At 51.0% G+C, this 70,883-nt stretch overlaps 1 protein-coding gene across 3 annotated transcripts; it reads left to right on the top strand.

Annotated features, from left to right (window-relative positions):
• Nucleotides 1-23,416: 23,416 nt before the first annotated feature.
• On the top strand, nucleotides 23,417-59,228 carry P2RY2 (purinergic receptor P2Y2). Of its 3 annotated transcripts, none has more exons than XM_082845112.1 (3): nucleotides 23,417-23,471; nucleotides 51,319-51,580; nucleotides 56,753-59,228. In XM_082845112.1, exon 3 carries the CDS (start codon nucleotides 56,757-56,759, stop codon nucleotides 57,885-57,887), a length of 1,131 nt encoding a protein of 376 aa, XP_082701238.1. In that variant the 5' UTR covers nucleotides 23,417-23,471; nucleotides 51,319-51,580; nucleotides 56,753-56,756; the 3' UTR covers nucleotides 57,888-59,228. The 3 variants fall into 3 exon arrangements, with proteins under 3 accessions (XP_082701238.1, XP_082701237.1, XP_082701239.1); XM_082845111.1 differs by lacking the exon at nucleotides 23,417-23,471 and adding an exon at nucleotides 41,607-41,653; XM_082845113.1 differs by lacking the exon at nucleotides 23,417-23,471 and adding an exon at nucleotides 41,607-41,653 and having other exon boundaries at nucleotides 51,319-51,601.
• The last annotated feature ends 11,655 nt before the right edge of the window (nucleotides 59,229-70,883 follow it).

The raw sequence follows: 70,883 nt of genomic DNA, 5'->3' as shown, positions 1-70,883 counted from the left end.
ATGACTCAATCCCCTTTCCCCAGAGCACTTGAGCTGGGGAGTATGCTGACTGCCATGCACAGTGCGGTCAGCTAGTCCATGAGAAACAGGGCTCAGGACTGTGGATGCCCAGAGGAGGCCCCCAGCCTCGGGGTGGGGGGGCAGGTGTGTGTGGAATTCCTGGCCAGACCTCACCAACCTGGTAGCAGTAGCCAACACGGCCAGCAGGCTCAGTGGGAAGGAGAACCCCAAGTTCTACCTCTGGCTGCCTCTCCAGGAGGAAATCAGATGCAGGGTGAACCAGGCCTCCGCACCTGGGCAGCCGTCTTCCTGCAGGGGGGCAGTATCTGGGCACAGCCCCATGGCGATGCTGAGCAGGAGCTTGGCTCCCAGCAGAGTGATGGCCTCTCACTGTTCCAGATGCCCTCTAGAGTCATTGGTTGTGAGGCTGTGAACTTGCCATTTGCCAGCTGTCTGGAACGAGACCAACATAGTCACTGCCTCTCACCTCACGTGCTACGGCTCGTGAAGCCAAAGTGCAGGGCTCTCTCAAGTGCTCTGTCTACTTCTCCAAGGAGGTGCAAAGTGTAAAGTCCTCTGGACCTGTAACCCAACCTGAAACATGTGTTTCTGCAGAGCTGCAGGAAAAGGGATGCCTCTGTGACGACGGGAATTCAAGCGGTGTGCTTGCGTGCTCCAAAGTGCAGCCATCATTGCTTGGGGGCTTTTCTGCAAGCAAGCATTCCTTCTATTCTTGTGAGATGAGTAGGAAGACATCAAGAGGATTCCCTATTGGAGGAAATCTCATGATTTCAGGGAAGAAGGGCCCAGAGAGGCCCGGTGGCTCATGGGACACTGAACACTGAGAAGGAAGCAGTGGGGCAGGAGTCCCGGTAGCTCTCAGGGTCTTAGAGGAGATGTAGAAGGAAAGACCATGAGGTTGGATACAGGGTGGATTCTGCCACGGAGAATGCGGGACTTGAGATTTTTGCTATAGGTGGGGAGGCGGGTGGCAGTGCTCATGGACAGGGGACCTGCCTGACCCACGGGGATCACTGGATCCTGGATCAACAGAGCCAAAGGGGCTACAGAGCCCATGGCATCCAATCCATTACACTACAGGGAAGACCAAGGTGCAGAGGAGAAAAGGGCATGTCCTAGATTACCTGGTATGCCAGGGCAGGGTCCAGCCTCAAACCAGAGTCCTGCCTCCCAGCCAGAGCATTTCCTATCCATGCTCAGGAAAGTCAGTGCTCTCTCTGGGTCTGGGGAAAAAGAAGGGCCCCTAGAGAGATGGTCTGGTGCCCCTGCCTTATTCCTCAGGTAATGAACCAGTGTCAGAGAGGGCCAGGGTCTTGTCTGAGGTCAGGCAGCCAGTGAACAACAAAACCCACTCACCAGACCCGGAATGTCCTGACCCCCATTCCAGGGTCTCTCACTGCACCAATGTCTCCCAAGGAGAAGAAAGGGTGAAGAGAAAGGAGCCCACATTTGCTGAGCATTTTTTATGTACCAGGTCCTTAGCACATATTCTTTCTAATCCCCACAACCTTGGAAGCAGACATTCTTGACCATGTTTAACAAATCACGGAACAGAGGTTCAGAGAGGCAAAGCTACTTGCCTAAGGCCACACAGCTGGTAGATGGTAGTGCAGAAACTCAAGCCCAGGTTTGTTTACTTCCAAAGCCTGTGCTCTTGACCTTACCCAGGCTAGGTTGTGTTTGATACCCAGGGCTGACAATACAAGGAAGTAGCGGGAGGGGGAAAGCCAGGGGCCAACTGCAGGCACTGTCCCGGCTCCCAGCTGCCCGGTTGTACCAGTGACAAAATCAACAGAAATGACCTTGGGACAGCAGGAACTTGCCTCCTGCTGACAGGTTTTTGTTTTTTGTGTTTTTTTTTTATAGGTATATTGATCCACACCCTGCAAAACAAACAGAGGTGATGGCATGGTTTCTTGTGTTGCTGAGATATTCACTACCAAGTGGCTTTAGGCCAAGGAACCACTGACCTCAGAAACTCAGATTCTTAGAGTGATTCAGGAACTTAGACCCTCTCAAAGCCCTCCTATGGAGGGACCACTTACGTTTTCAGTCCACCCCAACAAGAGAGGAATCCTCTCCACAGACTTCCCGTATGGGCTCATCCAAGCCTGGTCTCACACCCTCACTGCCTATCTCTAGAAGCAGCTCCTTCTGCTGTGGGGCTGCCCTTCTCATTCTGAGCTGAGACCAGCCTCCCAGGACCACCCCAGATCTTCTTTGGGGCCCAAAGTCAGTGCCCTATGGCCCCGAATGGCCCTATTAAACTGGGAGGACAGTGAGTCTGCATCTTCTCTGCTCTGGGTGTAAAACTACCTGGGCAGGGGCATCAGTGCCGAAGCCTTTCCTGAGAAATGGGCACAAGGCTACATAGAAGAGCTGGTTGGTCACCTCCCACGTTCTAGGCTTTATGCCTCTGCTAATGCAGCCAGACATCAAATCCACCTTTGTGCTACTCACGTTCCACTGTGTTCCTCTCATCTCAGACCTCAAGCCTTGATAAATTTGATCCAGGTACTAGGTCTTTCTAAATTTTCCATCTTATAAATATTAGCAACTCATGGTGGTATATACAGTTTATGTACAGCCTCTTCTCCTGCATCATCTCCTTTCATGCTTAGGGCAGTTTACTGGACCTCACAAAGATGGCTGATGTGAAGTGTCCCGTGGGGAACCTGGTCATGGCAGGGGTCCCAGCAGCAGCTGCTGAGATGACCATGAGCATTAAGTGGGCAGGATCCTGTGCTCCAAGCAGTGATGGATATAAGACCATGGGAGCCCAGAGAAGGGGAGGCTGTGTGCAGCCCACAGAGCGTCCAGAAGGGCTTCCTGAGGGCTGTCTCGGAAGCAGCTCAGAGCCTCAGGCAGGGCTCCAGGGACAAGTGTGATTGGGAGCCTGCAGGAGGGGAGAATGAGTGGAGACTGCCCGGTTTAGGTGGAGTCCTTCCTAAGGCAGACGGGGAGCCAGATGCATTGAAGGTCCTCCCCACCAGCATTTGGGTCCCCTCAAATGAGTATTACCACCCCTCCTTCCCTGTCACTGGCAGAGGAGGAAATGCTCAGCCAGGACTAGAGCCAAGGTCTTCCAGATGGGCTCCCTAGCCAGCAATCTTTGTCAGACCTGAAGCAGGCTGGCCCAACAGTCTGTCCTGAGCTCCCTTAGTTGGCTTGAGGAGGAGAAGACTTGCCCCTGCCCTCTTGGGGCTCCCATCTGGTTGGGGAGATGGGCTTTCTCATTTTGTGTGAGGTCATTTAGACAAGCAGATTCCAGGAAGGCTGATGGCAGAAATTCAGGCACAGGCAACAAGCCTGTGGGCATCACTCTGGAGCTGGACTGGGATCCCAGTCTCTGGGCCTAGGATGAGTTGTCTGGGAGCTGGCTCTAGCTGCAGATCAGAAAGCAGGGCCCACCCCAGCCCAGGGGCCAGGCATGCAGGTGGGTCCAAGCTAAACCTCCACACAAGGGTCCATTGTGGTTGCTCAGCCTGGCCCTGGGCTCTGCCAGCCCTTCCGGCTCGTGGAAAATGCTTCCCGTCTGGCAGCTCCTGGAGCCGTCAGTCCTTGGCCAAGGCACTGGCCCCACACCCAGGCTTCTCTCACCCAGTGAGATCCTGGACTCCAGCAGCTCAGAGCTCTTGGGTGCAGCCCACATTTCACAGCCAGTGTCCCTGAGGCTCAGGGGTTGGGTACTGGCCAGTCAGCACTCCAGGACCAGAACCCAGCACTCTGGCCATTTTTTTAGCTCTCATTGGCCCACAGGAGGCAGTAGGACTTGGACTCAGAGAGGGGAAGGGGCTTTCCCATCGTATAGTTGATTGTGGTAGAGTCTGGGTGAAATGACTGTCCCTAGGCAGCTGCTTGCCTACCCTAGACCACTCAGGAGATCTGGGCATTCTTGGTTCAGCTGTGTGGCCTTGCAAAGACTGATGTTCCTCTGTATCTGGGCGCTAGAAGGATCACCACTGTCAATCTAGGCCTGACAGCCTGAGCTTTTTTTTTTTTTTTTTTTTTTTTTTTTTTGCGGTACGCGGGCCTCTCACTGTTGTGGCCTCTCCTGTTGCGGAGCACAGGCTCTGGACGCGCACTCTCAGCGGCCATGGCTCACGGGCCCAGCCGCTCCGCGGCATGTGGGATCTTCCCGGACCGGGGCACGAACCTGTGTCCCCTGCATCGGCAGGCGGACCCTCAACCACTGCGCCACCAGGGAAGCCCCATCCTAAGCTTTTAAATCAGATATGGATGCACTGGATAGGTTGAGGAGAAGCAGCTCTGGAATTTGAGGGTTTGACAACCCTGCACCATCTCCGTGTGCCAGGTTGCACCAGGGCCAGAGGCTCCGGGGCTTGAGGGTTCTCAGCTCTTGCCTGGGCTGACAGCGCCACCTGGGGCCCAATCGGTGGGACCTGAGTCCAACTGGGGATGCCACCTCCAGCCTTCACTCACTGAAGGACCTCTGTGCTGCTCTGTGGTAGGTGCTGAAGGAATTCTGGCCCCAGCCATGGGAGGAGGAGGCCTGCTGAGAACCGCCACTGGGGATAAGGGGCTGCAACAGCAGAAAGTCCAGGGCTGGAGAAGAGGAATTACTGTCATCCCAACTCCCATTGACTCTCCTCTGGGCCAGGTCCTGGGGACCTTCTCAAGGAGTCAATTATGATCTCACAGAGAAGGATGAGAAAGAGGTAGGAGCCCAGGGCTAGACACTTGGAGCTGGGGCTTAGAGAATGATAGTAATTTGCCTTGTGAACAAAGGGCATTCTGGGCTCAGGGAACAGCCTGTGCAAAGGCACAGAGGAGAGAGTTTATGTGTGTAAGCTTGAGGGTGACAGGACTGAGGGGGAAGAGGAAGTGTCAGGATATGAGGTCAGAAAGGTCACAGCCCTTGGTACCTGTAGTCATCAGAGCTTCCCCACAATTCCCTGACCCCCATGATCACCTCCTGCTTTGACCCCTGATGCTGGCAGGTACACAGTCCCTACCTTGAACTGCAACCCTATCCCCTCTGGTTCAGGTTACCCAGCATCAAAGGCCCTGATTCCTGGAGCCTCCCCTCTTCCCCAAGGCCAGGGGCTAGTTCAAGTTTCTCACAGGCTGATCCTAGGGGTACAATCATGTGACTTCTCTGGCCTCCAGGGAACCCGGGCACAACCCTTGGATCAGGAGAAGAATCTCCAAGCAGTTACTGAACTCTGGCCTCGGGTTCCTCAACTGTAAAATGGGCATAATCATAGTGCCTATTTCATGGCGATGTGGTGAGGCTTAAATAAGAAAATGCATATAAAGTCACTCATTAGTACCTTGCTGGCATGAGTTGATGCCAGAAAAAGAGGTTTTTCCCCATTGCCCATCCCTCTGGGCACATCCTTTCCAGAAGGGGAAGCTAGAGGGCTTCAGATCCTGGCCCTCCAGGCTGCCTGCCCCCAGCCTTAGCTCTGGTAAGCTTTTTTACATAGTAATTGCACCATTTCACATTCCAACCAGCAATCTATGAGGATTCTGATTTCTACACATCCTCACCAACTTTTGTTATTCTATGATTTTTTAAATTATGGCCATCCTTGTGGGTATGATGGGATATCCCATTGTGGGTTATTTTTTTATTTTTTTTTTTTTTGCTGTACGCGTGCCTCTCACTGCTGTGGCCTCTCCCGTTGCGGAGCACAGGCTCCGGACGCGCAGGCTCAGCGGCCATGGCTCACGGGCCCAGCCGCTCCGCGGCATGTGGGATCTTCCCGGACCGGGGCACAAACCCGTGTCGCCTGCATCGGCAGGCGGACTCTCAACCACTGCGCCACCAGGGAAGCCCTCCATTGTGGTTTTGATTTGCATTTCCTTGATCACTGATGATGTCAAGAATCTTTTCTTGTGTTTATGGTCTATTTTTCTATTTGTTTAATTGTCCACCTTATTTGGAAAAATGCCTAGTTAGATCTTTGCCCATTTTAAAATTGAGTTATTTGTTTTTTTACTATTAAATTGTAATAGTTTTATATAGTCTAGATTCAAGTCCTTTATCTGATACATGATTTACAAATATTTCTCGCCATTCTGTGGATTGTCTTTTCACTTTCTTGATGGTATCCTTTGAAGCAAAAGTATTTTTAATTTTGACAGAGTTCAATTTGTAAAGTATTTTTTTTCTTTTGTCGATTGTGCTTTTGTTGTCATATCTAAGATTCCACTGCCAAACCCAAGGTGCTGAATATTTACTCTTATGTTTTCTTCTAAGCGTTTTATGCTTTTAGCTCTTAAGTTTCTGTATTTGATCCATTTTAAATTAATTTTTGTATATGGTGTGAAGGAAGCAACTGACTGAATCCTTTTTCTTGTGGCACCAATTGTCCCAGCAACACAGAGCTGAGACAATGAGAAATGCTGGCAGCCTGATCCTCTTAGGAAGATACCATAGCCCTCAACTGAAAGCTGGAGAAGAAGGAGCCCTGTGTTCTTAGCTTCATCTGTCTACAGTGGGGTTTCCATCACACTGAGCTAGCTGGTGGGGGCAGAGAAATGGTCATGGCTCAGATGCTCCAGACTCTTACTGTCTTTACCAAGATTTAATAGATTTTCTTGAGTAAACATTCTGTCCTTTGCTGTGTACTGTTATGGTAATTTCCAGAGAATGGTGTATATACACATATATATATATAAAATTACATATATATATATATATATATATATATATATATATATATGTAATTTTTCACAGTTACGGTTTTTCCACTGGGGAGAGGGTCTGCAGGGATCCTCATACCACCATTCCAGATGGTGTCCATCAGCTCATTCTTTTTTATTGCTGAGTTGGATTCCATTGTATGTATGTACCACAATTAGTTTATCCACTTATTCATTGATGAACATTTGGGTTGTTTCCAGTTTGGGGCTATTACAAATAAAGATGCTTTGATTATTTGGGTACAGGACTTGGTTTTGACATATGGTTTCATTTCTCTTGAGTAAATACCTAGAAATGGAATGGCTGGGTTATATAGGAGGCTTATGTTAAAATTTTTAAGAAATGACTAAACTTTTTCCCAAACTGGTTGTACCATGTTACATTCCCACCAACAGTGTATGAGAGTTCTAGTTGCTCCATATCCTCATCAGCAGTTGATATGGTCAGTCTTTTTAATTTTAGCCATTCTAATAGGTGTGTAGTGGTATCTCGTGGTTTTAATTTGCATTTCCCTAATGACTAATAACGCGTTTGAGCATCTTGCATCTATGTTATTGAAAGATATTGGTCTGTAGTTTTCTTTTCTGGTAATGTCTTTGTCTGGATTTGGTATTAGGGTAATGCTGGCCTCATAGAATGAGATAGGAAGTATTCCCTCTGCTTCTAGCCTCTGAAAGACATTATGGAGAATTGGTATAATTTCTCCTTAAATATTTGGTAGAATTCACAAGTGAACCCATCTGGGCCTGGTGCTTTCTGTTTTGAAAGGTTATTAATTATTGATTCAATTTCTTTACTAGATATAGGCCTATTCAGATTGTCTATTTCTTCTTGTATGAGTATTTGCAGACTGTGTCTTTCAAGGAATTGGTCCATTTCATCTAGGTTATCAAATTTGTGGGCATAGTTCCTCATGATATTCATTTATTATTCTTTTAGTGTCTATAGGATTTGTAGTGATGTCCCCCCTTTCATTTCTGATATCAGTAATTTATATCCTCTCTTTTTTTATCAGTTAGCCTGGCTAGAGGTATATCAATTTTATCAGTCTTTTCAAAGAATCAGCTTTGGTTTCATTGATTTTTTCACTGTTGATTTTCTGTTTTCAATTTCATCTCTAAATCTTACTATTTCTTTTATTCTTCTTCCTTTGGATTTAATTTGCTCTTCTTACTCTAGTTTCCTAAAGTGAAACAGATTATTGATTTCAGATCTTTCTTCTTTTCTATTATATGCATTCAATGCTATAAATTTCCCTCTAAGCAATTCTTTCACTGCATTCCACAAATTTTGATGTTGTATTTTAATTTTTTCTTTTTTAATACATTTATTTATTTATTTTTGGTTGCACTGGGTCTTCATTGCTGCACGCAGGCTTTCTCTAGTTGAAGCAAGCAGGAGCTACTCTTCGTTGTGGTGCGGGGACTTCTCATTGCGGTGGCTTCTCTTGTTGTGGAGCATGGGCTCTAGGTGCGCAGGCTTCAGTAGTTGTGGCACATGGGCTCAGTAGTTATGGCTCACAGGCTCTAGAGCGCAGGCTCAGTAGTTGTGGTGCACAGGCTTAGTTGCTCTGCGGCATGTGGGATCTTCCTTGACTAGGACTCGATCCCGTGTCCCCCACATTGGCAGGTGAATTCTTAACCACTGTGCCACCAAGGAAGTTCCTAATTTTTATTTAGTTCAAAATATTAAAAAAATTTCTCTTGAGAGTTCTCCTTTGACCCACGTGTTATTTGGAAGTGCCTTATTTAATCTCCATGTATCTGGGGATTTTCCAATTATCTTTCTGTTACTGATGTCTAATTTATTTTAGTTTTGGTCTGAGAGCAGAAGTTGTATGATTTCTATTCTTTTAAATTTGGTTAGGTGTTTTATGGCCCACAATGTGGTCTATCTTGCTGAATGTTCCATGTGAGCTTGAAAATAATGTATATTCTGCTGTTGTTGGATGAAGTAGTCTATAGATATCAATTATACACAGTTGATTGATGGTGTTGTTAAGTTCAGCTATGTCTTTACTGATTTTATGCCTGCTAGATCCATCTTTTTTGGCTGCGCTGGCTCTTTGTTGTGGCTCACGGGCTTCTCTAGTTGTGGCATGCAGGCTTAGTTGCCCAGCGATATGTGGGATCTTAGTTCCCCGACCAGGGATCAAACCTGTGTCTTCTGCATTGGAAGGCGGATTCTTAACCACTGGACCACCAGGGAAGTCTGCTAGACCCGTTTCTAATAGGGGTGCTGAAGTCTCCAACTATGATAGCAGATTCTTCTATTCCTCTGTGTACTTCTACTAATTTTTGCCTTTTGAGCATCTTTCCATGTGCTTATTTGCCATCCATACACCTTCTTGGTGAAGTAACTGTTCATATCTTTTGCCCATTTTTATTGGGTGGTTTGTTTTCTTATTACTGAGTTTTCAGAGTTCTTTATATTTTTTATAGTTTTTTGTTTGTTTGTTTTTGTCTTTTATAGTTGTTCTGGATACAACTCCGTTTATGGATAGTGACTTGCAATAGCTTCTGCCAGACAGTGGCTTGTCTTTTCATTCTCCTAACTGTGTCTTTCAAAGAGCAGAAATTCTTCATTTTGATGAAGCGCAATTTATCAATATTTTTCATTTACAGGTCATGTTTCTGGTATTGTTTCTATGAATCGTTTGCTTAACTCAAGGTCAGAAAGATTCTGTTTCTTTGGTGTTCCTTCCTTCTAATTTTTGGTTCACATTTTATGTATGGTTTTATATGTTACATTTTTTCCCCAAAACTTAAAACAATTCTTTTCTAATCTATGGAAAAGTTTAAAGAGTAGTACCATGTCCACCCACATACCCTGCATCTACAGTGCATTCATTGTTAACATTTTGCCATGTTTGCTTTATCTCCCTGGATATGGTTCCCCCCCCACCACAGAAACATTTGATAATAAGTTGCAAAATCTTGTACCATTGACTTTTTACAAAGTCTAAGCAAGTTGTTCTGGAAATATTCTTTAAAAAGCAGCACCAGGGACTTCCCTGGTGGTCCAGCAGGTAAGACTCTGTGCTCCCAATGCAGGTGGACCGGGTTCGATCCCTGGTCAGGGAACTAGATCCTGCATGCATGCCGCAACTAAGAGTCCACACACAGCAGTGAAGATCCTGTGTGCCGCTACTAAGACCCAGCGCAGCCAAAATAAATAAATTAATAAATAAATAAAAATTTTTTTTAAAAAAAAGCGGCAACAGCCACTTGTGTCATTTATTACAGGGACAAAGGCAGCACTAGCCCAGTGTGGAGGGCAAAAAAAAAACAAAACAAAATAGAAATAAAGAAGAAAATGAGGGCTTCCCTGGTGGCGCAGTGGTTGAGAGTCAGCCTGCCGATGCAGGGGACACGGGTTCGTGCCCCAGTCCGGGAAGATCCCACATGCTGCGGAGCGGCTGGGCCCGTGAGCCATGGCCACTGAGCCTGCACGTCTGGAGCCTGTGCTCCACGATGGGAGAGGCCACAGCAGTGAGAGGCCCGCGTACCGCAAAAAAAAAAAAAAAAAAAAAGAAGAAGAAGAAAATGAAACTGCCTCCTCTCTTTATTCCAGTTCCATCCATAATCCCAGGGGGGCCACTTGTCTGAGAGGTGGGTGGGGAGGACACACAGGGCTCAGGAGCAAATCCCTGATTCCCACTGCAGTCCACAGTCCTGGGGCCACATCCTGCAGAAGAGCCCTTGCCTGGGAGATCCCAATCTCCTTGTGTGACCTTGAGCCTCTCTGGGCTGGCTGGTAAAAGTAGATAAGCTGACTGCTTGGCAACCCTCCCAGGGGAGTATTTGCAGCTTTACTGTGGTAACTTCTCTACTGTCAGAAAGCTAGGTGCTCCTCCCTCCAGTATCCCACCCACAGTTGGCCTGTCCTTTAACCCTTTGCCTCTTGCTGGGGACTCAGGATCCCAGCTACTTTTGCCTGTAATGTCAGCCCCCTCCTCAACCAATCCTCCATCCTTCAAGGTCCAGTTAAGTGTCCCTCGCTTCAGACTTCCCCCTATATCATCCCATCCTTAGAGTCAACCTTGCATCTCCCTATTTCCTTACAGTAAATCACTCACTTGCTGTGGGTCAGGCCTGTGCCGGAGACTGCTTCACACTCCTATCTCATTCAGTGCTCATGACAACTCTCAAGGAAGGTTATCATGGCCATTTCAGAGAGTAGGAAACTCCTCCTCAGCATACTGGGCAAGGTCAGTCACCCCCAATTAGGGCAGAGCCAGATTTGCTCAGGTCACCGTCTCTTCTATAGAGACACTGGAGTCCTTGTCTGCAACCAGAGCAGTCTGTGCACGCAGAGGTCAGGCCTATGTCTGATATCTGGGATCTGTAATCTATCCCCCCACTTCATCTCCATGAGTCTAAATCTGCCTCTTGTTTCAGAGTCCATATAGCTGCAGGCTGCCTCCTCCATGAAGCTTTCCCTGATTCCTACTGAAAGTAATGTTCCTTTTCTGGACACCCCTACACCCTAAAATCTGTGGCCTGACTCTTCTTCCTCTTCCATCCCCACTCAGACCCCATCTCCAAGTGCCCAAGGTCCTGCATACTGACATTTAATCGGTTTCATTCGATGCATTTTTGATATTTTATTTTATTTGCATTATCTCTTTCTAATATTTACTGATTTTTTTTATTGTTTTTGTTTTTGCGGTACGCGGGCCTCTCTCTGTTGTGGTCTCTCCCGTTGCAGAGCACAGGCTCCGGACGCACAGGCCCGGCGGCCATGGCCCACGGGCCTAGTCGCTCCGCGGCATGCGGGATCCTCCCGGACCGGGACGTGAACCCGCGTCCCCTGCACTGGCAGGCAGACTCCCAACCACTGCGCCACCAGGGAAGCCCCTACTGATTTTTTAAACTTCTTTTATAATATTGGCTTTTTTTCCCTATGAAAGCATGTTCAAATTGTCAAAAATTTAGGAAAGAATAAAAATCACGCAAAATTGTCTGCAGATAACTAAATTAACATTTTGGCAGATTATCTTTTAGTCTGATTTCTGTAGAAATTTATATTATATAGAATTGAGATCACACTGTATAACAGTTCTAAAGTCTACTTTTAAAAAATCTAACATTACACCAAGGACATTTTCTATGTCATTAAAAATTACATGGGTCACACTCACTAGGATGGCTAGAATATTAAAAGGACAGATAATAACACATGTGGCAAGGATGTGGAGAGATTTGAACACTCATACAATGCTGGTGGGAATGTAAAATGATGCAGTCCCTTTGGAAAATAGTCTGGCAGTTCCTCAGATAATTAAACATAGAGTTAATATATCATTCAGCAGTTTCACTCCTAGGTATATATTCAAGAGAAATGAAAACATATATCCACACAAAAACTTGTACATGAATGTTATTAGCAGCATTATTCATAATAGCCCAAAGTGGAAACAACTTAAATGTCCATCAGCTAATGAATGGATAAATAAAATGTGGTGTATCCACAAAAAGAATGAAGTACCAATACATGCTACAACATGGACGAACCTTAAAAACGTTATGCTATGTAAAAAAAAGTCAGACACAGAGGACCACATATTATGTGATTCCATTTTCATTAAATGTCCAGAATAGGCAAATCTGCAGAGAGAGGAAGTAGATTTGTGGGCTGGGTTGAGGGGAGGGGGAGGTTTGGGAGCATATGAAAAGCGATTGCTAACGGGTTTGGGGTTTTGTTGGGGGTGACGAAAATGCTCTGAAATTGATTACGGTGATGGCTGCAAAACGTTGTGAATATGCTAAAAACCATTGCACTGTACACTTTAAGTGGGCAAATTGTATGTTATGTGAATTATAGATCAATAAAGCTATTATAATTAAAAACAAAAGAATTCCATGGCAGCAGTTTTAATGCCTCTAGACACTATTCCTTTACACAGCTGCATCATAATTTATTTAGATTTATAATGTTAGAATTTTATGTTTTGTATTAATTCCTTTGTTTCAAAACATTTCAAACACGCACTAAAATGAATTGAATAGTATAATGGACCCCTGTACCCATCACCCACTTCAACAATAATCAACACAATTTTTGCTTTTACAGACATGGATTTGGTGAACATTCTTGTGCATAAATCTTTGCCCACATTCCACCCTGTTTCCTTCCATGTATACTGAATTCAATTCAGTTCAAACCACTTCCTCAAAGCTTCACAATGCCCTCCCAGCATATCTGAGGGATGTGATGGATCAGACCCCACCCTGCTCCTGGGGGGCTCCCAGTCTGGTGGGGGAGGTAGATATTGGATTGGAGTGACCAGCTGGGGCAGGGGCTGTGTAACTGGAGAGAGTCCTCGCCCTGTATCCAGGAAGGGTACTCCCCACACAGTGGGGTCACTCCACCCAGGGAACCTGTTTCCCAAATCTCAGCCCAGCCCTGTCTTTCTTCTCTTCTGCCACATGGGGGCGCCAAAGCCAGCGTCTTTCGCAGCCTCATCCCCGCGCTTTCCCATCAGCAAAGTGGGTGGGGTGGGCTCTGCGCACCTTTTCCTTGCGACCCAGGCCTGGTGATGGCCCTCTCTTGGCCTTAGGATCCTCACGTGGGAAATTTAGGAGGTGAATGCTGTGAGCCATCTGGACTCACCAGTGCTGTTTCAGTCTCCCTGATGAGCTTTAGGCATCTCTCATCAGCAGTGTGTCCTAGACTCCATTCCCCTTCTCCATTCACCTGAGTCCCAGGAGAGACTAATGCCCACCCAGGCGACTTCCCATTCTTTGCAGAGGCCTACAGGAGGCAGCTTATTACTCTTGGGGTGACTCAGGCAGCAAACTTGCTGGCAATGCATGGTCGGTGGGTAAGGGGTCTGCCTACTGATGCCTCACAACTGCCCATGCTAGGAGCTATCCAGGTGTGGGCAGTATCAGGGACACCACAGCTCTGGGAGCAAGGTTAGGGTGTGGGTGGAGGAAGAGAAAATGAGTCATCAGGGACTTACAAAAGCCTGACCTAATAGACATCCGGCCCGGCCCAGCCCAGAGGAGACTTGGCCCCCACTGGGGACCAAGGTCTGTACCATGAGGACTGATGTGCCTGGCATAGCTGAGGGCTGAGTCAAGATACAGGGTGTTTACTTTCCTGAGAGGGCTTCTCCTGAGTTGTGGGAGGAGGTGGTCTCCAGCCTTGCAGCTCTCCTGTCTCAGCCAGTGCAAGAGGCAGTGGGCCAGGCTCTAAGCTCTGTCTGGATGTCTGTCTCTCTCTGGGGGGCTCTCTCAGCTGTGACCCCAACACCACCCTATTGGCCTTGTCCCTGCTTGTCCTTGGCCCTTCCCAGGATGCCTCCTTTTAATCCAATGAACTGGCGGCAACCAGCCAGGCGAGAATCCACTCCCCAGATTGCCAAGCAGTTCAGTCATGGGGAGATGGGGGAAGGAAAGGCCAACTCACACATCCTGAGCACCTACTGTGTGTCAGGCTGGCCCTGGGTGAGCCGCTTTGTGCATGTTATCACATTCCTTTCTCACAGCAGCAGCCTCATGAGGCAACTCTTATACATTCATTTCACAGAGGAGAAAGTGGAAACTCGGCTTGGCAGGGGGAGGGATCAAGCCCAGGCTGGTCTGACTCATGCCTGTGTCTCCTTCCTCCTCCCCACCTGCCTTCTGCACATGCTCTGATCCTTATGCACTGACTCCTACCTCCCCTACTCATCCTTGCTGCGGCTTCGCTCCTGCACTCGCCCATGTCCACCCAACTGCACACATGCCCCCCAGCTCACAGGCACCAAGGTGGGTGCCCCGGTCGACACTGGTGCACATGTGTAGCCCAGCCCTGACAGCAACCCTGACTGCTACTTAACAGTCGTGTGACCTTGAGCAAGTCACCTAACCTCTGTGAGCCTCAATTTTCTCATCTCATCAGAGTTGTTGTGAGACTTAAATAAGACATTGTATGTAAACTTGTTAGTACCTGGCCTGGGCATAGTGCTCAATAGAAGTTGGCTATTTTTCAATTTTTTAATTTTAATTTTTTGGCCACACCATGTGGCATGCGGGATCTTCGTTCCCCAACCAGGGATCGAACCCGTGCCCCCTGCAGTGGAAGCACCACGTCTTAACTGTTGGACTGCCAGGGAAGTCCCTTGTCTATTTTTTTTTTAATGTTAGCAACTTTTGTTTTTATTGTTTTTTTGTTTTATTGCTTGCATTTTTGAACACTCTCTATACATGTAACAAGTCACAAGCTGGATGCACAGGGGCACAAGGATTGCCATGAACGTCTACACACCCACACAGGAACCCACAATTAAACAGTCAGCCACCTACTATATCATGTGCCCACATGCTCTACTGGGGTTGGTTGGGGAATGCCTATGAAACAGAAGACAAGGAGCCTGGCCTTGGGGTCCACCCAGGCTGGCTGGGAACTAAGATCTGTGATCAAAGTAGTCTGCAGACCAACCCGGGGACCTTGTTAGAATCCTGAAGAATCTCACATGCCACCCTAGACGTTCTGAATTAAAATCTGCATTTTAACAAGATCCTCAGAGCACAAGGCAGAGAGGAAGGAAGTGGGCGGAGCTGCTATTCCTAAGTGGGAGGGGCTGACTTTGGGCCTGTCCCTGGTATCTCCAACCTACTCTCACAGCAGGCTGACAGACCTCCTGGCTCCTCTGTGCTTGGGAATTGATGCTAAGGTGTGAGGCTGTCCAACTCAGCCTTGGGAAGAGAGGCTGGCTGCCTCAACCTTGTTCTGGAAGAATATAAATAGCAAGGTCCTTCCCTGGACCCTCCCAGGGTTCTGATGGGCGGGGAATGGGAACTCCATCAGGGCCCAAACAACTGGCAGAGGGTGCCCGCCCTTCATCCCCTCTCCTGAAATGTGTCCATACTCATTTGTGACTCTCCCCACCCAACATCATGGTAGGGACACTGCCAGAACTCTGGCTGACCTCTCCCGCCTTCAGTGAAGTGTGGGCTCAGTCCCTTGGGGCTGTTGGAGCCAGAAGCCCGGGCCAGGGCTCTCTCCCTATCCCTGTTGGGGCTAATTTTAGGGCTGCCTTGACAGCTGCCTCAGCTCAACCTGGGTCAGTTACCAGCCGCTCAGTGTTGGGGTCAGTTGGGGACGGTTGGGGAGTGGGCCAGGCCATCTTTGGTTGCAACAGATGAAACTAGAATCTGTACCCCCTGGCCACCATCCCCACTGCCTGGAGCGCCCCCTCAGGGATGACCCGCGGGATGGGGTGGGAACTGGTCCTGCTCTCAGCCTGGCACACACTCTGCAGACAGAGAAACCAAATCCAGGGAAATCTGAGTCAGGGAGCTGAGAGCTCAGGACCTTGAAGACCCTCTAGCTCAGCAACTTGCCTGCAGAAGGCAAAGGGCAGAGGAGCTGAGGTCTTGGCCAGAGCCACATAGCTAGTGATGGCAGCATTGGGGCTGGAGCCTGGGCTTCCTGGTGCCTGGCCGGGTTCTATGCCCTGTGCACCAGGGCTAGGTAGAAATGCAGAGGGGCCCATTGACTAAAGTAGCCCATGAAGGTTAAGCCCAGGTATTGGTGCCCCCTGGCCTGGAGGGTGCAGTGAGGGGAGACCCTTCTCAGGGACCCTCCCCGATGCCAACCTACTTCTTTTTTTTTTTTTAATTTTTATTTATTTATTTATTTATTTATTTATTTATTTATGGCTGCATTGGGTCTTCGTTGCTGTGCGCGGGCTTTCTCGAGTTGTGACGAACGGAGGCTACTCTTCATTGCGGTGCACAGGCTTCTCATTGTGGTGGCTTCTCTTGTTGCTGAGCACGGGCTCTAGGCACGCGGGCTCAGTAGCTGTGGCTCACAGGCTCTAGAGCACAGGCTCAGTAGCTGTGGCACACGGGCTTAGTTGCTCCGCGGCATGGGGGATCTTCCCGGACCAGGGCTCGAACCCGTGTTGCCTGCATTGGCAGGCGGATTCTTAACCACTGGGCCACCAGGGAAGCCCCCAACCTACTTCTTGAGCTCCCTGTGCTGTGCCCAGAGGATTCAGGAGCAGATGGCACCTGGAATAGTTGACAGAAGAAGGATTTTAGCCTCTGAGGACAGAGGGGTGGAGTCCTTGCTCTGTCACCAACATTCAGGTCTTTGGTTTCCTCTCTGATGAAATGGATACAGTGATACATAGTCACAGGCTGGTTGGGAGATGAACGGAGGATGGAAAGCGTGCTGGGAACTCCGGAGTGTGCTGTGACCACAGGGCTGCTCATTGGCTGGGGACCAGGGCTCCTTCCTGAGGGGAATCTGGAGTCTGAGTGGCTCCCGCAGTTTCAGCCCCCACTACCTCTATCGCCACCCTGTCCCCACTGGGCAATGTTGCAAGAGAAAAGGGGAAGAGATCTTGAAGCCAACATGGGCAAAAGGGAAAGGAAATGCAAGCAAGGGTCAGAGAAGGAAGCTGCGGTTCTCCTCCCTCCCCCCACCTGCAGCCTTTGCTCCTTCTGTTCCCTCTGTTCCCACCTCCTGTCATGCCCTTTTCACTGTTCCCTCCTTCCAAGTCCCCCACCTCTCTAGCCACCCTCCTTCCTCTTTCCCAACTCCCCCGACTTCCCTCACCTTGGAGCCCTGTGCCCTGGCCCTTGCGGTTCCTGGGTCTCATGTCTGCCAGAGGGAGTGTGGATGCACATGCGCACATGGATTTTGCGGCGGTTGGCTACAACTCAGTAAATGTGTAATGGTCCACCTCACATCCCGTTTTTTTTTTTTTTGTGGTACGCGGGCCTCTCACTGTTGCGGCCTCTCCTGCTGCGGAGCACAGGCTCCGGACGCGTAGGCTCAGCAGCCATGGCTCACGGGCCCAGCCGCTCCGCGGCACGTGGGATCCTCCCGGACCAGGGCACGAACCCGTGTCCCCTGCATCGGCAGGTGGACTCTCAACCACTGCGCCACCAAGGAAGCCCTCAAATCCTTTTTGAAACAAGCCTATATATACATGAATAAACAGATAAACGTTGACTGATGCTAAACATACACATGTGCCCTGAGAAAAGCCTTGTTTATCCATCCTCCCTGGATAACCAGTTGATTCCCGCCGCTGTGGACTCTCCAGATGATTGAAGGTGAAGGAATCTAAGGATTAGGAAGGAGGGAGCATTCCAGGTGGAGGGATCACCTTGAACCAAGGCTGGGAGCAGGAGAATGCTCGGCAGCCAGTGGAACAGCAGTGGGAGGTGAGCTGGTGAGGCTGGCAGGGTCCAGATCGTGAAGAGCCTCAAATATCAGGACAAGGAGCTAATTTTATCCTGAGGGCAATGGGGAGTCATGGAAAGGTTTTGAGCAGGAGAATGATGAGGGTGGATGTGCTGCCAGTAGGCTTCCTCCCTGCTGCTGCATGGAGCACGGATTGAGGGCAGAGACTGAAGGAGTCCACTGCTCAAGGTTCAGATGAGAGAAGATGAAATAAGAACATAGGTGAGGCTACTGAAGGTGAGAAGTGGACAATCCCCAGGATATCACTGAGGGATGGCCAGGACTGAGTGATTGGAGGAGGGCAGGGAGGGAGGGAGAGGAGTCTCCATGATTCTCAGGTTCCTGGCACAGGTGACCAGCTGGCTGGAGGTGCCCTCGCTGAGGTTGAGATAGCAGCAGGTTTGGGGAGAGATGCAAAACTCACCTTTGGACATACCAGGGAGATCGTTTGACTAGAAGTGGAGATGTCTAGACTGGCCAGAGGGCTGGGGCCAGACAAGTCTGGACAGACCTCTCTGAGTAACATTCTCTGGTTGACATTGAAGTGTTCCAAGTGCCCTTAAGACAGTACCTGAGGCCCCAACAATCCATGGTCTCTAAGACAGATAAGGCCTGGATTTGAGGCCCAGGGAAGGACAGGGAATAGGGTCAGCAAAGGGCCTGACCAGGATAGAGGAGAGGGTCTTGGACCTAAAGATAAGGGACACCCTTAGGGTAGTGGCTGGAGCAGTGGACACCCCCAGGGTATAATACATAAACAGAGGTTGTTGTTGGCAAAGTTGCCTACAAAATAAACCTTGAGAAGAATGTGACACCAAGGTATTGTTTCTTCAGGGTTTTGAGATTACTCAGGGAAGCTTTGCTGCTGACAGCAAAACAGATCCATAGATATTATTAGAGGAACAAAAGGTATGTTTGTGACAGATGTCAAAGTGATAATCAAAGAGAGGGGAACAGAGCATGTTACTCACTGTGGCGAGTTCCTTCCCATCAGTACGTGCACAATTACTGCCATGAGAGGACTCCAAGATTTTACTGAGAGGTTACTATTTATCCATATGTTAAAAGGGAAGTCTGGGGCTTCCCTGGTGGCGCAGTGGTTGAGAGTCCACCTGCCGATGCAGGGGACACGGGTTTGTGCCCCGGTCCGGGAAGATCCCACATGCCGCGGAGCGGCTAGGCCCGTAAGCCATGGCTGCTGAACCTGTGCGTCCGGAGCCTGTGCTCCGCAACGGGAGAGGCCACAACACTGAGAGGCCCATGTACCGCAAAAAAAAAAAAAAAAAAAAAAAGGGAAGTCTGTTGGGCAAACCTGCCGTGAGAACACAGCTGTTAGCTGGAACTGGGTACCTCTACCAAGTGGCTTAAAGTGGCTGGTGCAGAGGTCTGGGGTGGACAGGGAATAAGAAGAAACCAAAGACAGGCGGAGCTGGTGGGCCTTAGCGATCAGTCAGCCCAAAGCTGCCATTGTACAAAGAAGGAGAAAGAGGACTAGTAAGGGGAGGGGAAAGGCCGGGTAATGTGGCAAGGCAGACACGTCATCAGCTCTTGGCTCAGTGCCATCCCCTGGGCCACACTGGCTGGGAAGGTCAGCTCAGTGTAACTCTGGGATTGAGCCTCCCAGCCATGTCCGGGTGGTGTCTGGTTCCCAGGGTACGCTAGGACAGACAGGTGAGAGCCCAATCCCTAAGCCATCCCAGCCCTGTGCTGTTACTTTCTCCTTCTCCGGACCCAGGCTGGGCTGCAAGTGGAGGAAGGAGCCACTGACCCAGGCCGGGGGACTCACAGACCCGGGGCTCACAGACCCATACAGAGCTGCGCTCCTGGCAGAGGCTGTGTGGCACGCCTGGGGCTGGGGGGACTGCAGCATCATGCCACGTGCTCCACACAAGGTGAGATGTAATAGCGGCGCTTTCCTTCAACAAAGGCTTATTTAGCACCTACTCAGTGCCGGGCACTGTTCTGGGATCTCCAGAGAGTGAACAGGATTTATGTTTTAACTGGAGACTGATAATAAACAAACTAACACATAATATAATATCAAGGAGGGAAAAGTGAGATGAAGAAACACAGAGCAGGGAGGGGAGTGAGCAGGTTCAGCAGGGAGCATGGAATAACAATTTGATAGAAAAACCCTGGCCTGTGGGTCTGACTTGCCTGGGTGATTTTTTTTTTTTTGCGGTATGCGGGCCTCTCACTGTTGTGGCCTCTCCCGTTGTGGATGCGCAGGCTCAGCGGCCATGGCTCATGGGCCCAGCCGCTCCACGGCATGTGGGATCTTCCCGGACCGGGACACGAACCCGTGTTCCCTGCAGCGGCAGGCAGACTCTCAACCACTGCGCCACCAGGGAAGCCTGCCTGGATGATTTTGATCAAGTTCCTGCCTCTACCACGCTCCCCTGCCCCCCCCCCCCCACCTATTTTCTTCATTGGGAGTGAAACTGAGTCATCTCTGAAGTGCCTGAGGGGGCTAGCCAGGCCTCTCCTGTGAAGTCCAGCCCCACCCACTTGCTCCTGCCCAAGAGAACCCCCTCTCACCCAGCCCCCCTATCCCACCCCACCCCCCCCCACCCCCCCGCAACCAACTCCTCGGGCAGCAAGCCCAGCAGGGCCTTGGAACTGCTCTAGATGTAGTCTGGCAGGTGGTGACTCACCTGGGGTGTCAGGATCCAGGAAACTGCCTGGGGGTAGGTTAACCTGGAGGCTCCCTGCCCTGCCTTACCCAGGAGGGCCCTGGCCTTTCCTAAACCCCTACCCTCAAGGGTCCTTCTGCTCTCCAGGAGGCCCAAGTTACAGCCAGGGAGTTGGGAGGGGTCCAAGGACTTGCCAGTGCCTGTCCCCTCTGGGCCTCAGTCTCCCAGTCCATGGGGCAAGGGATGAGACTAAATAATCTTCAGCATCTCTTCCATCTAAATTCTGCCTTTGTTGAGTATATCGCAGGAGGCCCAGGATCTCTCTGATGGCTTCCCGGAGGCCCAAGGCAGGGGTGAGTGGGATGGGGAAAGGGTTGGCAGGTTTAGCAAATAAAAATTTGAATTTCAGGTCAGCAATGAATAACTTTTTAGTATAAGCATGTCCCCAGTGTTATTTATGCTAAATAATTACTCATTGTTTGTCTGAATTTAACTGGGTGTCTTGTATTTTACCTGGCAACTCCAGGTGGGAAAGGTGACTAGAGCCGGGACTTCAACAGAGGAAGGTCCCAGACGCTCAGATGACCAGAGTTCTGGTCACCTACTTGCTGCTCTCTGAGTCCCTTATCCATGGACGTCTTGATGCCTTGTTAGAAGGTAGGGGGATGAGGGAGGGTGAACCAGGAGTTGGGGGAAACCAAGAGCTGTGTAGAGAGGCAGAGAGGCCCCAAGAGGCAGCCCCTGAACTCCTCCTGCCCCGTATCCAGCTGACGTCACCACCCCTCCTCCCAATAAGGCAGGCAGGTCTCCCCACCATCTCCGGCACAGCCCAGACTCATAGCTACCTCCACAACCTTGCTCTATTCCTGCCCCTTTCCCTCCTATACAAACTCTACCCACTGCAGGAAGCTCCCTCAGCTGTTCTTTAGCATCAGGACCGCTTCCTCTGAGTTCCCAGAGTGCTGTCAGACTCACTGTCACAGAGCCATTCAATCGGCCAAGTGCCCTCTAGGTAGCAGGTGCTGGACACGCAACAGTGATCAGGACAGACACAGCCCCTGCCTCCCTGGAGCTCACAGTCTAGTGGGGACACAGGCACACAAACGATCACAAAACAGGAGGATGATCGTGCTTTCACAGGACTGACCGGTCCACGTGACTAGAGGCTTTGTGCCAGTGGGGCCCTACCTGTTCTGTTTTATTCGGGCCCTACCACAGAGCAGGCTTCAGTCAGTGGAAAAAATGAAAGTGCTGGGGGTGAACAGTGGAGGAAGGGCCTCCCAGGAGACCTTCCCCATTGGAGTTGGAAGAAGGACCTTCCAGACGGAGGGAAGAGGGCAGGTGAAGGCCAGGTGTGTGCAATGAACTAAGTGGGGGAGGGGTGTGGATGGCGTAGAGGATCAGTGCAGAGGAGGCTGAGAGCCAAGAGCTCCAGTGCTGTGGCCCTGTGGCCTGGGGAGGCTTAGCGTCATGACGTGCCATTGCTTGGAGGGTGACCTGTCCTGCGAGATCCTACATTTCCAGAGGGCAGGGGCAGGGTTTTTCTCTTCTCTCATGCTCTCTAGCACTGGGCTGAGAACCCAGAACGCAAGATGAAATGATAGAGAGCTGAGGGAGGGTACGGCTGCTCCCGGCTGGCTGAGAGGACCAGTCATACTCAGGGCATCAGGTGTTGCTGGGGCAATTTTTGTAGACGAAAACAGTCACTCAGCAATATCAGGTAAGGCGAGTGGCTTCTGCCCTACATGGAGGCCCCTGCTGCTTTCAGCACCTGCTTGCCCAGGCTGCTCACAGCCATGGTCTGGGGCAGTGCAGTGACAGTGACAGGTGATGTCCACATACCAGGCACTGAGCCCCAACTCAAAGAGCCAGGCCCCTACCGACAGCATTTCCAATACCCCGATTAAAGAAGCAGGGAATTCAGGTGCTAGGAGTTTAGGCTAAACCAGGATTTTAACCCAGCTTTATCCAATGTTGAGGCTCAAGCTTTTGTCAGCCTGAGCCGCCCTTATCTTTATTTTTATTATTATTTTAAAAATGTATTTATTTTGGCTGCACCGGGTTTTAGTTGCGGTATGCGGGATCTTTGCTGGGGCATGTGGGATCTTTGTTAGGGCATGCGGGATGTAGTTGCCCGACCGAGGGATCAAACCTGGGCCCCCTGCATTGGGGAGCGTGGAGTCTTACCCACTGGACCATCAGGGAAGTCCCCGCCCTTATTTTTAAAGTAATCTCTGAGATGTTGCCTATTTTCGGCCCTGAGAAACTCACTCCAGCTTTATCCCATTCTGATCTTTGCTACTCATGCTGCAGATGTCAGCAAAGCTGTTGCTTGTTTCTGAACTCTGCAGCAGCCTTTGCACAGAAACAATAAAGGAGGGAAGGAATCAGGAAGGCAGAGATGAGGCTAGCTCCTCCTGGGGTTCACTGGCACTTTCCCAGGGTACTCCGCCCTTCCTCCAGCCCACAGCCCTGCCCTACCCTGAGTCATGCACTCTTCAGTACTCTTGGGGTAGCTGGTCCCCTTGTGCAGACACAGCCTTCCTCCTCCGTGGCCCAGGCTCACACCATCCTACCACACATCACCCTGCAAGTGCTTCGCTCCCTCAAGGTATTCAATGGCCACAGTCCAGGCTTCCTTCTGGGCAAGATGCTTCATGGGTCTGCAGTATGCCATGTCTCCTCTGCTAGACTGTGAAGGACTTGAGGACAGGTACCTTTCATTCTCTCATCTGTGTGCTCAGTAAGCACCTACTGTGTGCCAGGTATAGTGCTGGGCACCAGGGTGCAATTGGGGGTGAAACGCCCAGAGGCTTCCGACTGTTCTGCCACCCTGGCTGCCCCTGGGTGTACCACACAAGCCTCCTCACGGTCCTTCAACTAGAGGGTTCCAGGAGCTCAGGCCACATCAAAACCCACGTCTTGGACCTCCTGGACTTCGCTGGCCTCTCCAGGTATGTACCCGGTACAGGGCAAGTCCTCACAGGAGTGGGTGTGGGGCAGTTTTCACGATGATTCATCTTACAATTGCCTCGGAGAATATAGCGTACTGTTGGATACAGACATGCCTGAGACCTTGAGAGCCACTCTGTGCCAGTCTCCTCACCAGCAACCCTCAGAGTCAAGTTTGGCTGTGGATAGATCCTTTGCTACCCCTTCCATTCCTCCTATTTGTTCCAGGATCCAGCCAGTCCTCTCTCTCTATTCTGGCTTCTGTTTCACTCAGGGACTAGTGGCCTTGGTGGCAAGTGCCACTTCCCTGGAGCCTGTGGATTTCTCATCAGCTCCATCCAAGAAACTTGACAGGAACCTGAGACCTTATATCAGGTTCTGTGCTAAACACATTGCATGAATTATCTCTTCCTCCAACAATCCTATAAAATAGACATTATTATTATCATCCTTATTTTACAGTGGGGGAAACAGGGTCATAGGGTTTAAGTAAATTAACAAGTGATGGAATCAGGGTTTGAATCTAGGGTTGTTTATTCTAAACCATTCCTCTTAACTTCTACAGTGCCCTGCCCTGCATTTGTATTTGAGAAAGGCCTCGTTCAAAGGCATCCATGATATCACGTACCAAATGGAGGAATATTTGCTCAGTAGAGAAGGAAGTAATCCCTGATTAATGGGTGGGAGCATCTATGGATATTACGTAGGATTAAAATATCATTCTACTTTTGAGTTAGAACATAACCATCAGGCCTCGAAACTACACCTGTGAAAAGGCAATGAGGCATCTCACCTAAATTTCTTCCCCGTGTAAGTCCTCTGGGGAAGATATGTGGTCCAGGGTCTGGAAAGCAGAACTGCTATGGGGTCCTTGGCTATGGAAGAGAAACCCTGACTCTTAGTCTGGATTTTTAAAGGTATTGGTGTCTACAAGGGGGCTCCCAAGTCAGGAAGAGGCTGCTGAGGAACTTGGAAAGTAGGGTCGCAATCAGGCAAGCCCTTATTTTTCTCTCTGGGTCACTTAGCACCCGAGAACAAATGACACCTGTTACACCAAACTGTTTAGCAGGTCACACTCCACTCTGTTCATTTCTCCATTGTCACCTCTATCTGAACAGCCTTGTTATAGCCCTTGTAAGGATTTTAGAAGGATACTTTTTTTTTTTTGCGGTACGTGGGCCTCTCACTGTTGTGGCCTCTCCCGTTGAGGAGCACAGGCTCCGGACGCGCAGGCTCAGCGGCCATGGCTCACGGGCCCAGCCGCTCCGCGACATGTGGGATCTTCCCGGACCGGGGGCACGAACCCACGTCCCCTGCATCGGCAGGCGGACTCTCAACCACTGCACCACCAGGGAAGCCCCTAGAAGGATACATTTTTAAGATAATCTTTTAAAATAAATAAAATTTTAAAAAGAATAGCTTTTTTTTGGTTTGTTTTTGTTTTTTTGCCATGCTGCACAGCATGCAGGATCTTAGTTCTCTGATCAGGGATCGAACCTGTGCCCTCTGCAGTGGAAGTGCGGAGTCTTAACCACTGGACCACCAAGGAAGTCCCAAGAATAGTTTTATATTTACAGAAAAGTTGCAAAGATTGTTCAGAGGATTCTCATATACTTCCCCACCCAGTTTCCTCTATTGTAACATCTTGTATTTGTCACAACTAACGAACCAGTATTGGTACACTGTTGTCAGCTAACTAGAGTCCATACTTTATTTGTATTTCCTTAACTTTTACCTAATGTCCTTTTTCCATCTCAGGATACTTCCTCACATTTAGTTATAATGCCTCCCTACCCTCTTTCTGGTCTGGACAGTTGCTTAGACTTTACTTGTTTTTGATGACCTTGACAGTTTTGAGGTGTATTGGTCAGGTATTTTGTAGACTGCCTCTCAATTTGGGTTTTCCTGATGTTTTTCTCGTGATTAGACTAGAGTTAAGAGTCCTTAGGAGTAAGACCTCACAGCTAAAGTGCTGTTCTCATCACGTCAGATCAAGGGTACATTCGATCAACATGACTCATTACTGTGGATGTTAACCTTGATCACATGGCCAAGGTTATGTCTGTCAGGTTTCTCCACTGCAAAGTTACTAAGAGGATGCATTCTGTGTTGTAACAGCCCAGTCACTAAGATGGGAGGGGCAGCACCCCTGGAAGTCTGCATGGTGGTGTTAATAGTAACCAATGAGGGAACCCACAAAAAGGATGGTGACTCTCAGAGGATAGCGCCCTGTTAGTGTCAAAGGCTTTGGGCTCTACCAGACCAAAACAGGGAGCTGGTCTCCTTCATCTCAGTGTCCCCGGTACTTGGCACAAGGTTGTCTGATGAATGCATTGGATTTTTTTCTTTTGCAGATGCATTTGTTTTCGTTTTGCTGTTGCATTTTTTATTTTTAAAGAAGGTGTTGGGGATAGGAGTTTATTAATTAATTTATTTATTTTTGCTGTGTTGGATCTTCGTTTCTGTGCGAGGGCTTTCTCTAGTTGTGGCAAATGGAGGCCACTCTTCATCGCGGTGCGCGGGCCTCTGACTATCGCGGCCTCTCTTGTTGCGGAGCACAGGCTCCAGACACGCAGGCTCAGTAGTTGTGGCTCATGGGCCTAGCTGCTCTGCGGCATGTGGGATCTTCCCCGACCAGGGCTCGAACCCGTGTCCCCAGCATTAGCAGGCAGATTCTCAACCACTGTGCCACCAGGGAAGCCCTGCAGTTGCATTTTTTAAGTTGAGGTGAAATTCACTTAACATAAAATTAACCGTTTCAAACTGCACAATTCAATGCCATTTATACATTCATAGTGTTGTACAACCACCCCCTCTAACTAGTTCCAAATGTTTTCATCACCCCAAAAGAAAACCCCATAGCCGTTAAGCAGTCACTCCTCATTTCCCTCTCTCCTCAGCCCCCACACCTATTCTGGATATTTCATATAAATGGAATCATAATATGTGACCTTTTGTGTTTGGCTTCTTTCACGTGGAGTAATGTTTTCAAGGTTCATCTGCACTGTAGAATGTGTCAGAACTTCATTCCTTTTATGGCTGAGTAACATTCCATCGTATGAATCTACCACATTTTGTTCATCCATTCCTGGACATTTGGGTTGTTTCCACCTTTTGGCTATTGTGAATAGTGCTGTTATGAACATTCACGTATAAATATCTGTTTTAGTACCTGTTTTCAATTCTTTTGTGTATACCTCTGCATGATTAGATTTTTAAAGAAGGTGATATATCTTCACAGGTTTTTAGGAAGCTGGTCAAACTTATGTAGCAGCTCTGGTTATGGACTAGGGCCTGTGGGAAGGGGATTTCTGTCTTGGGCCTGTCAAGTTATCATCTTATCAATAGGTTGGATAAAGACAGCACACATATATCAAATTCTCCTACAAGAAGCCAAGAGAAAGAGTTGAATCACAATTCAAATACATAAAGAGAGCAAAGAATCAAGTCTTGCAGTAGATTTCTTCAAGTGATTGTCCAAGCACAGGATGTGGGTGAACTGGTTTACCAACAATAATGCAAAAACGAGCTCAGAGTTTGAGCTGAGCACAACTCTATGTGAGCCAAGGCAACGGCTACCAAACAAGCAAATGAAGGAGGCATTAACAGAGACATAGCATTCAGAAGAGAGGTGACTGCCCTGCTCTGCTGCACACTCAGCCAGACCCACCTGATCTCTCAGGCCTCTCTGACATGTTGGGGTATGCTGTGGGTCAGGAGAAGGTGACCAGACTACAGAGGCCTGGAAACCAGGTCACGTGACAAGTGGGCACAGGATCCAAGGTTAGGCAGGGAGGCTGGAGCAGGGTCTTTGTTGTCCAGGGTCTGCAGGACTGGTGCCCAGGAAAGAAGGCTTTTGACCCACCAGGGAGTGAGCTCCCTTCCTTTTAGGGAAGGGTGTATGGAATGAGCAGGGGAAAGATTCAGAAGGACATCAGGTATGCCCGGGTGACTCTGGGGGTCAGATGACTCCCTTGGGTTTTTCAATACTGAGAAACAGATTTAGCCTGACGGGGAGAGAGGGGAAAAGAGAATGAACCTCCAGTGGGGTTGGTTTTGTCTCTTCACCTCCACTCTCCTTCCTCTCCTCCTCTTTCTCCCTTCTCCTCCAGGCTGGCACCCAGCATCCTTCTATCCTGGGAAGAGGCGGCTAAATCTCAACACAAGTTAAGGATTTTTGTAAGAATGATGAGCTGAAATCGACAGGGTAGAATTTTACTGGCTAGGTTATAGGGAATTCCCTGGCAGTCCGGTGTTTAGGACTCTGCACTCTCACTGCTGAGGGCGCGGGTTCAGTCCCTGGTTGGGGAGCTAAGATCCCACAAGCCGTGTCGTGCGGCCCAAAATAAAATAAAATAAAATGACTAGGTTGTAAAATCCCAGGAAAATGTTTATTTGTGCCATGATGGTGAGTGAAAAAAAGCAGAGGATACAATTATATGTGCATTATGACTAGGTTACAATGCGTAGAAAACTCTGATACAAAACACACCACAATCTTAACATCAGTTATCTGTGTGGATTAGGACTGTCAGAACTTTTATTTTGTTTTATATTTTTCTGTATTTTTCAGATGTTTTTTAATGAAGAGACATTATGTCTATAGCCATTAAAAAAAAACTTTGTCTAATACGTACTTGAGAATGAATTTAACTGGGATAGCTGTGGGGTTCCGTGGAAGCTGCCTGCAGTTTTCGCCTGGCCACTTCCTGCCTTGCCCGGGGCTGGCTGTGTGGCACTCCCCACCTCCCTGGACCCACTCTCCGCGGTTCTTCTGGTCCCCTGGACCTCCCACACAGGGCTCTGTTCCCAGCAGGCACTTGGGAAACTTCAGTAAACACATGACATTTTGCTTGAAGAGCCACACAAATAAGTGACTCAAGAGTTGGAAGGAGAGCCCTAGCCCACTTTCAGGTAGAAGAGACCCGAGGGGTGGGGAGACCACAAGACGGGCACAGCCAAGAGCACTGGGCAATTGCCAGGATGGAGCAGGCCTCTCTCTTCCCAATGGCACTGCAGTTGGCCATCAGCCTGGACAGACTCTGGGTCCTGAGGAGCCAGGGGTGGTGTTCAGCTCACGTGGTCTCCAGACATCTCCATGTGAGAGCCCGGATTCACTGAGTGCCTCCTTAGTGCTGTACTGGGCTGACCCTTTGTGTACATTCATTTAATCCACACAGCAAGCCCACCGGGTCAGTGTCCCATTTTACCTACAAGAAAACTAAGGCCAGAAAGATTAAGCACCAGGTCATACAGCTCATACGTAACAGAGGTGCTTTTAACCACGATTGCACATGACCTTAAAATAGTCTACAACACTTCAGCTTCCTGCTTGGTAAAGTGGCCTGTCTCTTGCCCTACTTGACCTTGATGCAGCCCCATTGATCGTTTGGTTATTGCATGTGATGACAATTTAACTGTGGCCTTGGAGAAAGGATTTCCTGCTTACTTCCTCATCTCTTGGGGACGGCAGAGAACTGGAGGTAACAGTTGCAGGGACCCCACTCCCATCCCCAGCCCTGGCTCTGGTGGCCCGTTCTGGTCCCTGGGGGCAGCTGGGGTTTGTGTGGGCTTGAAGATAGAAAGGAGACCCTCAGGGAAATCACATAAGGCAGGTCCCAGATCCCAGGTTGCGGTGAGTTCCTGTTGCCAAGGGCACTGTGATCAGGGCCTGGACAGGACAGTTGGAATTTCACAAAAGGGCAATTGGAGGTCATGACCACAGAGGGCCTTTCTGTCCTTCAGATTCTAAGATTCTACAATTCTAAGACTCTCAGATATTGACAGGCTCGGGGGGGAGTGGTGGGGCAGTGGGTTGGTGCCTTTTCCTACCTGCTCAGATGCTTTCAGAGCCTCAGCCTGCCCACTCAGGGACATAACCATAGGCATCCTTTTGTTTTGAAATGAATTTTAAAATATATTCTGGTTTATTTTTTAATATTTATTTACTTATTTATTTGGTTGCGCTGTGTTTTAGTTGTGGCAGGCGGGCACCTTAGTTGCAGCAGTGGGCTCCTTAGTTGTGGCATGTGAACTCTTAGTTGCGGCATGCATGTGAGATCTAGTTCCCTGACCAGGGATCGCACCCAGGCCCCGTGCATTGGGAGCGCAGAGTCTTAACCACGGCACCATCAGGAAGTCCCACCATGGGCATCCTTGCCACATGCCAAGAATGGGACTGGCGTTTGTGTGGCTGTTAGCAGGGCTTCTCCTGAGGGTCGAGACTAAGCCCTGGGGGTGAAGGCATAGCACTACGAACTAACTCAAGAAACAATTTCTATCATGTGCTGGGGAGAAATGGTTGTTTGGACTGGGTGCTGGGGATACAAAGAGTGATCACCCAGTCCCTGCCCTTGGATGGAGGCAGATAGACCCAGAGATGGGGTCTCAATGCCGAGACAGAGGGCCCATGGGGGATGCGGGAGCCAGAGGAAGGGTCCCTAACTCGGGGGACATGTACCCAGGGACTTTGCAAGGCTGGTTCTCTCCTCCCTCAGTTCCTCCAACACTCTGTGGGGCCCAGGCTGATGGCCTCTGAATAACCAAGGGCTATGCTGAGTCTGCCTGCTGCCCAGGCCCCAAATATATTGAGTCATGGCAGCCCAGCTCTGGTTGCTGGCCATCAGAAGAAAGTGACAGCTGCCGCATGTGGCCCGTTGGGTAACTGAAAAGAGGTTAGTGGTTTGCAGGTATTGAGTAACCACTGGGATTCCTGAAACTTCAAGTTTCTTTCTGGACCACTCCCCATCTTCCTCTTTCAGAGTCAGGCTGGGGGCTGGGGAGTATCCACAAGCCCTCATCCATTTATTTATTCATTCAATGGTCATTTGCTCACCACCTCCCCTTCTCTTGCGTGTCCTGGGCTTGGGGGACTCCAAGAGACATCCATGGGGTTCTGCCCTCCTGAGTTCCCTGGCTCAGATAATGATACCACCATCTACTTCTACAGCCAAGGCAGAAATCCAGACATCAGTCTGGACTCCTCCCTCACACCCTCCATGTCTCCCTTCTGTTATTCTGTAGTGTCCTGTCACATCATTTATTATCTTTTATTGTAAAAGCTCCAATTGTCTATCTTTTCCTTCTAGACTGAATGAAAGCAGGGACTGTGTCTATCTTGTTTTCTGCTGTATTCCTGGCACCTGACACAGTGCCAGCGCTTAGTAGATGCTCATTAAACATTATTGGATGAATTAGTAAATCCTTTGAATTCCATTCCCTTAATATTCCTTGGATCCATACCCTTCCCCTTTCCCCCAGCCACAGCATTTGCTCAGATCTCATCCTCCACCTGAACTATTGATCAGCCTTCTCATTGCACTGCCTGCCTCACCTCCCCCATCCAATTTATTTTCCACACTACATCCAGAGACCTCATTCTAAAGTGCCCGTCTGTCCTACTCAGAACCCTTCCTGGCTCCCCATCACTCTCAGGAACAAGGCCACGTTTCTTGGATGAAAAAAAAAAATTAGGGTAGACATGACTGATCATTCCACTATCATTTTCCCTGTGAAATGATCAGGAAGATAAGCAATAATACAAAAACTTGCCATTATACTATATAAACTAAAGATAAGAGAGGATCATAAGGCAAAGTGTGAGGGAGAAATTGCACTAACTAGATGGTAGACAAGGACAGATTGAGAAACACATTCTTGGATGACACACCACTTGCTTCTCCCTCTGAAACAGAATAGCATGTGTCATACTGTGTCATTAACTGACCACATGCCTCCCTTCTCCTTTACTGCAAGCTCCTTAAGGACAAGAACCGTGTCTAAAATTTATCTTGATGCCTCTGGCACCTAGCACATGCCTTGGCACGTAATAGGCACTCAATACATATTTGTTGAATGAATGAATCATAGGATTAAATGAATTAATGAATGAAGAACCAATGGTTCCAAAGTAAATAAAACAGACTAACTCCCACTGCTTACTCTTCTCTCAGGGACACAGGGACAGCAATGACTAAATGGACTTTTGGCCATACCCCAACCGTCAGGGTTGTTGAGGGCATGGATTCCAGCACCAGAAAGTCATGGTAGAGTCCTGGCTCCATCAGTTATTAACTGTGTGAGCTTGGGCAAGTAACCTAACCTCTCTGTGCCTCACCTTTGTCACCTGTAAAATGGGAATAGTAGTAATACCAATTTAGAGCATTGTTGTGAGAACTAAATTTACGTGCATGTGTGTAAATTTAGTGTGTATATATTTAGTATATATATGTATACACATACATATATATAAATAAGTGTACCTGTATATACTATACTATATATTATACTATATATGCTATATACTACATATAATATACACTATAGATATAAATATAGATAGATAGTGATATTTAAGTTCCAGCTATTATTGAGGATGTTGGTGATAATTCCCTAATAAACCCCATCAGCTTCTCTTTTTCTGTGTCTACAACATCTGTTTCACGGTGGGATTGAGACTTCCACCATTATTAAGCAATGCAACGTAAAGCTGAGAGGGGCAGGAGGCGGTGCATGGCCTGGCTTTTTCTCTGCCTGGTGGAGCAAGAGTGAACAAAAACAATCGACATGGGACCTGTGAAAAGATCCTACACACAGGAGGAGAAAACTGTTCTGAAAATTCAGATGAAGAGTTTATTATGTCTGAAATGATTTTCTATGAGAAACAGAATAAACCTCTAAAAGTCATCTGCTTGGTATTCTCAAAACAAACACATGCCCCAGGAAGCTTTGATATAGTGGTCATTTGCTGGATGCTTCCCAAGTGGGCAAAGGATGTGAACAAGCAGTTTATAGAAATGGAAATGCAAATGGCTTGCAAACATGAAAGGATGCTTGTTTCCCTCATAAGAGAAATGCAAACCCAAACTACAGGAAATGTGATTTTTCACCTATCAGACTGGCAGGAATCCAACAGTTTGATATCACAGGGTTGTGAGGCCCTTGTGAAATCCACTGTGGGGATTTTTGAATCCTTTGGGGATTTGACTTGGAAGAATTCACTCCTCCTTCCTTTTCAGCCATGGTGTTTAAGTGAGATTTCTTCCATTCCAGCTCCAGGGGTGGCCCTGATGGCCTGAAGCCTACTAAATTTCGTATCATCTAGAGGAGATCATCGAAAATTGGGGAAGCTACTTAGGCACTCTGAGCTTTGTTTCCTTGTCTGTAAAATGCAGACAGCAGTAGAGACTCAGGGAAAGCAGCCAGCACCGTGTCTAGCACATAATCAATAAGTGACACATTTTATTGACTTTAGTAACTGGGTACATATGAGTTTAAATATATGTGCTTGACAATCTGAAGGCTTATAGAATTACAAACTGGAGCTCTACTTTCTAAACCATTATAGAAGATAAAAACAAGAAAAACCTAGAATGTATAGCAGAGAAGAAAAAACAAAGCAATAAGGAAACACGAAAATAAAGAAGTAAAATGAGACTACATCAGTTATGAAATAGATATAAATAAATTATGCTATGCTAGGCAAAGATTCTCAGCCTCATGTTTAAAAATAAAATTCAACTAGACTATATTCTGCTTATAAGAAATACTTCAAATACACATAATGTCCAAGTGTAGTAAAGATATATATGTAAAAAATAGGATATGAGTGTTAAAAGAAAACATGGGGAAAAGATCCTAGAGTAGGAAAGGATTTTCTAATTATGGCTCAAAATCGAGAAACCATAAGAGAAAAGATTGATCAATTCAACAGCAGAAAAATAAAAACTTCTACAATTAAAAAAGAAAAACCTAAGTAAATTCAAAAGACAAATGATAAGTTGGGAAGAACCATTTTTAATTCAGATAACAGAGGGATAGATAATCTTCCTAAAATATAAGAAGCTAATAGGAATCAATAAGCCCAACAACCTAATAGAAAAATGGTTAAAGGATATAATAGAAAAAGAAATGCACATAGATCTTAAGTGCCTCTTTTGTTATTAAAAGATGTGCTCGAAATAAGAGAAATGCAAATCCAAATACACCGAGACAAGATTTTTCACCTATCAGATTGGCAAAATTGCTAAAGTTTGCTGTCACGGTGTTGGTGAAGCTATGGAGAAATACGTTCTCTCACAGTGCTGATGGGAGGGTAAATTGGTACAACCCAATGACATGCAATTCAGCAGTAGTTATCAAATTTACAAATGCACAATACTTTTGATTTAGTAATAATATTTCTGTGAAATTTTCCTACATGGACAAAAAGTATGCACACAGCTATTCAATGCAACATTGTTTGTACTAGCAAAAATTGGAAACAATCCAAATGTCTACCAACACAGAATTGGTTAAATACATTCTGGAACCTCTATACGATGGGATACTCTGCAGCCCCTAGAAAGAATGAGGAAACTTGCAATGTGCAAGTTGAAGAAGGAAGATTAAGAAAAATCCCCAAGGTACAATTGAGTGATAAAATGCAAGATTCTGTGTATTGTGTATGTTATGTTTGTGTTTTAAAAAAAGGAAAATAGGGACTTCCCTGGTGGCGCAGTGGTTGAGGGTCTACCTGCCAATGTGGGGGATGTGGGTTCGAGTCCTGGTCCAGGAGGATCCCACATGCTGCAGAGCGGCTAAGCTCCTGCACCACAACTGCTGAGCAACCCCTGCTCACCATAACTAGAGAGAGCCCGCACACAGCAACGAAGACCCAATGCAGCCAAAAATAAATAAATAAAAATAAATTAGGGCTTCCCTGGTGGCGCAGTGGTTGAGAGTCCACCTGCCGATGCAGGGGACACGGGTTCGTGCCCTGGTCTGGGTAGATCCCACATGCCGTGGAGTGGCTGGGCCTGTGAGCCATGGCCGCTGAGCCTGCGTGTCCAGAGCCTGTGCTCTGCAACGGGAGAGGCCACAACAGTGAGAGGCCTGTGTGCCTCAAAAACACAAAAATAAAAAAAATAAAATGGATTGCGTTTAAAAAAAAAGGAAAATAAGTAGAAATATTTGTATTTGCACAGAGAAACTCAAGGATACACAAGAAAATAATGAAACCACTTTCCAGCTTATGGGTGAAGGGAGAAGTGGGAAGTGGGTAGATGAATAATGGAGAATGGAGGGAGGCTTTTCTCTGTATATCTTTTTTTCTTGTATTTTTAATTGTTGAAACATAGATACATTATTCATTCAAAATTTTAAGTAAAAAAGTTAAAAGACAAAGAAAATTTACATTAAAAACCACAAACAAAGCTATGTTAGGTAAGTGCAAAGTAGGGGATGGTAAGAGTGATATAAGAAATAATAAAAATTGTGACTAAAAGCATAAAATGGGCTAAAAGGGGGATACTTTTATTCATTTAAAAAATACAATCCATGGACTTCCCTGGTGGTGCAGTGGTTGAGAATCCACCTGCAAATGCAGGGGACACAGGTTTGATCCCTGGTCCGGGAAGATCTCACATGCCGTGGAGCAACTAAGCCCTTGTGCCACAACTACTGAGCCTATGCCCCACAACTACTGAAGCCTGTGCCCTCTAGGGCCTGCATGTCACAAGTACTGAGCCTGCACGCTGCAACTACTGAAGCCTAAGCCTAGAGCCCGTGCTCCACAGCAAGAGAAGCCACTGCGATGAGAAGCTCGTGCACCGTAACAAAGAGTAGCCCCCCTTCACTGCAACTAAAGAAAGCCTGCCCACAGCCAAAAAAAAAAAAAAAAAAATCCATAATGAGGAAGGCTTTTATATATTGAATCATAGAGCATCAAAATAGATGAAGTACAAATAGAAGGAGAAGTTAATGTAAATAAAAAAGTATTAAGAGATACATCATTATCAGTCTGATAGGTTACATAGGCTAAAAATAAATATGGATGTACATTATTTTAAAATGTATGTGTGTGTATGGTTCAACTAAACTAATAAAATATCAAAAGATGGATCCTATAAAAAGTGAACACACATCTCCTTTTAAAAATTCCATAGAACACATAAAAAGTAAATCCTAAAAAATAAAATATACATAAACTACAGACTTTAATTAAACCAACGTCCCTCTATACACCTGAAATAAAACTAGAAATTCATAACACAATATTCCTTTTAAACAAAACAAACAACTCCTAAGCCTAAATATTCCCCTAAAAAGACTTTTACTGGGTCAAAGAGAAATAAAAAATTCAATGACCAACTATTTATAAAATAATGATAAAGAAAACGTTACATATCAAAACGTACAATGTGCAGCCAAAGCTAAATTCAGAGGGAAAACATAGCTTTAAATACTTATGTTATTTAAAAAAATGCCAAGAAACAAAATAGGCATTCACTTTAATAAGATTGTAGAAAAAGAACAGAAAAGGTAATTAAAGGGAAGAAAATAATAAAGATAAAAGCAGAATTACTTAGTAAACCATAAAGCTGAGAAATAAATTCAGGTGTGTTTTAAACAAGCAAACAAAAAAATGTCCATGGTATGTCATATAAAACCTGTCATGACTTGGCCCTTGCAGTTTATCTATCCCTTGACCTGACCCCCCACACTCACCTCCTGCCATTCTGAACTATGGACCCCTTGCTATCTGAACCAAATAGATTGATTTAAATAAAATGTTTGAGAGAGAGCTGGTTCTGTGAGCTCTTGTTGGTTGCTTACCACTGTCATCCACCAGTCAAGTCCACCTACTCTTTAAGGCCCAGCTCAAATGCCCCCTCCTCCGGGCAGGTTTTACGGATCCAAACTACAGCTCAAGCCAGACTGGGGTAAGCTCTGCAAAAGAATGGGTGAATCCAACATTGGGGGCAGAGCGGAGGTTACATCCAACCGTGGGGGTAGAGGAAAGCTGTCTGGTAGAGGGGGCCTTGAACTGGTTAGTGAAGGAGAAAGGATTCCAGTCAGCAATGAGCAGGGGGAAAGATCTCTCCAGGAGGAAGGAAAAGCATGAGCAAACGCAGGGTTTTGTGTGAACGGACTGAGTGATTTGGAAAACTGTGGGATGCCTCATGTGACTAGGTTGTGGAAGGCTGATAGGGAGTGGGGACGGGGGGTTGTGGAAAGGTCAACAGGGCAGGTCACGAAGGACCCTGAATGACACACTGAGGTGCTTATGCTTCCTCCCGCTGTGGGGGATGGAGAGTAGCCAGAAGTTTCTGAGCAGGATTGTGAGGTTGGAGCTGTCAGATGGTCAGCTCCCTGACGAGCCCCACTCTCACTGAGGTGGGGGAAAGCAAGGTGGTGGGTGGTGTGCGGGGGGTGGGGGGGATCCCTTCAGCTGGCAGGCTGCCCAGGAGAAGCTGGGGAGAGGCAGAGTGGGGAGCTCTGGCTCTGGTGGCCTGGGCCTGGGGTTGGGATAAGGGGCCTGGCCCTGAGTCTGTTTCTCCTCCTTGACCCATTTCCCAGCTTCTGCTTGCCACCTCCCCACCCCCATCACGACCAGGGAGAGGCTGGGAGGCAGCTCCTGGCACCTCCCCCAGTCACCAAGGGGCTTTTCTATCCACCCATCTGGCCCAGCCCCTGCAGGGGCCTCTGTGGTCAGGTCTTTGTGTCTGCACAGTGGCCTTCTTTGTCCTGAGCAGCAACCCCCTCCCTCTTGCCCTTCTCTCTCTGCCTGTGTTACAAAAAGCACCAATTTTGCAGAGAGACTGGCCAGGGCTCTGATCTTGGCTTCCCCCACTGAGTCTCTGTGTGACCCTGACCAAGCCATTTTGCCTGAGCCTTAGTTTTTAGTTCATGAAAAGGAGCTGTGTGAGGAATCAAACTCCTGACAAGAATTGGTCTGCTAGTTAGTGCTGGGAGGTAAACAACAAATGATGGCCACACGGACCCCTACCCAACTTCACGCTGTTCACTGAAACTCCTGATTACATCTCCCACCTCATCCTTATCACTGCCTGGCCAGGTGGCCATCATTTGACAGATGAAGAAACCAAGTTCTGAGGATAGGACTGGCTTCACAGGCGTTGACCCATGCTTTGAAGGTCCCTGTACTTGATTTAATGCTCTACTATCCCATCTTGAGATTCATACTAATTTTTGAATAAGGGGCCTGCATTTTCATTTTGCCCTGGGTCCCTCAAATTATGTAGCTGGTCCTGCTAGTAGAAAGGTAGAACAGAGGCTTGCCTAGGCCTGGACCAGGCTTCCTGCCTCTGCGGCTGCCTCCCCTGGGTGCCAGCATCTTGGCATGCCAAGAGCCAGAGCTTCCAGGCCGCATTTGACATCAGAGGCCTGGCCCCTGCCCTGGAAATCTGAGGAGCACAGTTCCCGGTCGGTGAGGGAGGCAGGGATGGTCCAGGCCGATGCAGCAGTCCAGAGAGCTAGCAAGACAAGGCTGCTGGAGCCAGCCCAGCCCTGTGTAACCAGAGCTGCAGCGTGGGTCCCAGTGCCATGGCTCAGTCATCACTCCGGGAACTCATCAGGGTCTTCCTTCCCAGCCCACTGCAGTTTCAGGGCCAGGAGACCTACCACAGACTCACTGTGTGATTTGGACATTCACTTCCACTTTCTGCACTTCGGTTTCCCTATATGTAAAATGATAAAGGTAACACCTACCTCTTAGGGTTCTGGTGAAGATTAAATTAGATACTTTAAGACAATGACTAGGGCTTCCCTGGTGGCGCAGTGGTTGAGAATCCGCCTGCCAATGCAGGGGACATGGGTCCAATCCCTGGTCCAGGAAGATCCCACATGCCGTGGAGCATCTAAGCCCGTGCGCCACAACTACTGAGCCTGCGACCTAGAGCCCGCGCCCTAGAGCCCGCGACTCACAACTACTGAAGGCCGCGCGCCTAGAGCCCATGCTCTGCGACAAGAGAAGCCACAGCAATGAGAAGCCCACGCACCGCAACGAGGAGTAACCCCCACTCGTCACAACTAGAGAAAGCCCGCGCACAGCAGTGAAGATCCAACACAGCCAAAAATAAATAAATAAATAAATTTATATAAAAAAAGAGACAATGACAAGCACAAAGAAGGTGATCAGTAGAGTTCTTACTCATTTACTCATACAATAAATATTCATTGAGGTTGCCTGGGTGACAGACAGTGCTGTGTACTGGACATTTAACTGTGAACAGGAGGGACCCTAGCCCTACCCTCAAGCAGATCCCCATTAGAGGAGGAGATAGATATCGATAGTGATAAGACTGTGGTAAGTGATGTGACAGAGCGAGGTACCTGATGGGGCATCTGGGCTGGGACTTAGAGGAGCCATGGTGGGGAGTTAGGGGAAAGGGCCAAGGGTGGAGAAGCATCAAGGGGCACAGGCAGGGGGAGCTGCAAGTGCCAGGCAGGAGGTGAGTGAGGGCTCAGCACTGCAGTGTGACTGGAGCAGAGGCAGGAGGGGAGGTGGGGGGGGGGGGGGAAGGCCTGGTGTGGTAGCCTGCAGAGCCAGGATTTATCTTGAGGGTGGTGGTGGCCACCAGAGGGTGTAAGGCAGGCAATGGCTAAGGGGGGTAATGGCACCTGTGAAGGAGGGCTTGGAGGTGTCACATCCCAGCTGAGCGACAAGACCTGAGCCGGGGCCGGGGCTCCACCCCCAGCACAAATTCTCAGAGTGGGTTTTCTCAGGGGAGATGAGAGCAGTCAGAGAGAGAAGATGAGAAGTCTTGAGAGAGCCAAATGCCTCCTCAGGGTTGGAGAGGCAGGAAGCCTCCTAATGCCTGGCGAAAAGCACTCCTGGGCTTGCCCTCCCCATCCTGACCCGCTGCTGCTAATGGAGACTTGTTCCCTGCTTCCTCTCATGGTCCCCCCTCCTCGTGGGGACCATTACGTGTCTGGGCCTTCGCCACCAGCCCGCCTCGGTCCCCGCCGCGGCGACCTGGCTTGGTTGCATGCTCTTCCACCCAGCTGTAACGGAGCCCTGTGTGGGGCTTGCTATGGGACTCGCTGGGCCTCAGTTCCCAGCCAGATCATGGTTCATCAAACTCTTACAAGAAAATGTAAGTAAATACAAAGATAAAAGCAAAGGAGCTCAGGTTGAAGTGGGACGGGGGCTCCTCAGGCTGCCCTAAGTAGAGGAGACTCAGCTGGGGGATTTGGAGCCTGCTGGACCGGATGATCTCCAAAGCCCAGGGAAAGATGTCAGGAGACCTAGACTTCCAGCCCCTTATTAGAGGGGAATCCTAACCCTTTGAACCAACGTCACTGGGGATGATGGGCAAAACCCTGAAAAAAGGACACCAGATGGGCCACTGAAAAAGGGATCATTATTGCCATTTTGCAGAAGAGGAAACTGAGGCTCAGAGAAGCATCAAAGGAGGTGAGGCAAGATGGGACTCAAGGCTGTGGTGTTCAAGGGCAAATCCCTTGCCTCTGTGCCTCAGGCCTAAGTCACCTGTTGTGGTAGCTCAGACCCTGTGTTTCTCAGGGATGCAGTTTCTTCTGCTGTAAAGTACGGGACTTGACCAGAGCAGGAGCAGAACCTGGGCTGCCCACCTTCCTGTCGACTGGAGGCTGCGGCGGAGCCCTGGCTCCGCATAATGGTAACAAAGGAATTTTTTCTCTGGACCTAAATAGCAGTTACAGTAGAGGGCTGATGGGAGGGGCAAGAAGGGGCGTGGCTGAGGCCTCCAGTGTCCGGGGGGGGCCTTCCGCACACTGAGACCCCGAGGCCCGGACTCCATAAGTAGGGGCCACAGAGATTCCTAGCCCCCTAGAAGCTGCATGGACCAGCTTGGACAATAGGTGGAGGAGGCTGGACAAGAGGCCTTTGTGTCTCCCGGGTGAAGGTCCCTGGGGCACTGCCGAGGCGGCTGAGCCACACAGGACTGTGTGTCCACCCTGCTCCCGCTCCTGGCAAGGCTGCAGCCAGGCCGCAGTCAGCTGATGTGGAGCCCAGCAGGACTCAAGGTCCCAGGGCCCTGGGCAAGCTCCTTGGCCACAGAAACAGACCTCCTGTGCACTGGTCCAGACACTGACTGTCTAAAGCCATACATGGAAGGTCACTGGTTGTTGGGAGGGTGAGTGTAATTGCCTCTAATTCACAGAAAAGGAGGCCCTGAAAGGGGCTGGAACTGGGTCAAGGTCTCCCACAGTCAGTGCTGAAGCTGAGCCAGAACATGCACTCCTGACGCCTAGACCAGAATGAGAGAGAGGGGGGCATTCATTCATTCATCCATTCAAACATCCAACAAGTATTGAACAACTCCTGGGACCTCTGGGACCAGTGAGAAGAAGGCAGACAGACCTGGTCCCTGCTCTCCTGGAGCTCACAGTCCAGGAAAGGGACAGACATAGGGTCCCTGGCCACAGGAGCCACGGGAGTGGGGTTGAGGGTAGAGAAGGGAGTGATGTCTGTGTCTGGAGTCGTCTGAGAAGGCAGCTCAAGGGAAGCAGCTGAAGATGATGGACCAAAAAAAGCCGAGTGTTCAGGAAATTTCTAGTGACTCTTTTTGGCTGAGATTAAGCACAGAGAGCACAGGGGAGGCTCCCCCCACCCTCCTCCCCAGAGGTGGAGAGTCAGAACCCTGAATGCCCGGATTTCCTCCTGGAAATAGGAGGCGAGTGCTCTGAGCAAGGTGCCTGGGAAGAGTGGACACAGGTTCGGGGAAGGTCTCGCGGTGGGCAGCGACAGGGGCCACAAGGATGCCAAACTTTGCAAAACTTTAGCGTCTCTGAAAACCACTCATCATCCCGTATGAGGAAGCCCAGGGAGCCTCGGTCCCCAGGCGGTAGGACAGCCGCCGCCAGCCCCTCCCCGGGCAGCACCCGAAGCGGACGCCCTGACCCCGCGGCCCTATCGCCCGGCAGCGTCCCCAAGTGGTTGGCGGAGTGTCTGTCGGGACGGGAGGTGGTGACGGCTGTGCCTGGGTCTGTCCAGAGTCCGTCCCGCCCCCGGCCTGACCCGGCAGGGTAGGAAGCCGGGCGGGGCTCTCAGGCACGTGGGTCCCCGCCGCGGCGACTGGACGCTGGCGCTGGCAACCGGGAGTCGCGGCCGGGGCACTGCGGGCTGACGAGCGCCCTGCGAGGTGAGAGCGGGCCGCCTGCAGGGCCCGGAGACGAGGAGACGGCGGCGTGCGGGCCCGGATACGCGGCCGGTGGCGGCTCAGCCGGCACCGGGCAGGCAGAGCGGAGCGCGCGGGGCTGGCCGAGGAGGCGCGGTTCCCAGCCGGTGTGAGCGCTCCGGCAGGTCCGTGGTAGAGCTGGGTCTCCAATGGAGCTGCGATCTTGGGGAATGTGGACGGATACCCGCACGGATACCCGGGTAAATGTGCGTCCGCGTATTTGGGAAAGTCTTTGTCACTGGGTGAGTGAGTGCGCCCCTGCGGGGTCGAGTTGCTGAACCTGTGGAACTTGTTTGTGTTTGTGCTCTGGTGTGGGCGCCCCGGCAGCGTGGGACCAGGGCCAGAGACAGGCCAGCCTTGGAGGCCCGCTGAGCCCCCTCCCTCCAGGGGCGCTCTGGGGGGCAACCTCGCCTGGGCATCGGCAAGACTTGGGGGGGCCAGAGCAGAGGCCTAGAAGGACAGTTAACCCTCTGTCAGGGCAGTTTTAATCTGGCAGGCTGCGGTACGAAGGATCAGTCTGGAGAAAGACAGTTCCCTCTCTCCCCACCCCAACTAGGGCTGCAGGTGTCAGGCTTGGGGTCGCCAGGAGCCAGACCCAAGGGCCAGGCCCTGCTGTGAACCAGAACTGCCAGTTTGGAGTCTGTGGGACTGATGGCAGCTGTTCCTTTCATCATGCATCCCCAGCTTCCCTGGGCCCACAGCCTGAAGCGCCCACTTTGTTTGGGATCTAGGCTGGAATAATGGGGAGCTTTTGAGGGTCAGGGTGGGGCCCAGATAAAGTCTCAGCTATCTATTGGTGGGAGCGGCTGGGAAAGAGAGTCTTTGAGCAGACAGAGCCCCCTGAAAGCTCTCTGGAGACCCAGAGAGCTATACTCCACTGTGCCGTCACTGTGTAACCGTGGACAAGGCATGTCCCTTCTCTGAGCCTCAGTGGCCTCGTCTGTAAAGGGGGAGTAATAATGATGTGGAACATGAGGACAGTTGAAGAGCTGGTGTGTGGGTCATGTTCAACACAAATATCCTCCTGGGCAGGCTCAATGCTTGGGGGTGGGGAGATCAGTTCCTGGAGGGAACTTCCTGAAACCCAAATCCCAATCATTCTCCTCCTTGGGCTAAACTTTCACAGGACTTCCACTGGACTAAGCCTGAGCCCCTTGGCCTGGGACTCAAGGCCCCTGAGAACTGGTCCTTGCCACCTTCTCCAGCCACCTCTCCTGCCTGACTCTTCACCCTCTAGTAAATGCATGTAATCTGCTGTGCACAGTAGTCAGTTTCTTGCTTCCAGACCATTGCATATTCTATACTCACTGCCTGAACTGCCCTCCTACTCTCATCTTCCAGTTGGAGAACTACCCAGCCTTGGAGGCCAGTTCAGATGCCCCCTCCTCTGGGAAGCCTTCCTTGATTCCCCCAGCTGGGTTGGAGCCTCTTCTGGGCTCTTGCAGTCCTGGTCCCACCTTGGACTGTTACGGTCTCTGTCTGTCTCCTCCTTCCCTCTCCCAAGGTCTGGGGACCCCTGGAGGGCAGGAACTGGGTCTTACTCATTTTTGTGTTGCCAGGACCCTGCACAGTGCTGAGCTAAACTGGGAGAGCAGCAGCAGCCCCTAACCCCTGCCCCCTGTCCCCAGCTTCCCCAGTGAAAGCCTGTCTACAGTGGAGCTCCACGTCATTACAAAGAAGGGGAAACCAGAATCAGGTCACCAGAATGGGTGCACAGATTGTCAGAACAGTGTGTCCTGGGGCACTACAGGACTCAGGGTGCACAAGCTGAAAACGTGGATTTCATCCAGAAGGCAATAGGGAGCCTTGGAAGTTTTGTGAGCAGGGCATGGTCAGAACAGCATTTCAGAAAGATCTCTCTGGTTGCAGCGTGGAGAATGGATTGAGTAGTGTTGAGTACGAGAAGCTTAGGGCATTTGTGAGATTGACACCAGAACCATCCAGGCATTATTTAAAGTTGGAGCCCTTGTCCCCGTGGCCAAACACTTCTCTGAGTCCTCAGATGCTCTTGCTGAGGAATTTGGGGAGAGTTAGGACTCTCCCTCCCCTAGTAGGAGCCAGGAGACTTGAAATTGATCTCATCCCAGCTTTGCCCCCAACATGCTGGGTGACCTTGGGACAGTTCTTGCCCTGCCAGCCCCTAAAAGGAGGCCAAAACCAGTGAAGTCTTGAATTGAGAGTATGTGGGGCTGGGAGGAGGGGACAGCTGGCATGAAAGGCTTATCACTTTCCACTTCGTCTTACCTTGGGCTGTCCTGGGGTCTGGTTGGAGGGGTTGGAGTGTCACGGTGGGTGACACTCACACATGGTTGCCAAGCTTGGACTGCAAAGTGAGACTATGGCCCCACCTTTTTTGTCCTCCTCCTGCCCAGGGTGCACAGAGCTTTGAGGTTTCTGGATCCTCCAAGGACCAGCTAAAAGAGTGTGAGAACATCACCAAGTCCTCATAGGTGACCCCGTGAAGGCTTTGATTTGGCTTCTTTCCTGGCTGTGAGGAGCCACTGTGCCCCTTTAGGTGTCAGTTTTGCCATCTGTAAATTGGGCATGATGGTCCTTGTGTCTTTAGATGCAGGTTGCTATGAGGATTCTTAAGACAGTGTCTAGGAAAGGGCCTTGTAAGCTGTAAAATGCAATGCACAGGGGAGGCGCGTGATACTTACAGACATAAATGCATTTTGAAGACGATACAAGAACACAAATGCAATAGTGAGGGATCGTGCTGGCTATTGGAATTTTAACTATTGACAGCCTTCCTCTCCCTGCCCTCGCTGCAGAGACAGCTTACTAGTAACATTTTATAATGTACTTCATTTTATCTTCCACCAGCCCTGTAAGGGAGGAATTATTACTCGCATTTTGCAGATAAGGAAATAAAGGCTCAGAGAGCACCTTGACCAAAGTCACAAAGCTGGTGAAAGCTGGGATTCCTGCCTGCCTGCCCTACCTAGCTTATCCCTCCGCATTCAAGACAGAAGCCCCATCTGGGTGAGGCCAGGTCCTCTAGTTTTCAGGCTGAGGGAAGTTTGAATTCCATCCTGAAAACACGTCTTCAGTTCTTGCTTGTGGCCTGATTACCCAGCTGCTGGTAAGATAGTATCTGCTCAGGCTGCCCACAGGGCTGGAGAAGCCTTGCTGATCTGGGTGAGAGGGGGTGCAGTCACCCCGGTGAAATCTTTCCTCTCCCCAGCTTCCTTCTGTGGGTCTGTCTGGTGTACCTTTTGACCCACACCTTCCTCTTAGGCCTGCCTTTGTGTCCTCAGATCTGGCCTCTCCCAGCCATTGGGAGACTGGCTATGGGGGCCTTCCCTGACCTCTGTATTCACCCTAGAGGTCAGTTGCAGGACTAGGTCAGGCCGGGCCCACTGTCCCTCTCTGTCCACATCACCCAGCACAGGCTGGGTACAGAGAAGGTGCCAGTGAGTGTTTGGGAAATGAATGACCAGGTGAAATTAGGTGTATAATAGAAGAGAAAGATCTTGCTCCATGGAGAGATACAGTTGGTTCTTGAGCAGAGGGGTTCCTCTACTCCTCTGTCATGCCATCTCCAAGGACTGAGTTGTGTCTGGTCCAGTGAGTAGCTGGAGTCCCTGCTGGGAAGATGGGCAACCTAGGCCCTTCTGGGCGGCTGCTTCCTCCTTGGTGCTCCACCCTGGTGCCCTGTTATCACAGTGACAATGACACTGCCTGGGCACTGGAGCATGGGAGGAGGGCCTCCCTCAGACTTCCTGGGGCCCTCTCCTCTCCTCTCCCCTCCCCCTGCCTTGGGGAGGATCCTGGTGTTGCTACAGCTTCCTGGTGAGCCCCCAATCTCCCCAGCCTCAACTTGTGGGAGGAGTCTTGCTGTGGCTGGGCTGTGGGCCAGCAAGGATGCTTTCCATCTCACAAGGAAATCCAGGGCCAAGGGATCAGCTCCCCTCACCGGACCATTATGTGTGTAGTCTCCTTCTTGATCCCTCCTTTCTTTCTTTTTTTTTTTTTTTTTTTTTTGCGAAACGCGGGCCTCTCACCGTTGTGGCCTCTCCTGTTGCGGAACATAGGCTCCGGACGCGCAGGCTCAGCGGCCATGGCTCACGGGCCCAGCCGCTCCGCGGCATGTGGGATCTTCCCGGACCGGGGCATGAACCCGTGTCCCCTGCATCGGCAGGCGGACTCTCAACCACTGCGCCACCAGGGAAGCCCCCGATCCCTCCTTTCTGACCCCCCTTTCCTATCCAACTTCCATGTGGCACCATCTTTGCAAAGATCACCTCCTACCATGTTCTTCCCTGCTTAAGCCCTGCCAGGGCTCCTCATTTTCCTCAGGATTGAGGCCTCAGCCCGGCCTTCAAGCCTTTCCGTGTGAGACCTCAGGCCCTCCCACATTCTGTGCCACCTAACCCTCCACTCCAACTTCACATGACCCCCCAGTCTTCCCCCGACAGGCCACGCTGTCACACCATGGCGTCTTTGCACGTGCTCCTCCCTCTGCCTTCAGTGCTCTCCTACCTTTTTGTCTACCTGACAAACTCCATATCATCCTTCAAGTCCCAGCTCAAATGACCCCTCCTCAGGGAAGCTCTCCCTGACTACCTCCCCACGCCAGTTAGAGGTTACTCTGGATTCCATATCCCCAGGGCTTCCCTTAGTCATGGCTTAATCACTCAAGCGGACTTGGTCCATGTCTGTGTCTTTCTCCCCATCCGGACTGGAGCTCCTCAAGGGCCTGACAGAGTCTGATCTGAGTCTGGGTTTGCAGGGTCTTTCCGAGGTTGGGCATATGGGGGTATTAGCAAGTGTTTGTTGAGACACTGTGACTCCTGGGAAAGCGAGTTATGATTGTGTTACTCTGAGAGTCTAGACTCCCGTGGTTCTGAAAATCTCAAAACCAAAGCTATCAGAAGCAATGAATAACAGAAGCGAAGAAACATTTAGCATTCACTCCTGGAACCAGAGACTCCTGGAACTGGACTGTAAGAACCAATGAACTCCAAATCCTGGAAGCACTCTGAGTGAGACAATCAGAATCACAGGCTCACGTATAACCTGGCCAACACTTTTGTCCCTTTTTCTACCTTGGGGTCTCCATTCTCCCTCTTTCCTCCGAAACTGGACCCTTCCTGCTTCTCCACAGACCTGATCACGGCCCCTTCTAGGAGGCTTCCCTGACTCCTCTGACCATGACCCCTCCTCCTCTGCTAGGTCACCTGGTAAGACCCCCTGCTGAGAAGTGTTCGGGGTCTCTTTGCCAAGATGGGCAGATGCAGCCTCCACATTAGGACAGCACATGATCTGCTAGCCCCACGGAGCACCCACCTGCCCCCTTGTCTTGCTCATTCCTCATGAGCTGTCTTATGTAGAGTGATTCTCCCTGTCTGACCAGTGAGGAACCTGAGGCTCAGAGAGTGGAACTGACTTGACCAAGATTGCACAGCATGGATGGTTCCAAGTTGGAGCCTGAACCCAGCGTTCTTGCCTCTTGAGTATGGCTGGAGACGTTCGAGTGTGATGGGTTGGGGTGGGGTCCAGGGCATTGTGGTTCTGAACTTGTTCAGTTTAGCAACTGCGCGGGGCTGTGCTGTGTCAGAGGTGGATCAGATGGCTTGGAGTCCTGCCCTGGAGTGGGTTTGGGGGTGCTCAACCCCACACTGAAAATTAGAAGACCAGACCTTGATAAGGCCCTTCCTCTTCAGGAGTCTCAGTTTCCTGATCTGTAAGGTGGGAGGACCAGCCTAGCTGACCTGAGACCCACACACTCAGATGCTCTGAGCTCAACCCCAATGGATGGCTCCTACGGTCAGTATCCTGAGGGCTCCCAAGGGGGAGAGAGATTCCAGAAGGGGCTACAGAGACCCAGCGCCTCCAGCGGAGGCTGCTGAGGCTTCACACTACAACAGCACCTGCTGATGACATCTGAGGTTAGCCCTCAGCTATTTCCCCAGACAAGCCCCAGTGTTTGTGGTGCAGAAAGCACACCAGAAAAGGCTGGGGGCCTATTGGCCTTCAGCCCCATGGAGGACATTTGGGAGGGGGCAGAGGATGACTTCCAAGATTCTTCCTGTCCTCCAACCCAGCCTTGCCCTCTCTACTCCCCTCAAGCCACAGGGATGACTGACAGTTTCCCAAACATATTGCCCCAGTTTTCGCTCACTCTGCTCCTCTTCTCTCTCCACCCTCTTGACTCCTACCCATCTTCCAAAGGCAGGTGTCCTCTCCTCCAGGAAGCCTTCCCTGATCACTGCCCGCCCCCCATTCCCATTAGCGTCCCTCTTGGTTCCTTCAGCTCTCATCACCTTAAGTTGTCGCTGACTCTTTCTGGTTCTTCCCCTGTCCTCTTCCCTCCACCCTCAGCCTTGACAGTGAGCTCCTCAAGATCACGGAAGGGTCTGACCCACCTCAGAGTCCCTAAGTGCCCCGCACAGGGACAGGTGTAGGTGTGGCAGCCCCTGTAAAGGGTGAGTGAGTGATGGGGTTTGGTGGGGTGTAAGTCCTGCTGGGGGTCCCTAAGCTGCCCTCCCTTCTGAGGATAGCCTTCAGTGTGGGAACCTTGATCTGTGGTCAGTCTGGCTGTGACCTTTCTTCTCTGCCCATAATACCTGTGGGTTTCCTGCCCCTCTTATCTTCCTGGGATACCCCCATCCTCCCTGCCTTCTTCACGTGCTAAAATCATATCTCTTTTAATTATTTCACAAAATGAGTCTAAATCATCTCCTTTAGTTATCTCGACAAACTTACGAGGCAGGTACTGTTCTTAGATTGCAAGGAAATTGAGAGTTAAGTTGTGGAGCTGAGGCTTGTCCAGATCCTATAGCTGGGAATGGCAGAACTGGGATCTCTCACCTGCCCAGTGCCCTCCCCTGCCCCTCAGTGGTGTTCTGGATCCAGAGCCTCTGTTTTCCCTTCACAGCACTCCACCCCCAGCAGAGGCAGGCAGCAGGAGTTTCCAGAATGGTGATGGGTCACTTTCCCCTGTCAAACTGGACAGGGCCAGCCAGGTGGGTATGGAGCAGACAGTACATTCCAGAGCCACCCTAGTGGAAGCTGGAATGTTGTCCAGCCACCTTGGAAATTCTGCAACCAGCCTGGGAACTGCCCCAGTCACTCCTCCTGGCTTTGGGGTCACTAGCCTGGTACCACAGGGAGAAAGACCCAGTGTGAGATAGAGACAGAGCTAGGTTAAGGGAGAGGGTAGTCTGTCTGCATGCTAGGCTTGGCTCTGCCCTTGCCTTATTGGTGACCTTGGGTGAGATCTTGGGCTACCCTTTCTGGCCTTGATGTTTTTTTTTTTTTAACTGTAAGATGGGTACAGTAACCATCATGGCTGCTTCACAATGGGGAACTACCAGGAAGAGTAGATCTTGGGCCCTGCCAGTAAGATGTTCCCTCCGGTGGAGAATTAATCAGACAGGCAAAACTGTGGGGCTCAAAGAGGGCTGGTCAGGGAGCTTCCTGGAAGAGAGGATCCGGGCTTTGGAGGGTATGAGGTAGTTACCCCAAAACTGGGTTCGCCTCTTCATGGGCATCAAGCCAAAAGGCATAACCCAGCCAAAGAGCAGGAGAGGGAAGTACTTACCACTTGCAGCGAGTAAGGAGAACACCGGGGACCTTTCCCAAAGCAGTGTCTCACCGAACAGCAAAATTGGGGGAGTTTTAAGCTAAGGGTACATGAATACTCACTTGCAAGGGATATGAGCAGAGAACTCAGCATATAATTGGGGCAAAGGTTGACAGGGTCTAAGCTTTAGTTGACTGAGGACTCAAGTCAGAAAAGGTCATCATCATCATTCCTTAGGTTCCAGTTGATCTGGTGGTTGAGCCCTCAAGGGGGGTTTAAATTTTGCAGAACTGCTCAAGAAAGTGCTTCAGGCTAATCTTTACCATTGAAACAGAGCTGGGAATCTTTACAACTGATTTATTGTATTTGCTATTGCTTCTTCTCTTGCCCTTAAGATCATTAATTACTGAGACCTGTTCAAGGGCAAGCATTTTTGGTCAGGCTTAAATCCTAGGCCTAATATGGCTTCTCTTATGCCAAGAAAGCCATGCCTGGTTTTCTTTCTCTGGGGAACCCCTACCTTATCTGCTTACAGTCAGGGGCATAGCTCCTAAAGTCAGACAGACGGGGGCTGCTCTGCCATTTGCTAGCTCTGTGACCCTGGAGAGGTCACTCAACCTCTCTGAAATTCTCAGGACTAAACGAGAAGAGGTTGATGGAGCCATCTAACATGGAACTTGGCACAGAGAAAGCATTCAACTCTTGTTATGACATAGCTGTTAGAAGATAAGGGAGGGTATCCCTAAGCAAAGATATGACCATGGGACTGCTTTTGCTGTGTTGGAGACAGAAAGATGAGGGTGGAGGCGGAGAGGGAGAGTGGTGTGGAGGATGGCAGGCACCAGATCAGCAGGGCTTTGAGTGCCAGGTTCAGGAACTTAGATGTCAACCTGAGGGCAATGGGGAGCCATGGAAGGATTTTGAGCTCCATAGTATGTGGTCAGATGTGTGGTTTAGGAAGACCCATAACTGCAGTATGAAAGATGGACAGGAGGGGCAGGAGTGGAGGCAGGGAGTAAGTAGGCTAGTGCAATGGTCTGGAGGAGAAATGCAGGCTCAAAACCACGGGGTCGGGAAGAGTGGCACGTCTAAGCCACTGCATTGGTCGAACTGACAGGGCTTGGTGAGTGATGGTTTCACATGGGTGGGAAAGAGAGAGGTTGTCAAGCGTATACTGGAGCTTTGAAGCCTGGAAGGACGGATGGTAGAGACCCTTCTCAGAAATGGGAGAGTGGCTTTGAGAACGTGTGTTGTTCTACCTTAGTCTTTTGAGTGAAGATATCTCCCTAGGAGGAGAACACTGGGTGTGACCCTGGTGGAGTGGGCGAAAAGGTGAAGCTCTTTCTTTCACCTTGTCACTAGACTCCAGAACAGACTGGCAAACAGCTACCAGCCCACTGGCCAATGTCAGCCTGAGACTCCTGGGGCAAGGTGCACTGGGAAAACGGTGGTCCAGGGCCTTTCCAGTGCCCCCTCCCCCTGCTCTATTCCTGCAGCCACCCATCTCCTCTCCCCACTTTCCCCCATGCTTGCATTGTACTGCCAGCTTGGGGACCTGGCTCAGCTGTCTCAGACCCCACTCCCCCATTGCAGGGAAATGAAACCGGGAGAAAAAGGAAGGGGATGTTCTTCTCCCAGGTGGGTCTGAGGTTCTGCTGGGACCTGACCACACAGAGGCGTTCCTCCCCCAGGTCACCATCCCCTCACTGAAGCACTGTGCCTGCTCTGTGGGAGGGGCTCCAGGCAAGACATAAAACTAGGGCCAGAATCCAGACCTGGGTTCTGCTCTTGGCTCTGTCCCTGGCTTATTGTGAGGCCTTGGGCCTTAGTTTCCTCCTCTGTCAAATGGGAGGTTGGCAGAGGTGATTTCTAAAGGCTGTTCCAGGCCCTGACTGTTCAAGACTCTGGGAGAGAGTGTGTGTGTATACATCTGAGTATGACTATGTACATCTCTGTGTATCTGTGTATCTAGGTGTATCCATGCCTGTGTGTGTCCTTGTGTGTTTACAACACCTGTGGAGGAATGGTTAGAGGTGGGATGAGGGAGGAAGGGTATTCCAGATAGAGACCCAGCTTGAGCTAAACTAGATTGGCCAGAGTACTGTCGAGTGTACACTGGACAAGGAGGGTATTGACTGTTTCCAGACCAGGACCAAGGGAGGGGACACCGGAGGCTCAGCTCAACTCTGCAGGGTATGGGGGAGACCCTGCCTGGCAGAGCCACCCTCCCGTGAAAGGGGACCTGGGCCTGAAGGCTGGGAACAACCGTCCCTAGAACATGTGAGCTAAGGGTGGACGGCTAGGGGTTGAGGGTGGGCAGAGGACACTCCTGCCTACCGGGACAAGCACACCAGCTCACCTCTTTGCCTCTTTCAGACCAAGATTGGAGCAGAAGAGGCAGCCCGGGGAAGGCTCAGCCTGGCTGACTTCCTGTGACCCAGAGCCCAAGCTGTCTCCACCTCCCTGTCTCAGGAGCCCAGGCACTGCCTGCCCTGAGAAATGCTGGAAGCTGGGCAAGGCCCCAGGCCAGGGGACCTGTTTTTCCTGTTTCCCACAGAGTTCCCTGCAGCTCGGTCCAGGGGTCCAGGCGGGTGCATTCATGAGTGAGGAATCTGAGCCTGCGCTGAGCATCCTGACAGTGAGAGCAGGGGCTGGTCAGGTATGGGTGTGCAAGGGCAGGGTCTACTGGCTGGGAGGCTGGGAGCCTGGGAGGCTGGGAGGCTGGGGCCGGTGCCCTCGTGCATGTGTATACACTGAACTGGGGGGGTAAATCAAGGGGATCTGTGCCCTGCTCCCTCGTTCCCAGGCTGTGATGAATTCAGGCTTCAGAGCCAGACAGCCCTGGGTATCAAACCCAATCTTTCCAATTCCTGGCAGTGTGACCTTGAACAAATAGCTTAACCTCTATGGCGGCATCTGCCAAGGAATGAGGTGAGGGATGAAATGAGAATGCTGCAGGGAAGTAGCTCTGCCCAGACTTGACCCCTGCAAAGTGAAAGCGGGTGGTGACCTAGGATCAGGAGCTCCTGATCCAGAGATGGATGAGGTAAAGGAATGTGGATCAGAGAGCTGACCCGTCTCCAGAATGCCTGGGTCCGGTTCCCCTCCCTCTGGCATTTCTCTGATGTGTCCGGAGTAGAGCAGGGCTCTTGAAAGAGAGACAGTCCAGGAGCCTGCCTAGGGCAGGAGCAGGCCTCAGGTGAGCTGGGCCCCTGGAGGGCTGTTGTGACCCCTGGCCACCTAGGATCAGCTGCTGAGAAATCCTTCAACGTCATTGTCCTGTGAAAGGTCCTCAGAGGAATAAGGGAAAGGAGAGCCACCATCATAAAACTTAGCCTCCTCGGGCCTCCCATAGCTCTTGTGCTTGCTTCATTCATTCATTCACTCACTCATTCGTTCATTCTCTCATTCATGTCATACCTGCTTTGGATCGGGCCTCTTGCTGGATGATAGGACCAGAGAAAGGAATCAGATGGACCCAGCCCTCCAGGAGCACCTGGAATGTGTTGGGGTAGAGAGTGGAAGGACAAATTCCCAGCAGGGTGTGAGGAATGCCCTGGGGGATCAGTGATGGAGGGGGAGAGCTTCAGAGATGAGGTGACATTTGAGAAGAGCCTTGAGGGATGGGCAGGATAGAGTGCAGTGTGTGTGGGTCTGGAAAGGCTTTCTAGACAGAAAGAACAGCAATACACAAAGGCAGGAAAGCCTGGCAGGCACTTACATGGCTCACATCTCCCTCCACACTAGGAGCTCTTGAGCGCAGGGCCAGCCAGAACTGGACACAGAGGGGCTGGTGAGTGGTGTTGGACAAACGTAGGCGGGAGCTGGTCCTGGGGAGCTGGGAGTGAGGCCCCAAGGGCATCAGGGGTCAGGAGAGGCAGTGGAGAGGGTGATGGAGAGGGCTGGGCACTTGGCTGTCTCCATAAGCAGGGGCTGGTCAGAGCGGGTGGGGCAGGAAAGATGTTCTCACAGGTTGGTGGGCCAGCCTGTGGAGGGGTAGGACAGGCAGGGTCAGTCTGGACAGGGGCCACAATGATAGAGTCCCCAGCTGGCCTGTGAGGGTGGAGGTCAGGATGTCTTAAAATAGGTGAAAAGGGCAGCTCCCTTGGTTCATGAGAGACTTAGGGAAGTTTCTGCCCCTCTCATCAGTGTCAGAGATTCCATCATGAGTAATTAGCAAGAAACTGTGTAGAGCAATGAGATGTTGACCATGAAGGGAAGATGAGGGCCCTGACCCCGACTCTGAGGAGAGACCCAGCAGGCCTCAGCACCTGGGCAGGAGCGGAGCAGCAGTGGGGAGGTGGGGCTGGGGGATGCTCCCTGAGCAGGGAGTACAGAGGGGCCACCCTCCCTGTCTCCAGCGGGGCAGAGCACCTCATGGGGGAAGTTTGAGAACCACAGTTCTACCAGGCCAGGGGATTCAGCCCATGAGAGGTCTGAACCTCAGGAGGGCAGGAAATACCTGATGTCCTCTGGGGCTCTGTGGCAGAGCTGCACACCCCAAGCCGGTGTCCCCAGGGGGAATGGCTCCTCCACAGATTCTTAGTCTCACACCCGGGCTTCCAGGCTCCTCCTACAGCTCCTGTGAGCCAGCAACTCCTGCTCATCTCCCAGTGCACCAGACCTGCTGGTCCCAGCCTTCGCCCTTCCCCACAGTCCATGATGTGGCATCTCACACTTACCATGCCCGACACTGAGTTCCCCCTCCTCCCGACCCCTGAGCCTGAGGCATCCTGGCCCCTCCTCCATGCAAACTCCCTCTGGGCCAGTCTCTCCAGCCACCCTCTCAAACAGCTCTCAGACCTCTTCCCTCACGAGGTCCCCAGGCCTGACCCCAGCTTGGGCCTTGGAGTCATTCCCCTGGTCCACCACACTCACCTGCTTCACAGCCTCCAGGACCTTCTATCTCTCTCTTCCACCCCTGGCCTGACAGAGCTCCCCAAAGATTTCAGGAAAAAGCCGCAGGTGAGCTGAGCCTCGAAGCTCGTAACACACAGTGTACCTGCTGTGTGCCAGGCATGGCTCCAAACGTGTTACACGAATTACCTAATCCTCACAGCAGCCCTGTGATATAGGTTCTGTTAATCACCTCATTTTACAGTTGAGGGAACAAAGGCAGTCTGTGTCCAGAGGCCGGGTTCTTCTTAATCACCGGAGTTTGCTGCGCTGATGGACAGAGCTGTAATTTCAACAGGTGGAGGCGACGGGTGTGAATGGATCCCAGATTGAAGGAGCAACATAAGGCTGGAGGCAAAAAGCATTGGGTGCATTCAGGAAACTGCAGGTCACAGGGGATGCGGCTGGCGACAGAGGCTGGATTATGAAAACCTCTGGTACCAGACCGAAGAGCTGGGTTTTCTCCTGAGAGCAGACAGGAGCCACAGGAGGTTTCAAGCAGGAGAATGACTTTGTCTTTTCCAGAGACCCCTCTGGACTGGGGGGACTGAGGCTGGAGACAGGGAGGCCGATGCAGTGGCTCCAGCAGCACAGGTGGAGGTGACACTGGGCTGCAAGGAGTGGAGTGGGATACAGGAAGTGCTTTCATGCTGGGTCCTGAGTCCTGGCCCCAGGACAGAGGGGTCCCAGCAGTTTGGCCCTGCCAGCGCCCCCCACCCCAACCCCATACTTACCTCCTCACCCTGGATCTGCCCCGGCTCCTTGGGGAGGAGCCTGTGTCCGTGGGAGGGAGGTCACAAGTGCCTCCTGGTAGCATCTTTGCTGACAATAGGAGGCAGGGAAGATGGGGGAAGGGGAGGGTTATGGGGAAAGAAGGAAGCTGAGGGAGCAGTGTGTCCTTCAGCACCCCTTAATCTTAACTTCATGGGCCTCAGGCTGCTTCTGGGAGACCAGGCTGGGCAAGAAGCTCGGTGTCTAAGGGAGTAGATGTCACCGGCCCCACAGAATCTCTAAGCCCCAGCCTCTCAGGACCCCAGGTTCCAAAATGAAAGGGATTTTACAGCCCCAGATTCTCAGGACACACATGACATCTGTCCTCTCTGTCATCCCAGACACACCCACACATAGGGCACAAGCCCTTCTGCAGACTCTGCTAGAGAGATGCTTGCACACCCCCGTAAGCAGAGAGTTCACTACCTCCTCCTACAGCCCCTTCCATTGTGGGATGGACCCAGACAGGAATTGCAGCCTATCCCCAGCCTGTGACCTGGGCCAACTTACCTGAATGATCTGTGTCTCAGACTCTTTGTCGGAAACCTGGACATGATAACCTGGCTCCCTGAACCGTGTTGTAAGGATAGAATGAAGTCACATGAATAAAGCACACATAGTAGTAGTGGGGCTTGAATAATGTCAGCTCCCCCTGCCCCTTCACACTATTAGAAAGCTATGCTTTGTGTTTGTCCCAAACCTGCCCCTCTGGGACTCCCGTTATGATTTCCAGCCTACCTTCTGAGACCTTTGGGCACACCTTTGCCTTCCAGACTGGGATAGTCTGAGAGAGAGCTCTTGGTCACGTTGGAGGGGTGGGGAGAGGAGGAAGGGTGGCATCCTGATCTCCAGGTGCTCACTGTCTGGGCGGTCAGGCATCAGGGCTGTGTTATATGCTCACTGGGGACAAGGTAGGAGAAGGTCAAGGTAGTGATGATGCGTGAAGAGAAGCTGGGCAAGCCTGGAGGAAGCTGAATTTGCCCCCCAGCAGAAGTCCCCCAATGCCCCCACTACCACCTACACCCCAGACTTCCCTGGAATCTTCAGGAGGGTCACAGCCCCATCTGGTAGCCTCGTAGGCCAGGGAGCAGGACTTCTGTCTACAGATGCAGAAAGTACCAGAATAGGAGTGCCTAAAAATATTTGCTGAGAGGTGAATGAATGACTGAAGAGGGAGACCCTTGGAAATACTCCCTCAAATACCAAAATACCAGGCACAGGGCCAGAGCCTCCTCAGAGAGAAGAAAGCTGAGCTAAAGGAAAGAACTTCCTGATGCCACCAGGAAGGTGTGGGCTGCCCACTGGCCACGAACAGGCAGTGGGCACTGGGTGTCAGGTGGACCCAGTCAGCCTCAAAGGCCCCTTTCCATGAATTTCAGACGGTACCCCTTTGGGACCACCAGATCCTCAGGTTCTAGAGCTCAGAATCCTAGATCTAGAACTCTGTGTTCCTGAGGTTCTCAAACAGGGTCACTGATTTTTTTTTTAAGGCAAGCTGGTAAGTATTTTAGGCTTTGAGGAACATATGGTCTTTGTCACAACTATTCAACTCTATGTAAACAGATGGGCATGGCTGTGTTCCAATAAAGCTTTTTTTTTTTTTTTTTTTTTTTTGTGGTACTCGGGCCTCCCACTGTTGTGGCCTCTCCCGTTGCAGAGCACAGGCTCCGGACACGCAGGCTCAGCGGCCGTGGCTCACGGGCCCAGCCGCTCCGCGGCATGTGGGATCTTCCTGGACCGGGGCACGAACCCGCATCCCCTGCATCGGCAGGCAGACTCTCAACCACTGTGCCACCAGGGAAGCCCCCAATAAAGCTTTATTTACAAAAACAGACTGGTAGGCTGGATTTGGCCCTCAGGGGGTATTTTGCCTCTCCCTGTTCCAAAGTGTTAGAATTATATGATCCTGAGAGTCATGGATCCCATGCATCCTTAAGGTTCCAGGGTTCCAAGGTTCTGGGCCCCCTGGGTCCAGGGAGAGAGGTAGATCAGATGCAATGAAAGCCTTGAACGTAGTTGGGCAGATCTTAACCGAGGGAGTCTGTGGGCACTTGGGGTCCCTCATGGCCCTGGTCAGGTGGGGGTGTCAGGCTTCCCTGCTGTGTCCTAATGGCCGTTCTCCCCACCACCCCCTTCCCTTCAGGGCGATGGCCACAGGCCCGGGCCTCTGGAATGGCACCATCAATGGCACCTGGGATGGGGATGAGCTGGGCTACAAGTGCCGCTTCAATGAGAACTTCAAGTACGTGCTACTGCCTGTGTCCTACGGCGTGGTGTGCGTGCTCGCGCTGTGTCTGAACGCCGTGGCTCTCTACATCTTCCTGTGCCGCCTCAAGACCTGGAACGCCTCCACCACATACATGTTCCACTTGGCCATGTCGGACGCGCTGTACGCGGCCTCCCTGCCCCTGCTGGTCTATTACTACGCCCGCGGTGACCACTGGCCCTTCAGCACAGTGCTCTGCAAGCTGGTGCGCTTCCTCTTCTACACCAACCTTTACTGCAGCATCCTCTTCCTCACGTGCATCAGCGTGCACCGATGCCTGGGTGTCCTGCGTCCACTGCGCTCTCTGCGCTGGGGCCGGGCCCGCTACGCCCGCAGGGTGGCCGTCGCCGTGTGGGTGCTGGTGCTGGCCTGCCAGGCACCCGTGCTTTACTTCGTCACCACCAGTGCACGTGGTGGCCGCATTACCTGCCACGACACCTCGGCACCCGAGCTCTTCAGCCACTTCGTGGCCTACAGCTCAGTCATGCTGAGCCTGCTCTTCGCGGTGCCCTTCGCCATCATCCTGGTCTGTTACGTGCTCATGGCTCGGCGGCTGCTAAAGCCGACCCACGGGACCTCGGGGGGCCTGCCGCGGGCCAAGCGCAAGTCGGTGCGCACCATTGCCGTGGTGCTAGCTGTCTTCGCCCTCTGCTTCCTGCCTTTCCACGTCACCCGCACCCTCTACTACTCCTTCCGCTCGCTGGACCTCAGCTGCCGCACCCTCAACGCCATCAACATGGCTTACAAGATCACCCGGCCGCTGGCCAGCGCCAACAGTTGCCTTGACCCCGTGCTCTACTTCCTGGCTGGGCAGAGGCTCGTGCGCTTTGCTCGGGATGCCAAGCCACCCACAGACCCCACCCCTACCACCCAGCTTCGCCGCAGGCTGGGCCTGCATAGGTTCAACAGAACTGACACTAAGAGGACAGAAGACTCGGCCAGCAGTGAGGACTCTAGACAGATAGAGTCCACACCGCCTGGTAGTGAAAACACTAAGGACATCCGGCTGTAGGACCTGAACCCCTTGGGCCTGTGCCAGTTTGTGTCAGGTGGGACTGTAGACTTGTCCAAATGGGACAGTCTCTCCAGATATGGACCATCAGTGAATCAGGCCGGATGGTCAAGGGGGCCGTGACCCCAGTGCTCTGTCATTTGACAGGGGTGCAGTTTGTTCTCTGTGGTCCAGAGAGCTCAGCAGTCCCCACATCCTGAGTCACCATTTATATGTGAGATTTGGGGAGTAAGGTTTTAAGAAAGGCAAGGGTTTGGGGCCAGCACTGCCCCTGGCCTGAATCCCACATAAATACCTGGCTGTGCCTGCCAAGGTACTTAGGCTGGGCTCCAGACTAATCAAGTCAAGTGGAGAAACAGGCCCAGAGAGGAAAGTGACTTAACCAAGGTCACACAGCCAAGCCTGTGCCTGAGCTGCCTGGGAGGGACAGGGTCGCAGGTTGACCAGAGGACGCTGGCAAGGAGTCAGGGCTGAGTCAGAGGTTCCCACGATGAGTCGGAGTGGTCTGAGTGCCACTGTGGGCTCAGCTCTGAGGGGGACGCCCAGCCCAAGGGATGAACGTCTGGGAACTGATGTCATAAACCCATCTGGAGGCTGGGAGCCAGTTGGAGGCTGGGACTTGTACTAAAGGTGTTGTTACCTGCTGAGCCGGACCCCATTGTGTAGTTGGAGGTTGGGGATACAGCCTGGGGAGCTCTCACCATCCACACTAGGGTCCTTTCTCCAACCTGTTCTCTTCTGCCTCCCCAGTCGCTGCCTCAGTGGTGGTCTCACACGAGGAATATAAATGTACTCTCCAGACCCCAGGTCATCCTCCACTTTAAAGTTAACTGGCTTTTATGCCTGGTTTTGCCGGGTACAGAGGGGAGTCAGGTGGGGTCCCAGTCCTCAGGATCCCCCAGTTTAGGATTTAATGGCGATGACCAGTCATGCGCTGGTAAAAGTTCAACCATTTAGCTGACTCTCGGCGGGGGGTGCGGGGGTGAGGGGAACCCCTTATTTGCAGCATTGCCAGTTTCTGTGGTACAGATACTCCTGTCACAGCCAGTTTCAGACTACCAATGTGATATCAGCCTCCTTGCAAAATTCCTGAAAAATTAACAGAGGGCTCTTGAGAGCAGGTACAAGTTTCTCTAGCACACCACTGGATAATGCTGAGTGGTTGGGGCAGTGGACCAGGGCATCAGGGAAGGCTTCCTGGAGTGGGTGGACTTCTGAGAAAAGCACTTCATCAGAGAAGAACATCCAGGTGCAGGTGCGTTCTAGGCAAAGACATGGGGGCAGGAGAGCAGGGCCTGCAGGAACTGGAAGCTGGCTGGGCAGTTGGTACCCAGGTTCAAGGCAGGAATGGGGAGGGTGGGTGGGTCACAAGGAGGCCAAGTCAGGGCTCCCTCCTTGCCCTGACCATGAGGTTTCTTTTGCACTGGGGATAAGCATGGGAGAGATTCACTCTTCCTGTCCAGTCGTCTGCCTCTTGGGAACATCCAGCTACCTGGCATAATGGTTGGTGCTCAGGCTGGGTCAGAGCTTAGTGTGGGGGACATGAGTGTCACCTGGGACAGGTTCTGGGTCTAGCCAGGACCACTCTGGAGATGTGTGGAGTTCATCTGGACAGGGCCCAGCCCTAGCCTTTGGGCAGGAATAGGGCAAAACTGACAGACCTCACTTTGAACCTCAAGGATAAGGACTCTCTCTCTCTCTCTCTCTCTCTCTCTCTCTCTCTCTCTCTCTCTCTCTCTCCCTCTCCCTGTGGGAGAGCCCTTGCCCGATGGGCCCACTCTGCCTGAGAGAAGGTCCTTCTCTCCCCACCCCACCTACACCTACCTCCTATGACTTCTCCACCCTTCCCACTCTGCCTCTTCAAAACGGCACCCCCCAGAGGTTGCTCACATGGGCTCCCCCATGTGACAGGGACCTGTCGTAAGCCATGACCCAAATGATTCCTCTGCACTGTGCAATGTGGGTGACTTGCCCAAAGTAGTGTGAAATGCTCACCTCCCACATTCTAGGTTCTATACTCCTGTTAATGTAGCCCGGGTCCTTATGAGCATTTTTGTGATGATCTCTTACAGTCTGCTCTTGAACATTTCTTGCAGGCCTGAGCCTATCTCTTTCTTACCAGCTGCTGCTCAGGCTGAACCCAATCCCAGTTTATAAGGTGCCTCTACCCAGGTGAGATACTCTACTGGCCAGGAGTGTTAATGCTGAGCTCTGACCCCCTCAGCCCTGCTCAGACTCAGAGGCAGGGAGTTATACATTGTGACTTTGGGGGCTCTCGAGTGTCTATCTGTGGTTGGGGATGGGGCTGTGTCCACCACAGGCCCAAGTTCCCCTATAGTCCCCATTCCTTTCATGTCCTGCCCAGTTACCCCTCCAGCAGCTGTCCTGGAGACCCCAAGAACTGAGAGCCCCACAGCACATAGAGACCACACTATGGCCTAGTGCCAGGATGCCTTCCTTAAACCAACTGCCTACAGATCTCTAAGGACACAGGAGCTAGGGGACAGGAGGGCCTGACTCACCATCTAATCCTGTGGCAGGCACTGGTGGGGGTGGGGGATGAAGACCCTAAGGGAACCAGGGACAGGCCCAGGGCCCCTCCTGCGGACCCTCGTCAAACCGTCTGGCTCTTCGGCGTGGACATCTGGCCTTGTTCTCAGTGCCCAGGCCCCCCGCCTGGTGGGTGAGGTTCTTTACTCTGTTGCCGTATACTATTTTCAGCCCAAGTAAGAACAGGATTTTCCACTCCCAGCCCCAGACCATTGTCCAGCAGTGACGTGGAGGGACCTGCCTGCTCTCAAAATATCTCCTCTTACTCTCTGGGCCTTGCTGCCCTTTCCCCACCTCCTCGCCCTGACATCACTTCCTGGGGCTGTTGACTCCTGAAGGATGCTGTGAAAGGTCACGGCCCCTGCCAGGGACCCCAGGGATTATCCAGCCCAGCTGCAGACTCAAGGCCAGAGAGGGGCAGGGCCTTGTCCAAGGTCACTCAGCAGGTCGGCGTGGCGCCTGGTCGTGCGCCAGGGGCTCGGGCTGCCCCTGCAGCTCTGCTCCATTTAGTGCAGGTCAGTGCCTTTGTGGGAATCCTGCCATCACCCCCACCACCCCAGCTCTTCCCACCTCTGATGGAGCTGGGGAGCTGAGGCCAGGGACCTGGGGCGGAGGGGGGCGGGGAGAGCAGCTGGGAGGAGTAAATGCCTGCTGACTGGCCTACAGCAGCTCTTCTCAGTGAGCTCCGTGCAACGGGGGCAGGGGCCCTGGCACATAGGGGTCTCTGCCCCGGGTGGCATTTGTCCCAGGAGGGACACTCTTACCCTCCAAAGGCTAGGAAAGGCCCTGGCCAACATGCCCTCCAGACACAGTTACTCCTATCTTGGTCCAAGTCAGACCACCAAAGCTACCCCTCTGCCACCACCCTTGTCAAGGCAGATTTGGGCTGATCTGTTTAGAGCCAGGCCCCTGAGGAAGGGAGCTAAGGTACTGACCCATGTCCCAGGCACCAGGCAGCGCCCTGTCACATCCATTATTATTTATTCTTTACCACCACCGTGTGAAATAGACATTATTACCCCCATTTAGCAGATGAGAGGACAGGCTCTGAGAGGTGAGGACTTGCTCCAGGTTATACAGGCAGTAAACGGGTGAGTCAAGATTGAGTTCAGGTCCATCTGATGCCCAGATTAGTTCCCTTTCCAGTATCGCATGCCACTTGCAACCCCTGCGGGGCAGGAGAGTTTGTAAGCGACCCTTTGTGTGATTCAAGATGAGAGAGGCAGTCTAGTGAGGATGGAGTTAAGAGCGCCAGTTCTCTGCCCAGACCACCTGCGTTTGAGGGTTGTCTCCACTTCTTCCAGCTGTGGCACCTTGGGCAAATCAATCTTGCAGCACCTCCATTTTCTCATTTCTAGAAGGAGATAGTACCTCCCACGTAGGGCATTGGGAGGCTTACCTGAATGAACACACATGAAGCACTTAGAACAGGACCTGGCACATGATAAGCGTTTACACACCAGGCACTGTGCCAAGGGGATACAGAGGCGAGCCAGCTGGACCCCGCCCTCAGGGAGTTGACATAACTTAATAAGTAACCACATTGGGATAAGTGAGTTGAAGGAAAGGACAGTGTGTCCGGCCAGTGAGCAATAGAGTGTCCCCTGTGGGTGAGGCTTCCCCAGGGTGTGGGGGGAAAGAGCAGGTCCATCCTGGGGTGAGGTGTGGGACCACCCTCTGCCCTGCTTGGCACTGGGTGGCTCTCAGGCTCATGAGCTTGTGTGTGTTTACAGAACCTTGTCCAGGCGATGGGCTGTGGAAGGGCAGTAAGGAGAAGTGATGGCAGGAGGAAGAAGATGAGGATGCCTCTGATCTTCCAGAGCCCTCCCCTATGGGCTTGAGGGCTCCCACCCACCCATGGCAGCAGGCTTAACCATTTCTCCCAGACTGGTGGTGCCCACCACAGGGTGCTGCAGCCTCTCCTTGGTTTATCCAAGAGTCAGAGACCCAGGGCTGGAGGACTGGCCTGGAGCTGGGCCAGAGCAGGCAATGGATGGGCAGTTTTTGCTGTGTGACCTGAGGCCAACTGCTTGCCCTCTCTGTGTCACTCTATAGAACCTGAAGACCTTGCTTCCCACATTCCAGTTCTCCTTACCTTAGGGCAGCAGCCACCCAGATTTTTCATCAAAGACACAACTAACAGCTACTCCCCCAGGCACTCCCAAGACCCCATGAGCCCTCAGTTCTGAGGACTAGAGTGGGGCAGTGGGTCTCCCCTAGTGTCAAGTGACCAGAAAGGTGAAGTGACTCCACTGGCACCACACATTGCCTTGGAGTGGAGCCAGTTGAATGTCTGATGCTTCTGCCTCCTGTGGGGTGGAGGCTGGAACTTGGCCAGGAGTCACTGGGCTGCAGGATGAAGGATGCATTTACCTTCCCCAGGGGTATGTGCTTGAGGTGTGGGGTGAAGGGTGGGGGAAATGAGCTCCAGAAGCCAAACTCATCCTCCTCTGTCCTGATGCACCATGTGACGTGGTGAATACTTTTTTCTTTCTGGGCCTCAGTTTCCGATTTCCCCATATGCAGCGGGCCCTGGCTCTGCCCGGCCACTCCAGCCTCCTCAGTAGGGCTCGCCTCTCTCTTGGCTCCAGCTCAGCCAGGTGTCCAGTCTCAGCCCTGTCCCAGCCAGGAACAATGGGCCAGACCGAGCCAGCCCCCAGGGGCTCACCTGAGACTATTTTCAGCCCTTGGAGATGAAGTCAGAAAAGGATTTTCCACTCCCAGCACAATGGCTGCCCTGCACCATTGTCCAGCAGGCATCCGCCTGCCCCAAAGTATCGCCCCTGCTTCTACCCTCTGGGCCTCCCTGCCCTACTCCTCACCTCCGAAACTTGACATCACTTCCTGGGCCTGTTACTCCTAAAAGCCACTGTGAAACAGCATGTGAGCCCCCTGGGAGACCTGACCAATTGGAATCAGTTTTCCCTCTTGGCAGGGACCCCAGGGATTATTTGGCTGCATTGAGAGACTGGAGACCAGAGAGGGCTGTGCCTCACCCAAGGTCATGCAGCGGTCAGCATAGAGACGAAATGTGAGGCCAGGGCTCTCTGGCTTCTTCCGTTTCCTCCATCAGCACTGGTCTGTACCTCCTGGGAGCGACAGCTCATCTTGGAAGGCCTGGGGTGGACATCCTGGGGAGAAGCCTGAGTGATGTGGGTGAGAGGGGGTGTACCTTGGGTTCTGACCTTGGAGCTCCCGATTCAGTTCTGTTTGTACCAACTGTGATTTTAGTGTGTGCTGAACTCAGAGTTACCAAGTAGCAGCTTCAGGGAAAGGAGGAGGTCTGGGGACACAGGGAAGCTGAGGCAGGAAGATCAGGGTTCTGGCCCAGTTTAGCCACCACTAGCCCTGTGATTGCAAACTCAGTTTCTTCATCTGTAAAATGGAACTGATAGTACCTCCTTTTCCAGTTTACTGAACAGTGAGCATGCAGTAAGGCACAAATGTGCAACTATTTTATTTTTCTCCCATCGACTCTCTCTGCTTGATGACGTCTAATGTCCCTTTTCCATCCACAACTGCATGTTTGGTAAACTCCACAACTTTGAGTCACTTTTGGATAACAACTGAAGTTCAGTCCAGTTTAAAATTCCAATCGCCTACTTAATTTACTGCTCCCTCCTCTTCCCCTGTGCTGGGAGGACCCTGCTCCCTCTCCTTTGCGTGCCCCTCTCCTCTGGATGTGGGGCAAGGTGAGGAGGAAAGGGACCAGTGGATCATCCCCAGAACTGCCACAGCCCCCTCTTGCTGTCCTTGCTTCTCTGATCCTGACAACCTGACATCAGTGCCCCTCTGCATGGAATCCCCCAAACACCAGACCACACTTTTGTAAAAGTCTCTTCATTAAACAATCCCAAAGTCACCAATTTGAGTGTGACCCATCTTTCCTCCCTGAGTGATTTTCCTAGAGCATCCCTCACCTGGCTTGGGAATGGGAAAGCCCTTGTCCGGCCCCCTCCCCCCTCCCACTAGGTTGTGAACTCACAGCTGCAGAGATGTCAGGTGTTCTGCTTGTAGAGTCAAGAGTGATGGGTGGGGGACTTCCCTGGTGGCACAGTGGATAAGACTCTGTGCTCCCAATACAGGGGGCCCAGGTTCGATCCCTGGTCAGGGAACTAGATCCCACATGCCTGCCTCAACTAAGGAGCCCACCTGCCACAACTAAGGAGACAGTGAGCTGCAACTAACGAGCCCACCTGCCACAACTAAGACCTGGTGCACCTAAATAAATAATAATTGTTAAAAAAGAGTGAAGGGTGGTAGAGAGCTGGGCTAATAAACTCAGAGAAGGTATCTAACCCCAACTGTTTTCAGGTTACTTTAGTAGGGGGGTATTTTACCCCTCTGTGTCCTCAGATTTATGTCCTGGAGCCAAATTCCAAATCAGCAGCCACATGAAAAGTCCTACCTCACTGTGGGATTAAACTGTCAGACCAGCCTTTGTGACCAAAGCAATTGCAAAATGTGGGGGAGGAAATTAAAAGTCGTCACCCAGCCTGTGGTAGTGTGTGTGTGTGTGTGTGTGTGTGTGTGTGTGTTTATGTCTGTGTTTATGTCACACACAGTGGTCACATCTGTGTGTGAGGGAGAAGTCTGAGGGGTAGGGGCTGTCCCGGCAGGTACCACATAGATACCTGGAGACAGAAGGGCCACAGGTGGGTGCCTAGACTGTGGGAGAAAGAGAGGGACCAGGAGGGGCTGCCATGGAGTCAGACTAAAACCAGGAGATAGAAGTAGACAGGGTTGGGGATGACAGGAAGAGATTGGAGTGGGGAGGGGATCCAGCTGCCAGCTCTGTAGACCCCCTTTCCTTCTCTCCCTCGCCATTCTTCCTCCCTTTCCTTCAGTTTCCCTCCCTCCTTACTTCCCATTTCCCTCACCCTTTTGTCCCCTGTCCCCAGAATTCCTGGGAACAAAGGAAATCAAAAGGGGCAGTTCAGAGCTTCAGACATATCCCTTCAATCTGAGTGCTGGCTCAGCTCCCTTGCCAGGCTGTGCTTAGTCTACTGTGGGTCCTGGGTTCATGGATGCTGCCCTGCTGCCCCCTGCTGCCCAGAGCTGGCAGCAGAGGCAGGAATGGGGGCTGGGGTCCAGACTCTCTCCATTGGAGTGATGAGAAGAAAATGATCCTGCTGGCAGCCAGGTTGGAGAGTGTGAGATAGGGGTAGGACTGAGAATTGAAACTGGGAACACAATTTGCAAAACATACCTGATTTATAAAACAGTTAACAGTGCCTGACCAAGCCGTGATGTCCATCTCAGACTAAGCTCACACTTGAAAACACCCATGTATTTAGACCCACATGTTCCAGGAGAAAACCACAGGCAAACTGATTTAATAGTAATTCTCCACGAGGGCTCCTGTGTTCTCAACATAAGATCTCTGACTCTTCCAGCAACTTCCTGCTTTGCAAATCCTGACCAATCTCTGCCAGAGACCATCCTTTGACTCACTCCAGCCCCACAACCCTATAAGCACCCCTTCCTTAACTCCTCCCTTTGGAGACACCCCAGGGAATCCCCTGATGGGAAGTCTTTGCTGCAGCAAGTGATAAGCCCGACCTTGTTGGCTACAGGTGTGTTCCTGATGGTGGGGGCTGATCAGCATTGAAAAGAGGTTGCTGCCTCTTCCTGGGTGAGAGCAGGTGACGTTTCAGATCTCCATTCCAGCCAACCTGCCCCTGTGGGCTTGCAAGGACTCCCCATCTAGCGCCCTAGAGCCCCTAGCTGATCCATCCACTCTGCACCAGCACTGTGGGGTATTTTATTCCCTCAGAGGAGCATGTGTCGGACTGCTGGTTTTGTGAGGGCAAGACTGAGGGGCAGATACAGCTGCTCCATCCTCAGGGTGCTGCCCCTCTGAGGCCCAATGTCCCAGCTTGGGGTTTCAAAGGCACTGACTTGACCCTCATTTGTTCTGCCAGGAGTGGTCCCCAAGGACAGCTCTATGATGTCCTCTGGCCATGGGTATTCCTTTAACCTCCTGCTTACCTTCCAGAGGCCCCAGATGGTGTCCCCCACCTTCACTGGCTGCCAGGAAGACACCCAAACCCTGGGTCTGAGGACACAGCTGAGTGCTGGGGAGTGGGGCTAGAGAGGCCCTCCCAAAGGACTTGCAGATCTGGGGCTGGGCTCTAGGCCTTGAGGACCAGCCTCTCCATCTGGTCTGGGAGCTCTTCTGAAGGGAAGTCAGAATCTTCTCCCTTCTCTGAAGCTGGGGTCTCTGAAAGGGTTTATCCCGCCAACAAGAGTCCTCTCTGTACCTCCCTAACACCCTGGCATCACTTGCATCTTCCCCCCACATCCAGAGATGGAGAGATCACTCCCTCCTAGGCAACCCCTGTCCCTGTGGGCGAGCCCTCCTCACAGGAGCCCTGTCTCCCCAGCTTGGCCTTAGGGGCACACGGCACACCTGCCCTCAGCCCAGGGCAGCCACGGGAAGGTGTCACCATGACCCCGAGTTGGCTCTTCTCCAGGTTGGCACCCCCAGCTCCCTACCTTGCCCCCCTCCAGGGCTACCCTGCCCCACTCCAGGGCCTCCACCCCTACCAGAAGCTCTGCCCTCTGTATGCCCCCAGAAGTCCTTGCCTCCTCGAATGGCAGCCTCTACAACAGGACTCCATCCGCTGGGAGGTGTGACTGAGCTCAGCTGCTCCTCCCAGAGTCCCCTGTGACACCATCTGGGAAGAAGAGTTTACCCACCACCCACGAGATGCCTGTGATTTGGATCCCACCAGCATGGCAGTAAGTAAAATGCATCTGACTCTCAATCATGAGGAAGGGGAGGCCCTTGGGATAGAGTGGGAAGCAAAAATTAAGGGGGGGAGTCTCAGCCAGCCCTCCAGACACCACCCCGCATCCTCACCCCAGACCCACACGCCTTGTCCACAAGCTTTCACTCCACCTAAACCCGGATGCCTTCGTCCACGAGGTACAGAGCACATAAACCTTGAAGACTTACATTTGAATCTTGGCTCTGCCACTCATTAATCAGATGACCTTGGGCACCTCAGTTTCCTCGTCATAAAAAAGAGGGATAATCACATACACTTTACATTCTATTTGCTTGTTTGTTTGTTTATTTATTTATTTATTTATATTTTGGCTGCATTGGGTCTTCGTTGCTGCGCGTGGGCTTTCTCTAGTTGCAGTGAGCGGGGGCTACTCTTCGTTGTGGTGTGCGGGCTTCTCATTGCGGTGGCTTCTCTTATTGCGGAGCACAGGCTCCAGGAGCACAAGCTTCAGTAGTTGTGGCACGCAGGCTCAGTAGTTGTGGCGCACGGGCTTAGTTGCTCCCAGACCAGGGATCGAACCCGTGTCCCCTGCATTGGCAGGCGGACTCAACCACTGCGCCACCAGGGAAGTCCCTTATGTTTTATTTGTATTGTCTGTCTCTTCTTGAAAGCTCTCAGAGGACAGGGGTTTTTGTCTAGTTTTGTCACTGCTTTACCCCAGTGCCTAGAACAGTGCCTAGTGCATAGTAGGTGCACAACAATTACTCACCGAATGAATGAATGAGATTCATAGTGAGGAATAAACGAGATAAACCATGTAACTGTTTTGCAGAACATCTAGTACCAGTGGGTACTCATTATATAATTCCTTTCCTTTGCAAAGCAAGTCAAATTAATTATTTCGTGTAAGTTTCACAAGGGCCCTTTGAGGCAGGAACCTTATTATTATTGATTCATTCGTTATTTATTCAACAAATATTTACCAAGAGCCTACTATGTTGTAGGCATTGTTGTAGGTATTTGGAAATCATCAGTAAATGAAAAAGAAAGCTCCTTCCCTCGGAGCTTATAGCCTAGTAGGGTGAGAGAGACAAAAACGAACAGATATCATAAAGTGTAAATTCCGTGCTGTGTTAGGAGGTGACAAGTGCTGTGGGGAAAACAGCAGAGAGGGAAGAGGGATTAGGAGGAGAAGGAGGATGTGATTTTTTATTTATTTATTTTTATTTATTTTTGTGGGTTTTTTTTTTTGCGGTACACGGGCCTCTCACTGCCGTGGCCTCTCCCGCTGCGGAGCACAGTCTCCGGATGCGCAGGCGCAGCAGCCATGGCTCACGGGCCCAGTCGCTCCGCGGCACGTGGGATCCTCCCGGACCGGAGCACGAACCCGTGTCCTCTGCATCGGCAGGCGGACTCTCAACCACTGCGCCACCAGGGAAACCCTGATTTTTGTTTTTGTTTTTTTTGTGTGTGTGTGGTATGCGGGCCTCTCACTGCCATGGCCTCTCCCGCTGCGGAGCACAGGCTCCGGACGCGCAGGCTCAGCGGCCATGGCTCACGGGCCCAGCCGCTCCGCGGCACGAATCTGCGTCCCCTGCATCAGCAGGCGGACTCTCAACCACTGCGCCACCCGGGAAGCCCAGAAACCCTGATTTTTAAGTAGGGTGGTCAGGTGAAGCCTCAGGAGAGGCTAAAAAGAGGGCATTTGAACAGACTTGAAGGAGAGCCTTCCAGCCGGAGGGACCAGTAAGTGCAAAGTTCTGGCTTCCAGAGGAAGGAGGCTGGTGCCCGGGGTGAAGACGGAAGAAGTGGAGGCCAGAGGTCGGTGGAATCTTGTAGGACAGTGAGTGAGGTGGAAAGCCATTGCAGAGATACAGCGTGCCTTACATTTTAGAAGGCTGAATCTGGCTTCAGTGTGGTGAATAAACCACGGTGGGCTGAGGATGGGAGCAGCCAGAGCAGGAAGGAGCCAATGAAGAAATCCAGGCGAGAGATCATGAAGATTAGGACCAGGTGGAGGCAATGGAGGTGGTGAGAAACGGACGGATGCCAGATGTATTTTGAAGGAAGAGCCAGCAGGATACCTGCCACAACAACAACAACAACAACAAAAACCAACCAACCAACAACAAAACAAAATACGGGGAAAAAATGGCAGAGGAGTAAATATAGGAATGGAAGTAGAAGCCAGGGTCCCATCTCTACTCACTGCTACAAAGGTGTAAGTCCCAAATCCCCAAATGATCAGAAGCCATTTGTCTCGAAGGGAAACGGGGAGGAAATCAGAAACAGAGGAGAGACTGGACTACATTTTGCTTTTCTCCACTCTTCTATGCTGAATCCCTCCCCCAAAAGATGCTGACGTCCTAACACCCAGTACCTCAGAATGTAACCTTTTTGGAGAAAGGATCTTTAAAGAGGCAATTAAGTTAAAATGAGGTCACTGGGGTGGGCCCTAATCTAGTAGGACTGGTGTCCTTACAAGAAGAGGCTATTTGGATACAGACACAACAGAGAGAAGGTGGTATGAAGGCACAGGGAGAAGATGGCCATCTACAAGCCAAGGGGAGAGGCCCTCAGAAGGAACCAGTCCTGCTGTCACCTGGATCTTGGACTTCTAGCCTCCAGAATGGTAAGAAAATTAATTTCTGTTGTTTAAGCCACCCAGTCTGTGGTACTCTGTTACAGCAGCCCTAGCAGACCACTTAGTGTGTATGGTACTCATGAGAATCATCCCATCTTCTGTAGTTTGAAAGGGAGGTGCATTTTCTTTGCACATGTCTCCCCATATGGGAATGCCTGGCGGCATTTAGGGCCTGAACTCACCATTTCTGGGTTCTCCCCATATGGGAATGCCTGGCATCTTAGGGCCTGAACTCACCATTTCTGGGTTAACAAGTTGTCACCATGGTGGGGAACCTGGCCCTAATCACTCTAACTGGCCTAAGTTCTTACCTTTACACCCGAATGCTATGTTTCCTCTTCAGCAAATGCTTCATGGATTTCTGTTGCTATTGATGTTGACTTTTGTATCAAAGAACATCATCTCCTGTGTTGGGTGTGTGACTCAGCTGACTTTCTTTCTCTTCATTATCATCTCCTAAATACTATGTGTTGACATTAATGGCCTGTGACTGCTTTGTAGCTATTTATAATCCATGATTGTATAAAGCACCACATCTCATCAGATGTGTTCGGTGTTGAGGTTTGGGTTTGTGCAAGCACGTGTGTGTGTGTGTGTGTGTGTGTGTGTGTGTGTGTGTGTGCATGTATGAGATGGGATCTGCTGGAGCCACTGCCCACACAGGACAGAAGCTTAGGCCAACCTTCTGCAATGTCAATGTCATCAACCATTATCTATATGACAGATTCCTCGTCCTCTAAACACCTTGTACCAGCACCTATGTCAGTGAGGTGGTGGTTTTCATTGAAGTGGGCATTGCTATCACAGTACCTAGTCTTCATTTCTTTTCATTTTCATCCAGTTTGCTCAAGGCAAATCAAAACCATGTGGCACCTGCCTCTCTCACATCAATGCCATTTCTCTTTTCTTTGGCTAGTAATATTCCTGTATCAAACATTCTCCAGGGTCTATAAACCAGGGTCAGCAAACTGGTGAGTTTTCTATTCTAGTGCAGGGGTCCATGCTGAACTCCCTATTTAAAGCCTGAGGAACAAGAAAAATGCTGGTTAAAATCCAGGAAAAGCAGTG

This window comes from Leucopleurus acutus (genome assembly GCF_964270905.1).
Source record: "Leucopleurus acutus genome assembly, chromosome: 8".
Classification (NCBI taxonomy): Eukaryota; Metazoa; Chordata; class Mammalia; order Artiodactyla; family Delphinidae; genus Leucopleurus; species Leucopleurus acutus.
Note: the sequence above shows the minus strand (reverse complement) of the source record. Positions and strands in the feature narration are given on the sequence as shown.

Excerpts from the sequence above, each read along its gene's own strand:
- P2RY2 (XM_082845112.1), top strand. The coding sequence starts at position 56,757 with ATGGCCACAGGCCCGGGCCTCTGGAATGGCACCATCAATGGCACCTGG.